The sequence below is a fragment of the Boleophthalmus pectinirostris genome, unplaced genomic scaffold (genome assembly GCF_026225935.1).
Source record: "Boleophthalmus pectinirostris isolate CB_2022bp ecotype Guang Dong unplaced genomic scaffold, ASM2622593v1 HiC_scaffold_15, whole genome shotgun sequence".
NCBI classification, from domain to species: domain Eukaryota; kingdom Metazoa; phylum Chordata; class Actinopteri; order Gobiiformes; family Gobiidae; genus Boleophthalmus; species Boleophthalmus pectinirostris.
The window spans coordinates 9,798,829-9,870,917 of record NW_026571070.1 but is presented as its reverse complement, the minus strand read 5'-3'; the positions used below and the strand labels follow the sequence as shown (position 1 = coordinate 9,870,917).

Sequence of the window (72,089 nt, the reverse complement as noted above, 5' to 3'; positions counted from 1 at the left end):
TAACACACTGAGATCACCATTTTAACTTTTGAAAACAACACATCAACACGTTTCATTTCTGTTTAATTTTTCACACTCTGAATTCCTTTGCTCTCTGCACTAAGTCACTCCCCCTTCAGAGCGCTATCACATTACACTGGGCGATCATTTTGTATCTTGGTCTTGTATTTGTATTTACGGAAAATTGCTGCACGGGAGCATAGTGACACAGGCTTGTGGGCTGAGCTATGGACAGATACTGTAAAGAGGATCTAAAAACGGCCAGAGTGAGATAGATTACTCAAACATGCATGCATGACAGCTAAAACCTCTTCAGAAGTGTTTTTGATGAAGGGATAGCAAATAAAACATGGTGAAAAGCTTGAAAAGGTTGATTTAGCAAAATACCCCCTGTCAACGTACACATAATTATAAGAAAACATTTAAAATAACGGTTAGAAACGGTCTGAAAAATTAGGTTTAGGATCCTTTCAAATGGCCCCATAAGGAGTTTATGGGCAGCGTGTGGTTTTAGAGGCCTGAAAATGTGGTTTCGCTCTAGATTCTTGAAGAATATGAGTGATTTATGGACAGTCGTAAGGTGTTAATTCTCTGCACAGTGGCCATCTTGGAAAGGGCTGTTGGTAGGTGCTAATTTATGAGCGATGGCAGGATTATGCACAAACAGACTGAACGTGTGTGGGTAGTAAATTGACCACATGTGATCTACAAGCTGAGAAGTGTTTAATGTGGTGGGACATGGAGGAAACTTAAAGATCTATCATTCGCAAAATTGACTCACATGAGCTTTAAAACGTAGTGTCCACACGACAACGTTTCTTGGTCGAAACTGTGAAGTTTTTATTCGTTTTGGTCTTTCGTCCACATGGAGCCGGCGTTTTGGGTGGACGAAAATGGTGCTTTTTGAAAACGACTTCCAGAGTGGAGAAATCTGAGAACACCGGCGTTGTGTTGTTGTGTAGACAAGCAAACCGCAGCTTTTGGAAAACGATGATGTTGCAACCTCGTCATTGCCAGGGTCCTCTGAAAGAAGCAAAGGCTGCAGCCCTCGAACTAACCTCCGCGAACCACAAGACCATTGCTGAAATGGGACAGGTGTAGTCTACGGAGCCGCTCCCGACACCCAGCAACCAAGACACACTGTTAGACCTAATGCTTAGAACATTCCCACGCAGATTACGCACATGGATCAATAACAAAGATTATACACAGGGGTGAATAAACTGTTGGATTTTGAGACCAAGTTATTCTAGTAATTTACATCCAAATCTTATGGCTAAAAATGAAAAGTTATGTTTAACTTTTGCAAAATAAAATGGCGATATTTCTGGGTTACATCTAAAATAGGCTAAATTGCTTTAAAGTAAAAAAAACAACAACACTGTGATGAGATATGCATTATTAAGTATTATTACGATTGTTAACAGCACCACATATACAGTAGGTGTGGCATATGTATTACATCATTTTCACTCAGTGCTCCGTGAATATTTATTCATCTGACAAACGTGTGGACGCAAATTTTTTTCAACCTGCAAAAAAAAAAAAAAAAGATGTAGCCTTTAAATGTTGTTACTTCCTCACACAAAACAAAACACACCTGGAGTTGTGTTTTGTTTCATTCACACGTTTGAGTTATTAGTCTGTCATCTTCAAAGCTCAAAATGCTCTGTTGGTGTGGGGGGTTTAGAGGAGTGTTTTCTGTTTGAGGGAAGAACTCAGCTTAAATAGGCAGGATTTGTGTGTTGGACACAATCAAAACACAACTCCAGGTCTGTTTGTGATGAGGAAACAACACAGATCACTGTGATATGAGCCCGTTAAAGCTTCAGGAGATGTTGAGTGTTTTGGTGGGTGACAAAAAACTACACTCAGTGAAGTCTGAGCTGTAACTCTCTATGTGGTTTAATAAAAAAAAAATCTTCTATATACATCCAGTGTTGTGCATGAACGAGTTCATTGAACGCGTTCATTTTTGAGTGAACTTTGAACTGAATGATGAGATGAGTGACGTACGTCACTGTTGGGGTTCAATTAAACGTCGAGATCTGTTTTCACCTGGTGAGTCGACTGACAAGGTCTGCTCACACTGGCTCCACTGCCCGCGTCAGCGTTTACGCACATGACCTCATGAAACCACAGCCGGGCATCAATGTGAAGGCGGCTCAACCGGCAGCTGCAGCAGGACGTACACATGCAGCACTGGCTCTGTTTTTCTCAATGGGAAAGACGATCAGACTTGACTGGGCGTGTTTAGTCACTTGTATCAGGTCTATGGTGAAATGAACCAGATGAATAGACTTGTCTTTACCTTCTGTACAGGCTAAAGTAAAGTTAATTTCAAAGCACTAATGAACAGTCTTTCTGAACCTGGGCTCTTTCACACGATACAGAACTGCCCAGGGTGCACGTAGATACATGATAACTGTGTATTTTGATGTGGACATGAGCCTATGCTCGTGTTGAGAGCCAAAAATAGGATGGATCCTATTTTTTACAGTTTTACAGTTTTACAGTTGCAAATTAGCCATGTGGTTTTAAGTTTCATTTCTGTACGACGTAAACAAAGCTGCATTAAACACATTATAATGTCAAACGGGCTGATGTGGCTCTAGGGTGGTTATGGTTTATATGTTGTAAAGTTGCTGTAAACTGGAAGTCAGTTTGAAAAATAAGTTCAGCATTTCATTCACATATCTCACCTAAAAATAAAATGAACTGAACTTTGAACTAGTTCAAAATTAAAATAGTGAACTATGAACATGAACTGTTCACTTTGAACATGAAGGAACTGAACTTTGAACTAGTTCATAAAAAGTGTACACATCTATATTCTTCCTCAGAGACGAGCTGGGGGGACGGGGGGGGCTGTGCGAGGGTCAGGGCAAAGACCAGAGCTGCAGAAAAGTGGCCCCTTAAAAGCAGTTGGTGTCCCAGGGGTGAAGATGAATGAGTCTTTCTGTTTCTTCAAACCAGATGACGACATTTACAGCTGAAGTCTCTGGAGAGCTGTCCAAATTATGCTCCAGGATAAAAGCTGTGACCTGTTTAAATGTTGTTTTTGGTTTTATTTGACTTGTAAATGTTTATTATTCCGCTAGTTTCTACAGATTGGGGTCCTATAGGGTTCTTATGAGCTTAATTATCCAAAGATTAATTAAGATTTGTGCAGGAAAAACTAACTACATGTTGTTCATTCACTCCACACATGGTCTTCCATTCTAGTAAATTTTAATATTGAGGAAAAAATACAAAGTGGATTTAATCACATTTTCAGGAGAATGTGACCAATACGAGTATTCATGGACCTGTTCAGGAGTTTCAGTTTCAACAAAAATGTGAAAGTGACTAATTGAAAAACTAATTTTATGTGAGAGGGACTTTTTTAACAGTAAAAATCATCTCCTGTTGTAACTCCAACTAAACCACCTCTGTCTGGTCAGATTTAGTTAAAATAAAGACAGAGCAGTGCCTACAGTTCATCATCAGCATTAAACCTTCAGGGAATGCTGAGCTGCAAAGTATCAAAAGGCCTCAGTTATGTAAAAGAGAGTGGGAAAACAAAACTTACAAATGATAAACTGCAGATTTGATTGAATATCCTGTTAACAGCCAACAATCTGAAAAATCTGAGTGTGAAATCCATCAGTTTCAAATAAACAGGTGTCTGTGGATTTCAGTTGAATATTTCCAGTGAAAATATCTTAAAATAGACGATTATCAACCTGTTTCTGCCAACAGCCTCACCCTTCTCCAATAAAAACTACAAGCTATTTTACTTGGAGAAATACAACTGTCTATGGACCCAATATAAAACATAACTAACCCAATTTAAAGGCCCTATCCATCCACCCATTTTCTTCCACTTGGACTGGGTCGCTGGGGCAGCAGTGTGAGCAGGGACTCCCAGACTTTCTTCACGTTCCTCTAGCTTCTCCAGGAGGACTGCGAGGTGTTCCCAACCCAGCTCAGAAACATACCGTATTTTCTGGGCTATTAGACGCGCTCTTAAGCCTCCAATCGCATCAAAAAAAAACGATTGCGCGCCCCACAATCCAGAGCACCCTATACACGAATCCACTCGGGTGTCCCAGCACAACTTCAGTAAACTACAAAGCCGCACCACCCACAGCGCACGCAAACACCCACGGAGCTGACAGCGACCGTGCGGCGAAATACACCCGCAGCCACACTCATCACTCCACGTGGATGAGGAACGGAACGGAGGAATGAACCGAAAAAAAGAGTGCAATGTGCCAATCTGAGCCACACCTGAACAACTGAGTCACTGCGAACACGGCAACAATCCAGCGGTCCCAGACAGCACCCTCCCTACACGCCCCAACTGAACAAAGCCCAGAGTCACCGTGAACGCGCCAAACAAAGTCCCACTCACCAATCCAACTGGTGTGTTTCGTTTAATGTCCAGTGCGGTTTATTTGTGAAAAAAGTTCGAAAACAGACCATTCAATGACAGTGCGTCTTAATAGCCCAGAAAATACGTTAATCCCTCCAGTGTGTCCTGGGTCTTCCTCGGGGCCTCCTCCTGGTGGGACATGCCCAGAACATCTCCCGAGGAAAGCGCTCAGGAGGCATCCGGAACAGATGCCAGAGCCACCTCTGCAGCTCCTCTCGACGTGGAGGAGCAGCGGCTCTACTCCGAGCTCCTCCCATGTCACCGAGCTCCTCACCCTGTCTCTAAGGGAGCGCCCAGACACCCTGCGGAGGAAACTCATTTCGAGCGCTTGTATCCACGATCTCGTCCTTTGGGTCATTACCCAGAGCTCATGACCAAAGGTGAGAGTAAGAACGAAGACTGACCAGTAAATCGAGAGCTTCGCCTTTCGACTCAGTTCCCTCTTCGCCACAACGGTTGTAGTGTCGTAGGGAGTATTATCTGTTACATAAAGGTGAGCTGTTGTACAGCTGTAGGGAGTATTATCTGTTACATAAGGGCGACTTGTTGTACAGTTGTAGGGAGTATTATCTGTTACATAAAGGTGAGTTGTTGTACAGTTGTAGGGAGTATTATCTGTTACATAAAGGTGAGTTGTTGTACAGCTGTAGGGAGTATTATCTGTTACATAAGGGCGACTTGTTGTACAGTTGTAGGGAGTATTATCTGTTACATAAAGGTGAGTTGTTGTACAGTTGTAGGGAGTATTATCTGGTACATAAAGGTGACTTGTACAGTTGTGGGGAGTATTATCTGTTACATAAGGGTGAGTTGTTGTGCAATTGTAGGGAGTATTATCAGTTACATAAGGGCGAGTTGTTGCACAGTTGTAGGGAGTATTATCTGTTACATAAAGGTGAGTTGTTGCACAGTTGTAGGGAGTATTATCTGTTACATAAAGGTGAGTTGTTGCACAGTTGTAGGGAGTATTATCTGTTACATAAAGGTGAGTTGTTGTACAGTTGTAGGGAGTATTATCTGGTACATAAAGGTGACTTGTACAGTTGTGGGGAGTATTATCTGGTACATAAAGGTGACTTGTTGTACAGCTGTAGGGAGTATTATCTGTTACATAAGGGTGACTTGTTGTACAGTTGTAGGGAGTATTATCTACAGTAGTACATAAAGGTGAGTTGTTGTACAATTGTAGGGAGTATTATCTACAGTAGTACATAAAGGTGAGTTGTTGTCATCCAAATGATTCTAGTGAAGGTGTCCAGAGTTTAGAAACGCTGGGGAACACTTCTTGTATTACCACATGACATCACAAGGTGGAACAGTGTTTTCCGTTTTGAGAGACGAGCTCAGTCTAAACATGCAGGGTTTGTGCGTTAATTAAACATGTGTGAATGAAACAAAACACAACTCCGGGTCTGTTTGTGACGAGGAAATAACGTTATATATTTAAAAACTAGTGTAATATGGGCTCTTTAACATGAAATCCTTTTATTATACGCTATTACTTAACTACATATTTTTTGCAAGGACAGGGCCTATACAAAGAGATATGGACACTGTCTGTTCACACACATATACACATTTGGAGTTGAGTAATATTTTAACCTTGCGTTGTCCTGGTTTGGCTCTTGTCCTCTTTCAACAAAAAATCAATCACAAAACCCAAACAGCTTCCTAATCTAAATATTAGCGTACTTAAATCTTCACTGTACACGCATGGATCACCCCTTTTCCAAACACAGAATTACTAACTAATCTCTCCATGTTTTTGTGCCGAGAGTGAGACCGAAACTTGTGGATGGGAGGGTAAAAGAATAATGATGCTTCTTGGTTTCAAATATTTGGTTCAGCTTTAGGTCATGGTAAAGAAGAAAAACAGCAGCAGGAGGTGACAGACGGAAAACACACCTGCTGAGAAAACATGGACCCTGTTAGTGGTATTAGTATTAGTGATATTAGTATTAGTAGTAGTAGTAGCAGTAAAGCATAATAATAGTAGTAGTAGTAGTAGTAGTAATATTAGTTATAGTATTAGTGGTGGTAGTGGTACTACTAGTAGTAGTAGTAGTAGCAGTAGTAGTTGTAGTAATAGTAGCAGTAGGAGTGGTAGTAGTAATAGTAGTGGTAGTAGTAGCAGTAAACTAAGTAAACTAACTAAACTAGTAGTTGTAGTAGTAATAATAGTATTAATAATTAATTAATAATAGTAGTATTAGTAGTAACAGTAATGGTAGTAGCAGTAACAGTAGTAGTAATAGAATTAGTAGCAATAGTAGTAGCAGCAGTAGCAGTAGTAGTAGTAGTAATAGTAGTAATAGTAGTAATAGTAGCAGTAGTAATAGTAGCAGCAGCAGCAGTAGTAGTAGTAGTAGTAGTAGTAGTAGTAGTAGTAGTAGTAGTAGTAGTAGTAGTAGTAGTAGTAGTAGTAGTAGTAGTTAGTATTAGTAGTAATAGCAGTAGTAGTAGTAGTAGTAGTAGTAGTAGTAGTAGTAGTAGTAGTAGTAGTAGTGGCAGTAGCAGAAGTAGTAGTAGTAATAGTATTAGTATTAGTAGTAATAGCATTAGTAGTAGTAGTAGTAGTAGTAGTAGTAGTAGTAGTAGTAGTAGTAGCAGTAGTAGTAGTAGTAGTAGTAATAGTATTAGTATTAGTAGTAATAGTATTAGTAGTAGTAGTAGTAGTAGTAGCAGTAGTAGCAGTAGCAGTAGTAGTAGTAGTAATAGTATTAGTATTAGTTAGTATTAGTAAGTTAGTAGTAGTAGTAGTAGTAGTAGCAGTAGCAGAAGTAGTAGTAGTAATAGTATTAGTATTAGTTGTATTAGAATTAGTAGTAGTAGTCAGTGTTGGGTGTAAAAAGTACAAAATAACACATTACAGTAATAACTTTTTTTCAGGTAAAAACAGTTTAACACTACTACTAAAAATTTGGTAATGAAATATAGTTCCTTTTTCAATTCGCCATAACTTTTCTTACAGAGGCGCAGCGGGCACTGATCCCACGGCCTCGGGAAGCGGCGAGGTCCGGGCGGAAGTAGTTGTAAAGCACGCAGCCGGAGCATTCACCTTGAGCCTTTCCTGGCCGCCCCAGAGCCTGTCGTACCGCACCGCCTCAGAGGAAGTGCGCTCGGCGGGGGCCAGCTACACCCGGGGAGAGGTCCCTCACAAGGATCCTCATGCACCGAGCGGCCGTCCCTTGCCCACTGAGTTTCGTTGCTCAAAAACAAATCGTTTGCGTTGCTGTGAACCCCATCAAAGAGCGTCCGACGTGCACCTCCAAAATTTTCTCTACATCTGCTCTACATACATTTACAGTACTCCGCTTTCCCGCTTCATTTTGTAAACACGAACGCCATTTTTAAAACCTAGTCTCCTAGCGTTGAGGCGGTGAATTACTTCGCAACTCAGATCTATAAATTAACAACAACGGCGACAAGGTGACGACGGCAGTGTGCATTGAGTCGACGCAGAATTATACTTCGCCCTTTAACGTTTTTTACATCCTCTTGAACTCTCTCTTCAAAGTTCTTTCAGCTTTCCCTTACGGTGCTTGTCGACTGTCGGTCTCATGCCGATATTTAGCCTTAGATTGAGTTTACCACCAAAAAGTTACCAAAATCACAAGTAATGTAAAAAGTTACTTTCCATACAGGGTAACTAAGTAAAGTAAGACTGCATAGACATGTTTGAAGTTGAACCCGGCTTAAGAGACTCTGTTCACACTTACATCACAAACCAGAAGACGTTTGGAAACAAGCGATGACGATTTACGGTGTAGTTCTCGACACTGGGCTCGCCGACCGACTGTGATAAATCCATGTATCATTTGTTCATTTGTTTTTCAAAATAAAACCAAAAATAAGAAAACGAAAAAACAACTATTTTTTTCATTATTTGTCTCCAAAACCAAAATTAAAAAACAGATAACAATTCCTTTTTCAATTATCAATTTTGTGTTTAAATGAATAATGGAAAAAATAGATATCGTCCGTTTCCAGTTTCTGTGACTTAAACTGCAATGACAGACCTTTGCGCCGCATACGGACTAAACCAGGACTAAACCAGGACTGGGACCAGACCGGAACCAGACCGGGACTGAAACCAGGACTGAGACCGGGACCAGGCCAGAACTGAGACCAGGAACAGGACTGGGACTGAAACCAGGATTGAAAACGATCTAGTCCTGGTTTAGTCTTGTTTTAGTCTTGTTTTAGTCCTGATTCAGTGATGGTTCAGTCCGTATGCGGCGCAAAAGTCCGGCATCGCAGTTTAAGTCACAGAAACAGGAAACAGCCTGTTTTTTCCCAAAACCGAAAAAAATAATCGTTATCTATTTTTAATTTTGGTTTTGGACACAACTAATGAAGAAAATAGTTGTTGTTTTTTTTGTTTGTCTTCTTATTTTTGGTTTTATTTTGAAAAACGAATGAACGAATGACACACGGATTGTGATAAAACCCACGGAAGTAAATGTGATTAGCAGTAAAATGAAGTCTGCAGACGTATGTGCTGTTTAGAATCATCTTGAATTTGGCGCCTCGTCTCTTCTAATCGCTTATACTCAGTGCGCTTGTGTTTGTGTGTCAGTGGGGAAATGAAAACTGAGGTCTGGTTTTAATTGTTGATTAGAACACTACAGTAACATGGAGATGAAGAAAACTGGGATACTCATTCTTATTTTTCCTAGATTTGGTCAGACTTACTACCGCGAACAGAGCCCGCTGGAAGTTGTCATCTTATGTTTCCAAATGTCTTCTTGGTTTGTGACGTAAGCGTGAAAAGAGCCCAGAAAGAGAAGGTACTGATCCACTGTAAAATACATGACTCAAGCAGCTGAAGATGAAGAAAGGGGGTTAGAGTGTCTCATTCTGAAGTCATAAAGTCAAGCCGTAAATCAGAGGAGTTGTGTGAAGTTTATAAAACCATCAGCAACAACAGGGAGTGGAGCTAAAACAACACAAGGAAGGAGGACACAGATTAGAACAGAACAAATTGGAGAGTTAAATTTACACTCTATTGAAGTTAAAAAGAGCAGTGATTTTTACTTTAAGACAGAAAATAACAACTCAAACCTAAAGATGACTGTATAACTTTTCTGGAGGAGGGTCCGTCAAATGCTTTTCTTCATGGAGATGTTATTGCTTTTATTGTTATTAAAACAATGAAATTAGTAAAAATACTTGTTAGTTGCAACATGAGAAACCACTGTCCACCTGTATGATTAATTTTAATATGGGAACAGGAAACTATATGATGCAAATTAAAAATACATTTTACTGAACACTGATAAAAACATGAACTTGGTTCCAGGACCAAGTCAAGACCAAGACCTCTGAGAGTTGAGACCGAGACCAGACCAAAACCTTGGCCCATCAAGACCAAATCAAGACCATCTTTGTCATTTCCTACATTTATTTGCGTTTTACAGCTGTTTTGGCATAAATATATCAATGTTTCTATAAATCTCCATTTGATCTGGTTAATGTTCATTTGGGCTTAAAATAGGCCAAGCAAACTGTGCTGCCCCTTTTTTGGAACCTCACCCACAGTTTGAGAATCCCCTCTTTAATCCCACTCCCACTGGCACTTTACAGAAAACTATTTCAAAGTGAATCAAGTCTTTTTGGGGTTTTTTTTTTTAAGTTCATAACACTTACAGCTACATTATCTTACTGGTTTTGCAGTGATATGTAACAGCCTCTGCACTTTTACAGACTGTAATGAAATTATGATCACACTCTTCGAGGGTCAGACCTTGAGTCCGAGACAAGACCGAGACAAGACTGAGTCCAAATGCGCTCGAGCCCAAGTCAAGATCGAGACCAAGAGCTATCAAGACCGAGAAAAGACCGAGACAAGACTGAGACCAAGCTTCAATGAGACCGAGACAAGACCGAGACCAAGCACCATCAAGACCGAGACAAGACTGAGACCAAGCGCCATCAAGACCGAGACAAGACTGAGACCAAGCGCCATCAAGACCGAGACAAGACTGAGACCAAGCGCCATCAAGACCGAGACAAGACCGAGACCAAGCGCATCAAGACCGAGACAAGACCGAGACCAAGCGCCATCAAGACCGAGACCAAGCGCCATCAAGACCGAGACAAGACCGAGACCAAGCGCCATCAAGACCGAGACAAGACCGAGATCAAGCGCCATCAAGACCGAGACAAGACCGAGACCAAGCACCATCAAGACCGAGACAAGACTGAGACCAAGCGCCATCAAGACCGAGACAAGACCGAGACAAGCGCCATCAAGACCGAGACAAGACCGAGACCAAGCGCCATCAAGACCGAGACAAGACCGAGACCAAGCGCCATCAAGACCGAGACAAGACCGAGACCAAGCTCCAACGAGACCGAGACAAGACCGAGACCAAGCGCCATCAAGACCGAGACAAGACTGAGAACAAGCTCCAACGAGACAAGACCGAGACAAGACCGAGACAAGACTGAGACCAAGCGCCATCAAAACCAAGACAAGACCGAGACCAAGCTCCAACGAGACCGAGACAAGACCGAGACCAAGCGCCATCAAGACCGAGACAAGACTGAGAACAAGCTCCAACGAGACCGAGACAAGACTGAGACAAGACCGAGACCAAGAGCCATCAAGACCGAGACCAAACGCCATCAAGACCAAGACAAGACCGAGTCCAAATGCGCTTAAGTTCAAGACAAAACCGAGACCAAGCGCCATCAAGATCGAGACAAGACTGAGTCCAAAAGCGCTCGAGTCCAAGACGAGATCAAGATCATAAAAAGCAATCTCGAGGCCAGTCTTGAGTACCACGACACTACCTTCAAGACACTCAAAGCACTTTACAACAAGGAACCACTCGCCCATTCACACAGACACTCACACACCAGTGTACACAGACACTGGAGGCGAGGTGGGTTAAGTGTCTTGCCCAAGGACACAACAACAGCATTCATATGTGGGTCACTGGATCTGAACACTCAACCAAAGATCAAACTATACTTCTGCCCCTTGCCCTTGTTCTAGTAGTTCTTCTCTCAAATGGAAAACACTCTGTTGCACCTTATGATGTCATGCTGTAATACAGGAAGTGCTCCACTGTGTTTTTAAACTCCAGACACCTTCACTAGAATCACTTGGATAATTTCAGCCCTGGACTTGCCAATCTCTACTGAACTAAAGCTTCAAAACTACCACTACATGACATCACATTCTAACACAAGTTAAAGCTCACAAATCCATTTTCTGTGTAATATCGGTCCTTTAATGAGCATTTTCCAGGAGTGGTGTATAAACAACAGCCCTTTTATAGCCGTGTTAATTATCCCTGAATAACAAACTCTTAAATTTACAGCGGGGCAGCGGCCTGTAACTGCCCACTTTGAAGCCCCGAGAGCCGAGCTGAGGGGCTGTAAAGAGCCTGAGACACCAGCGTTACCCGCTCACAAACCCAGACATCAAAGAAAAGCAGCCATTTATCAACTATATATCACCTATATCTCACACATATCTTACACATATCTCGCACAGATATCTCATACATATATCACATATATATCACACATTTATCACACATATGCTCCAACTGCAGGTCACATAACATTATTACAGACATCATATGATAACTGCACGCTAACTAGTTTTTTAGGATTAGTTTTTAAAAAAGGTCCCTTATTAGGCTTTTTTAATTAAAGACAATAGAACATCACATTTAACAAAATTTAAACATAAAAACAAAACACAAAAACATAAAACAATATCTACATCAAACATAAAACAACAAAACTCACCACGCCTTCCCCCCAAACACACACACCGATTTAAAACATAAATAAAACAAAAGTAATGTGGTAGAGCAGCATAATCACACTGCTAGGCCCCTTTATATTTAGGCCAATTTATAATTAAATTAAACACATAATTTAACACTTTTAGTCATTATACTTAACTAATATTATTTTCACCATCATCATTTTATTTCATCATCTTTCACGTTTTACTACAATCCTAAAGCATAATAATTTTAAGGGCATTTTCTTTTTCTTTCTCCCTTCTTTCTTTTCCTTTTAAAATATTATTATGATTTTATGTGTTTATGTATTTATGTATTAATTTATTTTTAAAAAATGATCTTCTTTTTTACTATAAATAATGAATTGTTAAGGATTGATTTTCTTGTGAGCTTTAAGTCATGTTGGGATGTTGTTACCTTGTCACAAACAGACCTGGAGTTATTATTATTAGTCTGTCTACATCTCCAAAGCTCAAAATGCTCTGTTCCACCTTGTGATGTCATGAAGTGGTAGTTTTGAAAGCTAACAGCTCCTTTTACCTTTTGTTCAGTGGAGATTGGCAATTACAGATCTGAAATCATCCAAATGATTCTAGTGAAGGTGCGTGGAGTTTAAAAACACAGTGGAGCACTTCCTGTATCACCACATGACATCAGAAAGTGGAACAGAGTGTTTTCCTTTTGAGAGAAGAATTCAGCCTAAATATTTGGGGTTTGTGTGTTAAACATGCGTGAATTAGGAGTGTGCAAAAATATCAAAATATCGTATAGCTTAATGTGATGATACAGTATCGATATCGTGGGCTGCTGTATCGATATATTGTATTTTTTGGTGTATTTTACTAAATTATTTTGTTACAGCACTTCAGTTTTGTTGCTTGTTCAGAGGAAGGAAACTTGTTTGACATTGTCACTGTTTTGATGATTAAAATGTTTGTGTTTCATATGAACTTTGCACAAGAAGTGGTTTAACGAAGACTTTTAGTATCACATCCACGATTTAGCCTTTATTTTTACTGAACCATATTGAATCGATTTGATATATACATCTTATCGAATCGAAAGCTCACTGTATCGAGATATGTATCGTACTGGCAACTTCTTAATGATACCCAGCCCTAGGAAAATGAGGAAGACGAGGAAACTCATCCATTAGTAAAGCACCAATATCAGTATCAAATATCGGTGCTGTTACTGACAAAAAAAGCCAGGTCAGGTATCGCTTTCAGCATATTGATTCAGCAGATGTCCTCGTCTGGCCTTTTAGTGGATGTAATAAGACTACTTAGAGGGTGATTTTGGCTTAGAACGTCTCATAATGATTGAACTTTTATTCATAGAAAGCTTAAATAACAGTTGCGTAACACGACTGGATCTCTCGAGTCTTTGTCTGGGTACCACTGTCTTATTATGTAACCTGCACCGTCCAAAAGAGCAGAGTTTAAAAAGGGAGGAGATAAATGTCAGACTCCATCAAAGCCACCTCACCACGGAGAAATAAAACCTGATCTGAAGCTGCAAATATGATCACATTAAGAAACGAACTACCATGTTTTTAAATCCATTTTAACTTAAAATACAGTAGAGGGGAGGATGGAGCGTGGGATTGACAGTCGGATCGGTGCGGCGTGGGCAGGGATGTGGTCGCTGTATCGGACCGTTGTGGTGACGAAGGAGCTGAGTCGAAAGGCAAAGCTCTCGATTTACCGCTCAGTCTATGTTCCTCGCCTTCACCTATGGTCATGAGCTTTGGGTAATGACTGAAAGGACAAGATCTGCTGGGCGACATCTGCGGGAGGTCCCCTGGTCCCAGTACAAACAGTGGGGTGATCGTTCTTTTGCAGTGGCCGGTCCAAAACTCTGGAATTCATTGCCCATTGAGTTATGGTCGATCCCTGACCTTCCTTTGTTCAAAGCCAAACTTAAAACCTAGTTATTTAGAATGGCTTTTAACACTTAGTGGCCCTGTAACATTTTCTTTATTTTAATGGTGTAATGTGCTTTGTTGACCTGTTTGTATGGTGTTTATTGTTTTTTATCTTGTTTTAATGTTGTACAGCACTTTGGCCGGCTTTGGTTGTTGGAAGGTGCTATAGAAATAAAGTTTGATTGATTGATTGAAGATCGCGGATACAAATAGCTGGAATGAGTTTCCTCCGCAGAGTAGCCGGGTGCTCCCTTAGAGATAGGGTGTAAAACTCGGTCACACAGGAGGAGCTCGGAGTAGAGTCGCTGCTCCTCCACATCAAAAGGAGCCAGTTGAGGTGGTTTGGGCATCTGTTTCGAATGCCTCCTGGGTATGTCCCACCAGGAGGCCTCAGGGAAGACCTAGGACAAACACTCAAGGGACTATGACTCTGGGCTGGCCTGGGAACGCCTCAGGATCCCCCTGGAGGAAGTGTCTGGAGTGAAAGAAGTCTGGGAGTCCCTGCTTAAACAGCTGCCTCTGCGACCCGGCCCCGGATAAGCAGAAGAAAACGAATGGATGGATAAATTTCATTTTTTTTCAGGAGCACTTCTCTCACCACTCAACGTAAGTGTATAACATCTGTTTGGGGAAAAAAATCTGAGATGCTGCAATTCAAGTTGATAGTTGCCTATAGTGAAGATAAGAATGTAGTAAAGTTGAATGGACTTTTATCTTCATTCACCAATCTTTTTCTGTCTGAGTTTGCACCTGCTCGTCTGCACAGAGATATTATTGTTTTGGGAATAATGTTCCACAATGTGACAAAAAACAAAACAAAACTAAATCTATCTCCATGAAGACAAAAAGGTGTGAACACTGAGCCAATTCAAGACCTTTTTCAAGATATTGGGAGTAATAAAGACATGATTTAACAAATGCAAGATGGATTAATAGATTGAATGTCATACTGTGGAACATTCCAGGTAAAGCAATAACATCTCCATGGAATAATCGCAATTGAAATGTAGTTGCAATCTGAACCAGGCCCAGGTCCCGTCCAGAACACCAAAAGGTTTCAAAGGGGGTGCATTTACAATCTTCTTCCATTAAGTGTCATTATTTTATGCATCTGAAATCCGTGTAGTTTTTACAGTACCATAATTTCCTTCACAAATAACCAAATATTCCATTTTATTCTGCATAAAACCTGCTGACCCTGTAGTTTAGATTTGTACAAACATGTTCTGAAATGTGATTTTTGTATTAGTTCAGGTTCAGTCTTTTTGTTAATTCTAAAATTTGAACTTTTGAACAGAATCTTATCATTAAAACACTGCAAATTTCTCTGATCAGACCAAGATTTTAAAACTTACTTCAGGTTATTCATCTTGTTTTCAGATTTATTTTCTACTTACTAGTTCTGAGATGCTTAATTCTAGTCTAGAGGTACTTTATTATAAGATAACTTGGATATTATAGAAGATAATTTCACTACTTTTAAATCAGATTTAAGTGTTTAAATATCTTTCATTTTGGCCAAGCTTTTTTTTGCAGTGAACTTACATTGCAAAAAACAAAATCTAGCCAAGTTAAGATGACTTGAATTAAGAAAGTTTTATCATGATTTGAGTACATTTCAAAATGATCTTGTTGATCTGGAAAAAGACATTTTGTACTTAAAATATGAAAATACATCTTGCTACACTTAAAATAAGAAAAACAACAACTTTTTGTACTTAAAATAAAAAACAAAATCGAATGTTGCTTGAATTAAGAAAAACAAATTTACTCCTTTGGTCAATAATTTTACTTGTCAAGTTGAATTGACTCAAATAAAGTAAAATGTTCTTAATTTAAGTCATTTTAATTTAACGAGATATTGTTTTTATTCCACTGTAAAATTGCATTGTGTAACTTTTCTGGTGGAGAATGTTTCACAGTGCGGTATTAAACCTTTCTATCTCCATGGAGACCAAACCAAATGAAGTTACAGGTCAGATCTGTGGAGAGGCGACCCTGCTCACAGTCAGAACGCCTGTTTTTCTAGGTATTTTTGAGCTATAAAAGCACTTGTAATTCAAAAAATGTAAAGTAGAGCTGTTTAATGTCACACTGTGGGACATTCTAAGCACAGCAATGACATATCCATTGAAACAAGCAGGAAAAATCACACAATAAACCTTTAAATCCCAAATCTAATCGCAATGCTTACCAGAAAAATTGTAATTAAGATATTTTCCCAAATCGTTTATAGCCCTACATCTTTTAAATCACTTCTTAAGACTCATTTTTATTTTATTTTTATTTATTTACTGGTTTTACTCCTTATTTATTGTTATTCTATTAATTTTTATTTAGTTTTTATAATTTATTAGATCATTGCTCATCATTGTTTGCATCATTGTCTGTTTTTGTGCTTTCTGTGTGCTGTTTTTATGCTTTTTGTATTGTTTTTTGCGGCTTGTACAGCACTTTGTAAACCGCTTTTACATGCATTAATTACATAAAGAGACAAGAAACATTTATAGTTACACTTTTAATTGTGTAGATGTCAAAGCAGTAAGTAAAGCCCTGTCTGTATCAATATTTGACCATTTAAACCACGTACTCGAGAAGCTTCTCTACATAGACACGTACAGTGCAACTGTAGGTGTAGAATATTATTCGTACTAATACAAAAACATAGAAACTTTACAGAAATGTGAATTAAAAGAGCTTTTCCATTCATTGAGCAGTGAGCGTGAATGCCGTATAAAGCTATATTTAAACATACAAGTGAAGGAGAAGGCACTTGGAGGATCTCTTCAAGTGAAAAACACAGTACGCAGAAATGCCACTAATCTAATACACACTTGCATTAACACAGGGCTCAAAATGGGAAAATATGAATGGAAGACAATATTATTATTTCAGATTTTCAGCAGTTTTTAGGTCCATTAACTTCTATTCATAAATTATTAATCTTATGTAGTGTTTTTTCAATACCAAAAATTATAATAATATATATTTCTTTACTAATTCGAGCAAGAAATAAAAAATAAATAAATAAAAATAATAAATGGTCACAATTTTTGGTAAAAAATTTTTTAAGTTAGATATTTTTATGCAAGGATTTGACAAAAATGTATGTAGGAAACTGAATGTATTAAATTTCTGTAATTTTAATATCAAATTGCCAGGGGAGAGACGGAGAGAAAGTTAAAGAGATGGAGGGAGGGTGGGAGAAAGAAGAGAGGGAGAGGCAGGGAGAGAGAGAGCGAGAGATAGAGAGGAAGAAAAGAGGGAGAGAGGGAGGGTGAAGGAGGAGGGAGAGAAAGAGAGAAAAGAAGGAGAGAGAGGGAGGAACTGTGGAAGAGAGAGAAGGTGGGAGGGAGAGAGAAAGAGGGAGAGAGAAAAAGAGAGGGAGAGAAAGCGGGAGGGGAGGTGGGAGAGAAACAGAAAGAGTGAGAGAGGGAGAGAATGAAAGAAAGAGAGGGAGGGAAGATACAGAAAGAGAGAGAGAGAGAGGCAGGGTGGGAGAGAGAAAAAGCAGGAGGGGAGGTAAGAGAGAGAAGGAGAGAGAGAGAGAGAGGGAAGGGGAGAGCGAGAGAGTGGAAAGAGAGAGGGAGAGAGGGTGTAGTAAAGTGGGTAAAGTTATTTTTTATAGGCAGATACATTAAACTACAAAAACGGAAAGTCTAGTTCATTATTTGGCCACATTGCGAGATAGGGCCAGCAGCCATCCCCATTGACTTCCATTCAAATTGTCCAGTATTTGCCCCTCATTAGTTCCAGTTAAACAGGACTGCAAAGGCACTTCCTGTTTCGGTCAAATCCAGAAAAAAGAAAAACATTTGCACAAACTAAAATAAAATACAAAATAAAAAGAAACAATCAAAATAAAAAGTTAATTTCAACCACTTGTCCTTAAAGTGCTTCGTGTGACCTCCAGGGTTCAAAGTTCAAAGTTCATCAACAGTCACACAGGAAACAAAAATCAGCAGCTGGTCTTTTGTGTATTTCCAAAGACCAGAAATGTCTCAAAAAATTATGGCTTTCTCAGTATATTATTACATTTTTAGTTAATTTTCTAAAGCCTTAGTAAAACATATTCACAACTGAAATTGATATGTATGAAAAACAAGGAAAAGCAGCCCTGAAAATATTCTTGGAAAAGCGCCGTCACCTGCAGAGGGCGCAAGGACTGACGCGGTTTAAAGTGGAACTAAACTCCTAAACTCCGTCCAGAATCAGATTTCAAAAAGAGACTGGGCAAAACCTGGAGGACTAAAGAACAGAGAGAGGAGGAGGATGAACAGTGGCCACATTTACATGATGTTTTTAAATTCCAAATTCATTGTTCTGAGTTAAACAGTTCGGAATTAAAATATTCTCCTTCGAGTTTACATGGAAAACACGTTAAATTGTCTTTAATTAATTCCGTTCGGTCGGGAAGGGTTCTGATTGGACAGAGACACGAACATATTTACGTTGACTGGAAGAAAACACACACTTCAGCTGCTTCGGCTTTTTCGCTTTTTAGTTACGCCACAGACGCAAATACGATCCAAACTTTTTTCGCGGTCGTTCCGATGATAATGAAGCAGCAGCTGGAGTATTCTGTCATCACGCTTTACGTCTGTCGGCTGAGGAGGAGAAGGGAAGAGAGTCGGAGAAGGGAGGAATAAGACAAACTGAGTCAACGGCTGCTCTACCTCAGCCCACTCCCACATTCCGCTCGCAAATCCAAAGAGACGTGGATGAAAGTCTGAAGTGAGGACTGGTGGAGCCGGATCGTTCGGATCGCGTCAGAAGGGCAACACAACGAGCATGTGCTGAACAACCGGAATTATTTTTAAGAAGAATTAACGCTTACATGATCGAGGAATAAATTAATTTGGCTTTAAAATTGGAATAAACCACCCACTGACTTCAGAATTAAGTGTTTACATGGTCTTTTTAAAGCGGAACTCATTTCTATTCAGAATTAAACTATTTTTATTCGGAATTAAAGCTCTCATGTAAACGTGGCAACTGTGATTGGTCTAACAGGTCTCCACATTTCAAGCTCTGCCCCTAGAGCCAGGTGTTTGTATCAGAAACACCTGGCTGTAATGAAACCAGTCATGTGTGATGTTATGTAGTACTTGGAATCGCAGTGGAGTCAGCCCACACTGTTTGAACACAAACGTGCTGCAAACGTAAATCACACTAAAACAGCAAAAAATAACAATATAAAGAGTTTAGAAGTGAAAAAAAATTGATAGAGCGTTTAGTTCCACTTTAAAGGCTGAGTTTTTGTTGTGCTAAAATAAAAACTTTACAAATTAGGCTTTTGTCGAGAGAAAATAACGCAAGAAAAAAGTCCATTCATCATAATTACACACAAATACAAACTGCGAACTGTCCTTATTGAATCACATTTTGATTTTCAGAGTTCAAAAGTCAAGGTGTACTGACTTAAAGCTGCACTACGCAACTTTTCTGGCAGTTCGGTTGAGGTTTGTGTGACACGTTTAATGCCATTTTAAACAGTTTAAAGTGTGTATTGCTAAAGTTACCGTGAAAAACCATGCCAGAGCTCTGACCTGTAACTTGGCGACAGCTCCACCTACTTGTCTCCATTTAGAGTTATAATGCCGTATTTTGGTACATTTCAGACAAAAAAAATAATGCCATGGAGACAAGCAGGTGGCGCGCCCTTCCTCAACCAGAAAAGTTACGCAGTGAGCCTTTAAGTTTTACATTTTGCAGATGTCAGAGATACAGTGAGTGAATGTATTTTTGTCAAAGCAGGGAATGGCTTTTAAACATGAACTTCACTGTGGTTTTCTTTGCTTTTGTTACAGACTAAACATCGATTGGTTGACCACAAATATTACACTCAAACTTAAAGGAATGTGAAATCTAGTGGATGTACAAAATAGTTGTGTTTTTATCGCTATGGCGATGGAAATTAAATTAGTGGTTTAGCGTTGACAAACTGGTTCTGCCGTAGGATTGTTAAATGTGACGTCACTTCCAAGTCCAAGATGATTGAAAATGAAGGACATGTTTACAATTTCTGTTTGTGTTTTTTTTAAGCAGGACATCTCATATTAACGGGATTGCAGTCGTTTAAAGAAAATAAGAATATAAGTGTGACTATAGGGGGACCAGATTTTCAAAACTCTAAACTGGGACACACCCGAATTGCGATGTTTGGTATAAATAAAACTGTGAAAAGAGCGTATAACATTGTGGATTCTTGTGTCAATCATAATCTGAGGGACTTCTGTTGCTGTATTTTTTTTGCTTTATGGTCACTGCGAACACGGTTTTCTGTTTTTTGGCTAAACAAATGACAATGTATGCTCCTCTTTAGTGTTGGTGGGGATCAGATTAGACCAGGGGTGGGCAAACTTTTCGGCACGTGGGTTCTAAAATTTGACAGAAGGGCCAGACCAGGAGCAGATGGATGGAATTTTTTTTGGTAATCCACCTCATGAGAGAAAAAAATAACATGTGATATGTAAAAAACATATCTCATCTCATTGAAACATCCCATAATTGAACATCATTACAAAGCATTACAACAAAATATCTGTCTTTCAAGTCCCATGGTATTTACTATTTATAGAAATGACATTTAAAACACTGAAAATTATTAAATTATTATTCAAGTTCAGCAGGTCAGATTAAAAAGATTAAAGGGCCGCGTATGGTCCCCGGTCCGTAGTTTGCCCACCGATGGATTAGACAAAAATTGGGATAGTCCAGTTTTAGTCCTGGTTTAATCTTACTTTATGCTGCATTCTATTGCGCTCGAGACTTGGGTAAAAACGACCTCCACCTCGAGAATGTAAAACGCAATGGTACTGGCAATCATATCGGGGTTCTGAAACACAAACTCCAGCTAATTTGGTTGGGATTTACGTCACAGCGCACAATGTCAGCGCACGCAGTAAACGAGAAGAACTGTCTTTTCGTCATTTTGATGTGTTAAGTTGTGTATATGTAGAGAAAGTGTCTTCTTAAAACTCTGTAGTGACATTTAGACTTTCTTTCACATCATCTGACAATAGACAGAAGGTTTTTTTCTGAATATGTAATCGTCAAATTGCCATAACTGAGTCGCTGACAGCTAACGTTACCTAACAGACAGACAGTATTTATTATTTATTAGCCAGAGATAGCGATACCTGACGTTACATTAAACCTTCTCTGGCATCCACATTTTCCCCAACTGTTGCAATGGAACGCATTTACAACGGATGTCGGGAGAACTGGCTCGGATTTATAGACTACTGACATCAATAGAAAGCAGCATTAGCCCTGGTTTAGATCAAATAGACGCATCAAGAATCTCGGAGTTCCCGTCACTGCGCAATGCATACTGGGAAGGATTTCCCGAAAAAGTGAGCATCAAACCACCATGTTTGATTTCACAGTGGGATGCGACTATTGACAAAGCCGATCTTTTCAAGTCTTTTGAACCATATCGCTTTTGCTTCTGGTTCTGATATTGTCATATTTTAGTTTTGGGATTCGGACATCCTAATTGTCTGGTTGTTGGATGTCTTAACAGCGGAAAACACCTCGAGAAATTTGTTTGTCAACTTCATAAATGCAAAAGGGAATCAGATCTGTGTGACTGCAAACCTCTGTTCAAACTGTTTCCCTTCCCAACGGAATTGAAAAATAGTGAAAGGCGAAGGCGATGGGCAGGACTGATCCACAGGAAGGACCAAAAAGGTAATCTTTGACTGCCTAAATCATTCCCAGTTTGCAGCGAACATTTTACATGTGGAGCACCATCAAAGTAAAATCCTGATCCCTCGCTCAACCTTGGTTACGAATTTAAAAAGTCAACACCAAAGTGAAAGGCACCAAATGTTCACTAAGAAACACCTTCCACTGCAAAGAGACCGAGACGTGATGTTGCTGTAAAACCACAAGAACAAGAAAGTGCAAACTCAGCCTGTTTGTCTTCTGTACCTCTCGCTTAACAAACGGGATTTTACTTTGATGGTGCTCCACATACAAAATGTTCGCTGCAAAATTTTTTCAATTCCGTTGGGAAGAGAAACAGTTTGAATGGAGGTTTGCAGTCATACAGACCTGATTCCCTTTTGCATCTATGAAGTTCGCAAACTAAATTTCTCGAGCCATTTGCCTCTGTTAGGACAACCAAATCCCAAAACTAAAATATGACAATATCAGAACCAGAAACAAAAGTGATATGGTTCAAAAGACTTGAAAAGATCGGCTTTGACAATAGACGCATCCCACTGTGAAATCAAACATGTTGGTTTAATGCTCACTTTTTCAGAAAATCCTTCCCAGTATTAATTGCGCAGTGACCGGAAGTCTGAAATTCTTGATGCGTCTATTGGTCAAAAATAGAGACACCTGGGACATTTCTTGTATAAAACTGGGACAAATCACTAGTTTTGAGTAAATCTGCTGAGACAGGGGACACAGGGCTCAAAACTGGGGCTGTCTCTGGTAAATAGGAACATCTGGTCACCCTCAATGTGACGGAAAGACAGAAAGAAAGAGGTTGAGGTTAGAAGCTAGGCTAGGCTAGGCTAAGCTAAGTTAGCGTTAGCAATGACCGGCAGTTAGTGAGATATACACACTTATAATCCTATGTTATGATATTATTACTACACTATTTACACATTTGATACAATTTGTGATTAAATATACGCTTTTGAATGGTAATGGCTTTTTGTTTGATGAATAAAAAATAAATACAAAACTTGAAATTAGCGGTGTTGTTTCTGGTTGGACCCGGAAGTGACAGAAGTGGTTTTCAGGTATCATTATTATAATTATTAAAGCGTTTGTGAAATAAACATTGAGTGGTCAACTAGGATTAGTGTTATAAAATGTATATTCAAAGATACATGATTGATTAACTGGCTAAAAACAGCATTTTGCCAACAACTTCTACTACGACTACTCTTTTGATAATATAAAAATTACCAAAACAGCGATGAAACAAAAAGCGTGGCTTAAAGACGCACTGTGTAACTTTTCTGGTGAAGGGCAAGTTAAAGGTCAGATCTGCAGAGAAGAGACCCAACTTACAGTAAGAATGTGTCTTTGTAAAGATATTTTTTTCTCAATAAAATCTCCTGTTGTTGTAAAAATGCAAGATAATCTTAACATTTCAGGCAGGTGACATACCCTCCACCAGAAATATTACATAGCGCACGTTTAACTGTATTACATTTATTGCATTGTATTTTAACACAAAATCTAAACACAGCCTATTATTGCAATATATCGGCTGATTTCATGAGTCAAATATAGCAGCAGTAGTCACATCGGGTGTCGTCTGGTTTTGAAAAGTGGTTCATTTTTGATTTTGATTGTCTCCATCTTGCAAGTTTTAGTCGAAAAGATCGAAATTTCATCATTTTTAATCACACCAGGACATCCCAATTGCAAAAAATCTACGTCAGAAGCACTGTAGTAGTCTCGTCTTGCAGTATTTTGTTTTCCTGATCAAATATCCTTTGGAGTTTTGTATAATTGGGAATAAGCCTTTAAGTCAAACAAGCAGTAGTGTGGAGGATCCTCGTTCCTGGCTTAGATCCTCCTCCAAAATGTGAAGGTGAAACTACGGTTACAATAAAGCGGTAAGAAGCAAAAACATGGACGCCGCAGAAGGACGATAGTTTCAGAGTCGGTCGAGCCAGAGTCAACAAAAGCTGTTCTGAAAAAGTGAGCTGGGATCACAGTGTCACAGGTGAAAAGAGGAGCAGCCAAAAATCTTAATAATAAAGTCCCTTAAGCAAGAACCTGTGATCCAATCTGTATTATCTGTATTTTTAATCAGAACCAGGGTTAAAGCCGTACTGCGGAACATTCTCTGATATGTAAACAAACACGCCGGCACTGCTCATCTATATACAAAAGTAACACTATTCTACTTCCCTTTTAGAGCGTGGAAACCTAACCGAAGTCTGTGCAGTGCTCTGAGTCATTATTATTTGTGAAATGTGGTGCAAAATTTCAGATACGTGATTTTTAAAGCATAAAAAGGGTGATAAAGTGCACGGGAAATAGGGTCACTATTGCTAAACTGCAGCTTCACCTCAATCCATGCGCTGTGTGGATGGAAACAAACACATGAGGAACTACTCTTGCCTTTTTACTTTTAAAGAACAACTCAAACTGGATGAACAGCGAGTTTTTGAGGACTGGGGTCATTATTTGCAGAGGACAATTTCTATGCACTTTACCACTTTACGAGAGGTGAGTAATAAAGTCTTCTCATTATTTTCGCTATATCCTGAGTTTGTATCTTGCGTCTCTGTGTCCGTTAGAGGCCACGCAAACAGTATCCTACGTGTGGCATAGCAGGCCTCTGAAAATAGTGTGATTTTTACTGCGTCGGGTTCGGACACAAATATCGTAATGCCGGGTCGAGCTCGGGTAGGGTGCAATCACTGCTCTGTCAGATGCGCGCCAGGCTCGGACAGAAAAATTCTACCCGATCCACCCTCTATTCCCTTTATAGGCGACATTTTGAGAACTTTTATCCATTCAAAATATATACAATATTTTCTTTTGAATTGTTAATTGCTATGGTAATGGTCCTTAACTTTTCACCACACCACACTGAAACGTCCGAGAGCGAAACATATTCACTCCGAAAGTGTTTTTTTTTACAAACGCAATGAAACTCACTGATTTTTTAAGTGGGTTATTGAAACAAGATTGACAAGTTTTATTATCTATTTATTGGGTGAAATGTTCCGCAGTATGGCTTTAAAGTTACCATTTCGAGGCTGATCCCAAACGCATAGAAGTTTGGTAACACTTCATAATAACTAGACTGTAATTAGCCTTAATAAAGCATGAATCATTCCTAATAAACTATTTGTTCACTATGAATTAAGTGTTTCTTCATGCTTTATTAAGGTTAATTAAGGTACAGTTAATATTCCTGTTCCTTGTCGCTCAGTTTTAAGTGGAAAATAAAATATGAGTTGGGATAAACTTTGAAAATATTTAGCATTTGAAGGTTTCAGGTCGAGTTGTTCTGCGGGTGATGGTCGAGCTGCGTCACTTCGATGACGGGAGGAGACGTGCTGAGAGCAGGAGCGCACCAACACGAAGAACGGATCACTGCAGCTGTGGATCTGGAGGGAGAGAAGAGAGGGAGAGAGAGGGAAAGAGTGAGAGAGAAAGTGAGAGAAAAAGGGAGAAAGGGAGAGAGAGAGGGGAGGGGAAGAGGGATAGAGCGAGAGGGAGAATGCGAAAGAGGAGGAGATAGAAAGAGAAGGAGAGATAGAGGGGAAGAAGGAGAGAGAGGGAATGAGGGAGCAGAGATGAACGCAGAGAGAGGGAAAGAGAGGGAGAGAGAGGGAGAAAAAGGGAGGGTTGGAGACAGAGGGAGAGAACAGGAGGGGGAGGGAGAGAGACAGGGAGAAAGATAGAGAAGGAGCGAGGGGAAGGAGGGAGAGAAAGAGAAGAGGGAAGAAATTGAGAGAGAAGGAGGGGGAGAAAGAGGCACAGAGGGGAGAAAGAGGGACAAAGAGGGAGGATGGGAGAGAGAGGGGGAGATAGAAAGAGAGAGAGAGATAGAAGAGATGGAGAGTAGAGAGGGAGGGAGAGAGTGAAAGAGAGGGGAAGGAATGGTTGGAAAGAGAAAAGGGAGTTGGAGAGGGAAAGAGAGAAGGAGAGTAGAGAGAGGGAGAGAGGGAAAGGGGGTGGATGGAGAGAGAGAGGGTAAGAGAGGGAGAGACAGAAAGAGAGGGGGTGTATAGGGGAGAGAAAGGGATAAATGAACAAGGGTAGAGTGAGGGAGAAGGAGAGAAGGAAAGGAGGGATGTGGGAGGAAGAGAAAAAGAGGAAGGAAGATTGAAGATAAGGGAAACATGAGAGAGGGGCAGAAAAAAGAGAGGAGGAGAAAGAGAGAGAGAGAGGGCACGGGGTAGATAAGACAGAAGGAGCCCCAAAAGGGAGAGAGAGAGAGAAAGAAATAGAGGAAGGAGTGGATAGGAAGGAAAGGAGGGAAAGAAGAATGGGGGTAGGGGGAGAAGGGAGAGAGAGAAGAGATTCAGACATTCACAAATAAAACAACTGGAAATATTCACTTAGTGACAATAACTACACTTGCAAAAGAACACACCTCTAAATATGTACCAGGTCACACTGTATTTTACACTTCACTGTGTTATTACATGTTAATTACATTGTAGTTAAGTGTTATTACATGGTATTAGAGGGTGTTATAGTGTATTTCATGAGGTACAGGTAGAATGAATGAATCAAGTGCAGCGTAAAATACAGAGTGACCAAAAGGAATATAAATGAGTCTTAAAGGTGCACTACGGAACTTTTCTGGGGGAGGGTCCAACCCTGCTTGTCTCCATGGAGATGTTATCGCTTTTCATGGATCGCAGGAATGGTTTTAGATTTTAAAGTAATAAGAAAATTAAGTAAGAACGTTTCATAATAATTGAACTACATTACATTAAACAGATACAGAAAACGTTGGAAACTACTAGTCTAAAATGTTCCACAGTATGGCATTAAACCTGTCTGCCTCCATGAAGACAACCAGGTGATGGTGTCAGGTCAGATCTGCGAAGAGGCATTTCCGTTCACAGTGAGAATGCATGTTTTTGAAGATCATTTTAGCAAATAAAACTGTAATTACAAGATTTTTACGTTTAATTCAATCCTGTGGAACATTCCGGACACAGCAATAACTATATCTCCATGGAGACAAGCAGGTGGCAGACCCTCCTTTTGGAAAGTTACGTAGTGCACCTTTAAGTTTGCATGGTTAGACAGGACAAACAGAGACAGAGCAGATCCAGCATACAAAGACATTCAGAAATTCACACAGACATTCTTATCAATAGATGCAGCACAAGATGTTAAATATAAAAGCCAGACACCAGAAAACCGATACACACAGATATGTAATAGTTTTGAGACATTTTTAGTCAACTAAGTGATCGGTGGGACAGGTCTTGCACACTGGAGCCCTAATAATCAGTAAAATATCAAAATAAATGTTAATAGTAGTTCTAAAGTGAAGTAATTTAAAGGAACAGTTTGGAATTTTGGACATATCAAAAACACTTTAGTCTTCTTGAGAATCTTGAAACATCAAAGATCTATAGGTGCTGCAATTGTGTTCATTTGTTTTGTTCCCAAATTTGGTCTTAAGCTGCTGTGGCCACTGCATTTATTGAATTTTTTTCATCTTATAAAATTGTCACACTACAAGACCTGAGGAGTTTAAATCGTACAACAGCTCACAGACACACACTCCGATGGTGCTCATGATCAGTTAAAGTTTGTTTCTGAGCGAATGTCAGACTCCTGCTCTGTGTGACATCATCTCCATATCTGTACAGGTTAGGCTGAGGGTATATCTAAATGCTATCGCTGTTTCTGGTTTTATAAAAGTCTGGAAATCAAAGGGAATCTGTGAGAGTGTGTCTAGGTCACGGTGGAGCTCTTCTGAGGAGAGCTTGTGTTTTCTATTCGTCACAAAGATTGATCACAGATGCAGATAGAGGATGGTTCACTCTGTGACCAAGACTCCAAAACATCAGAAACACAAGTGAAAAACCCTCTAAGTGAAAAGTTACAGATGTTTAGCGCATCTAGAGTGAGTTTTTTTTTTTTTTTTTTTTTTATACTTTATTTTTTAAGCTTCAAGAAAAAAAAAATCATTTAGATACAAAACCAATTCATTCATCGTCTAGACTAGAGTGAGTTTGTAGTGAACTGAAATGACAGAATATGGGGAAAAATAATCAAACTTGGCCCTGCATATTGGCTCAGAAAATATCGTCAGAGATGATCAGATATCGGTTTATCTGGATTCTAAACAATTGATATCAGCCATGAAAATAAAAAACATATCCGTTGATCTGTACCGATTACTGTATCTTTTACTGGTGATGTAACGATATCCAAATCTCTCAGTACGATATTTTCACGATATACATCTCACGGTACCATATTTATTACCAAATTTTGTGGATGCCTTTTCCTTTTAAAATGCCTTGACACGACTTTAGTTCTGTGACAATCCAAAGAATTAAGATTTAAAAGTGCTTATAACAGTTATTTCTTCATGTACTTGTAGTCGGAACAGAAACGGAGCAAAGGATCATGGTCTATGTAGTTCCTTTTGTGTTTTTTTTAGCTATATTGCTGCACTATAACTATTAATTTAAGCAAAGAGACTTGTAATTCGACATTGTGATTAGGGGTGAGCAAAAATATTGAAATATCGATATATATTGTATTGTTTAATGTGATGATACAGTATTGATATCGTGGGCTACTGTATCAATATATCGTATATTTTTTGGTATATTTTACAAAAGAATGAGAACTTTGCACATCAGTTACTTGAGACGGGTGTGTTGGAGGAAAGGGAGCAGCCCAAGAACATAAAGAATAATCCCGCACACCGTTTTACTTGAGATTTATTAGGACAAACCGTGTAGTAAATCTTACATTTTGCAAGTAAGACCGTGTGCAGGATTTTTCTTTATGTTCTTGATATATTTTACAATAATTTTGTGACAGAGCTGCGTTTTTTTTGCTTGTTTAGTGGAACACATTTGACATATTCACTGTTTTGATGATTAAAATGTTTAACTTTGCACTAGAAGTGGTTTAACAAAGATTTTTTGCATCACACCCATGATATAGCGTTAATTTTTTATTGAACCGTATCGAATCGATTTGAAATATATTGTATTGTATTGAACCGAAACTGCACTGCATCGAGATATGTATCATATTGTGGCCTATGTATCGAGATATGCATCATATTGTGGCCTATCTTCTTTTATCGCTGTCAAACTCTACTGAACTTCAGGAAGAAATACTTTTTCACAAGACATACATGCAACATTCAGAGGCAAATACACTGAAGAAAAGACTGCAGCTCCGATGGTAAAGTGCACACTGCGTAGAACACCATGAGTCAGACATATTGAATATCAAAACGACAGGAAGAGGAGAGAGGACAGAGACACAGATCTATGGTATGTTATTAAGTTTGCACAGCAGGTAAAAGTACCTCACACGTTTTAGGCTCTTTGACAAACTGGGGAAGTGCTGCTGAAGAAATAAACAGTGACAACAAAACAGAAAATCATAAAAGGTTAAAGTTTGGGGTCATAGGAGATTATTGCGTGAAGAGGATGTCAAAATAATTCAACAAATTTTGCAATATCCTGAACCTTAAATGTGCTGTACCTGATTTTTTACGGTCTTAAGATAGTGAAAAACAGACCTGGTTCATTTTCAACAGTTTGCAGTTGTCCAAAGTTATTCCTCTCTTACTTTATGCATTCAGAGCATCCTAATTATTCACCACAATGAGTTTATAAGCACTTTTCACAGCCTTTAGAGACTACAGTAGAGCGGAGTTTAAACATGCTAACTGTGCGTTTATCTTATCCACAGATGATGAAAACACTATGTCCGTGCTGAGGCAAGAAAATTTTTGCTGTATTACATAAAAAAAATCGGGGTAAGCCACTTTGATTCACTTTTATCCAGTGTCTTAACTCTTTTCAACCTATCCATGGGTTTCAGAATGATCAAAATTAGGACTCTTGCCATAGCAATTAACAAATTATAATATCTTCTGAATGCGAAATAGCTGAAACCCATGATTTAGTTGAGTTTAGTTCATGAAAAGCTAGAAATTTAGGTTTTATTGTGTAAAATGAAGTGCACTTTTAGGTTTATAACATTTTAGTTAACCGCCTGGAATCTAAAAAATGTCCTATAAAAATAAGTCAAGACCCAAAGATGTCTGAGATAGAAAACTTGAGCAAAAGTAAAACAGATTTATGTTACAGTATGTGTTTAGTGTCACCTCTTAACCTCGACATTAACTTCAGAGAGACGTCGTTAAGTTTTAGAAAAGTCAGTTTATTTTGACCATTTTCGGTCAAAATAACACAACAGGCACCACTTTTTAAGTAACTTTTCTGGTGAGGGAACCACCATCGGCTTTCTACCGTCAAGCTGTTACTGCTTAGCCTGGAATGTTCCACAGCATGGCATTAATCATATCTAGCTTGTATTTATTAAATTTACATTGTGTTTTTGATTGATTGCATCTTGGAAAAATATGCACTTTAACTATGTGCCCACAGCCATAGGTTTGTTTAATGCCATACTGTGGGAGATTTCAAGGAAAGAAATAACATCTCCATGGAGACCCTCCAGCACAAAAGTTACATAATTACCCTTTAAATCTTGTAATAAGTTTGACTAATTTCACACATCTTGTTTAATAAATGACTGAACACTAGAGATGTCAGGTGATCTACAATTAAAATAAACAACTTAAATTTAAAAAACACCAATTTGATTAACTCACTTTAACTGAAATTAAATTATTTAGTCACTTGTGAAAGTTGAGTGTGTCTTTTTCAAATGTCTGAGGGGTACTTTAAATTTAGAGTAGCAACAGATTTGTAATAGTAATAATAGTATAGTCATTTATTACGCATTATTCAAGGAACATGTAATTTGTGTGTGTATATTTCAACTTAGAAAATTTGGGGTTTAGGTAGAGCTAGTTCCATTAGGTTTAAACCAACTGGATTACATCTTTGAAACTGGCAACCCAAGTGAGAGATTGTATTTTTGAGTATATTTTGTGTATATTGTGTGTATTTTTACCTGTTGTGATCTGTGATATCTTGGTCGGCCTCGGCAGCAGAAGACTCCACGTCTGCGCTGCTCTCACTGCCCTGAACAGAGACACAGGGCGAATCCTGCGTCACTGTGTCTCCACTGGGACAGAAAGAAAAGAGACAGAAGGTTCAGTTTACAATATTTACTTCAACATTTAATATAGTGAAACTCAATTTTGTTTTGTTGGTGTTGTGTGGACAGGCTTTGGGGATCCTCTGTAGTGCCTTTGAGGGAGCACTGGGCGATATGGCAAAACAAATCAAACAGCAGTGACAATATTCATAATAATATTTTGAGAATATGGTCACAACATGATTTAACTTTATATCTGTTTAAAGACAGACTTTTCCCAGTCACTCCTCTTATTGGTCAACCTCTGGAAGGCTAGAATGAAGAGAGGGACGTAGAAATTGTCTTAAGTTACCTCCTAAAGGCAAAATAAAGGCATTTGTAGATGGCTCCAAGAAAAACATGATATACATTTTACCCAACCAACTTTGAGGCCCCAATGAACCACTTTGAGAATCACTGGTCTAAAATAAAAGTTTGTTTTCCAGAAAGGATCCTAAGAATGAATTATAATGTGATAATATGACCAAAACAGAAAATCGTCACAGGAATGAGAAAAATTTTTATCATACGATTTTAACACCATTTTAACATTATTGTATCCTCATCTTAAAATCAGATAAACACCATATTTTCCGCACTATTGGGGGCACTCTTAAGTAGGGATGGGCATGATTAGTCGATTAATCAATAATTCATCATTAAGAATTTCATCGATTACGTTCATTTTAATCGACAAACTGAATGTAGGTTGCTGTACGTAGCGTGACCAAACAGGGGTCCGTACATGTCGGTCAGCCTGCAATGTGCTGAAGTGCAAATGCGAACGATGTGCAATGATGACTTGTACAAGAAATTCCATGCTTTCCGGTCGGGACAAGTGTGAGTCCATGTGCACAGTGTACAAAGCAGCACATATGTTTCGGTGTCCAGTGGGCAAAGTTTTGCCAGGTGAGAGTAGCTCAATGTCGATGACGAGTCCCCACCTCCCACCCCCCATACGGTGTCCTGGTTTTGACAAACGCAAATCTGGTCACACTAACCTGTATTCCACTCAGTCATGTCTTTTAATCTGAGAGAAGTTGAACCGCATCAGCGGCACAAGAGCTGTAGTTTTATCTTCGCTTAGTTTATGCAAATTAGCGATGCGATTTTAAGTTTCGTTTCTGTGAGAGTTGCACAAAACTGAATTAAACACATTATAATCCAAAACGATGTGGCTCTAGAGTGGTTACGGTTTATATGTCGTAAAGTTGAATTTATTTATGCAGATTAGTAGTGCAGATAGTAATAATAATGATGATCATTTTTGTATAAAAACGTTAATGATTAATCGATAATCGATCGTTAATTCTGCCGATGATCGATTAAGAAAATTTCATTGAATGCCCATCCCTACTCTTAAGCCTCCAACCCCATCAAAAAATGACTGCACGCCCCACAATCCAGAGCGCTCCATACATGAATCCACTCAGGTGTCCCAGGACGACTTCAGTAAACTACAAACCCGCACCACCCGCAGCCACACTCATCACTCCACGCTGACGAGGAACGGAACAGAGGAATGAACCGAAAAAGCGAGCGCAATGTGCCAATCTGAGCCACAACTGAACAACTGAGTCACTGAGAACACGCCGACAATCCAGCGGTCCCAGACAGCACCCTCCCTACACGCCACAACTGAACAAAGCCCAGAGTCACCGTGAACGCCACAAACAAAGTCCCACTAACACATCCAACTGTTGCGTTTTGTTTAATGCGCCTTATAGTCCGGTGCAGTTTATATGTGAAAAAAGTTTGAAAATAGACCATTCTATGACAGTGCATCTTATAATCCAGAGCGCCCTAGAGTGCGGAAAATATGGTACTTTAATTATCCCGGTGGAAATTCATTTAAATCCTAGCCCGTGTAGCAACGCAGCACTGACCTGATGTGTCTCTCCAGCAGAAGGATGGCCTGCTCCTTCTCCTCCAGCTGCTTCTTTAATAATGAGATTTCCCTTTGTTTCTCCAGCAGCTCCTTCTGAAGACGATAGTTGCTCTCCTCCAAAGTCTCACAGAAAGCCTGCACACACATTTGGACAAAGCAACAAGTTTAATTTACTGCTCAAAAATACCTTGGTAACATGCATTCATTACCTTTTAAGAATAAAACCAATAAAATACATGATTAACTAACTAAAATGTGCCATGTAGTAGTGCAGTGAATCCAGTGTTATGACATTAACGGGTCTAAACCAGGACTTAAACATCAAAATCTAACTGGCTGAATAAAAGATTTTGATCTATATTGACACTATTTTAAAACATTAACCAGAAATATACAGAAATGCTAAAATAATACATGAAATATTGGTTGTTTTTAGATTCTGGAATACTCTCAGATGGGGGTTTTCGTTATTGATTACATTATACTTTGCTATGAAATATCCATAAAGATAAATCCACAAATGTTGAACCTGATAATTTCTATTAGCGTCTAAACCCAAGAACTCACTGTTTTATAACGAGATTCAATATTCATTTTCGTTGGCCCCATCTGTAGTAAATATTATTGGCCAGTAGAATGTTGTGATGTTATCTGAAGCCCGGCCATACCACGGGAAACTCTGAACAGATAAAGATGATGTAACAGAAACAGGGGCTGACGTTTATTGGGTTTGGCGGAAGTTCAGAGGTTTACTGGGGTGAAGCAGCATGTTGGAGCAGAGAGGGTATGCAGCCCGAGCCCTCAGTGGTTTAAAAATGGTATCGGAATCATAACCGGACCTGAGTTACAAGGGTCCTATATTACGCAAAATTGACTCTTGTGAAATTTAAGCCATGTTAGAATGTTGTTACCTCCTCGTAAACAGACCTGGAGTTGTGTTTTGTGTCAGTCACATGTCTGAGTAACCCTTTATTTTCAAGTTAACAGATAAATTTTACCTTTTGTTTAGTAAAGATTGACAATTCCATCTAAATGTTTCTAGTGAAGGTGTGTGGAGTTTAAAAACACAGTGGAGCACTCCCTGTATCACCACATGACATCAGAAGGTGGAACAGTTTTCAGTTTGAGAGAAGAACTCAGCCTAAATATGCAGAATATGTGTGTTAAACATGTGTGAATGAAACAAAACACAACTCCAGGCATGTTTTTGACGAGGAAACAACGTCAAGTACTACGAAACCTTTAACCTGTAGATAGACAAATTTTTTCTCATTCTCAGTATTTGGACAGGCGCATACAAAAGCTCTGAATAGCACTGATACATGATTAGCTGCAGATAGATTTAATGGATTAAAAGATAAGCTCGCATTATATGGTAGCCGTTTTGTTTTACCCTGCTCTCCTCGAGACTGTCGAAGGGTCCTGGTGGATCGTCCAAACACAGAAACTCCCTCACTGCCTGACTGTAAAACACAGAAATCATTTTATTTAAATAATATTTCATTTCGGCAGTGCTAAAATAAAACATGTAGACACCCTCACCAGTGTGCAATGTCTTTGTGAGCGACCAGGTTTTGTAGAAAGGCCTGAAGACCCAACTGTCTTTCCTCCAGAAACTCGCTGTCGTAGTTGTCTTTGAACCAGCGCTTTGGAGGCAGAGCCAGCCGGAAACCAGGGAACAGCTCCTTTAACTGCAAACAAAATACAGAATTAAAATGAAAATTACATAATTATTTTACAAGGACAATGACATTTTAGAGCCTATCCATGGGTTTCAGAATGACTGGGACCATTGTCAAAGCAATTAAAAATGTAAAATACAACATAACAGGTTTAAAAATATCTATTAAAGGGTGGACCTCGGAACAACTGTACATAAGACCTAAAATTGTGCACCACTTTCTTCCATTTTATCAAGAAGTTTAAATGTTGATGTTAATTAATTATGATACTTAGTTTGGGCTATAATACTTTGATGTACTGTTACTGATTTGTTTGTTTCTTCTTGCTGTATTTATGAATATGAACTGGTTTGATGATGCTCTGACAAAGGAATAAAGAGTAGAGGCAAAATAAGCTCAAGCTTCAGCCGACACCTTTTCAGTCAGTGTATGTTAAATATGACTGTCTGTGAAATAATGTCAGAATATACCTGTGCCTGAAATAAATTAAGCAATCAGATTAATCAATCAAAAGCCAACACATGTCACAACTGCATACTACTTTAAAAGAGAAGAATGAAGGATTACAGCATCTCTTTTCCCATCAACTCTAAAGCCATATTATGTACCTTCTGGGCCAAAAAAAAAACAGATTAGAAAGGAATGTTTTTTACATTTTGGTTGTGTTTTTGTGCACTCAAAAACTTGAGCCGGCTTGCATCTCCACAAACCTGACTCTTATTTGGCCTGAAGAAGCCTCCTCCTGCTTGTTTCCATAGAAATGTTGTTCCTTTGTTTATGTCTTCCACAGCATGTAAACTACCTCTCCATGGAGAAAGTTACAAATAGGGGTGTGCAAAAATATTGAAATATCGTATTGTTTAATGTGACAATACAGTATCAATATTGTGGGCTGCTGTATCGATAAATCATATTTTAGGTATATTTTACTAAATTATTTTGTCACATCACTACAGTTTTGTTGCTTGTTTAGTGGATGGAAACTTGTTTAAGTTGACATTTTCACTGTTTTGATGATTAAAATGTTTGTGTTTCATATGAACTTTGCACAAGAAGTGGTTTAACAAAGACTTTAAGCATCACAGCCATGATTAGACATTATTTTTACTGAACCATTTTGAATCGATTTGAAATATATCGTACTGAATCGAAAGTGCACTGTATTAAGATATTTATCATATCGTGGCCTATGTATCGAAGTATGTATCGTTTCGGCAATTTCTTAATGAAACCCAGCCCTAGTTATGAAGCATGATTTTAACTTTCTACTTTTATTGAATTGTGCAGGTGACCTCCAGAAAATGACATACTGTATCTCAAAACTGCTGGGAACATGAGCTACAAATGGATACAGAAAAATAGGAAAGTACAAGAGAATGAACAGAACATTATTAAATCAGTAAGAAAAATACATGTAATTAATTTCCATCCACCAAACTTATTTTCCGACGCATACATATCCGATTACATGTGGTTAATGATCACTGTATTCTCAGATGACTGGGCGTGTTCTTCTGTTTTGAGATTTTCACATCAACAAACACAGAACGAAACAAATGACGAGGAACAACAGCAACCTCCCATTGGGACCATCATAAAACCTGGTCATAAAACCTCCCTCCCATAAACCTGAATGGGGTGAAACCATAACCTGCCCCTTTGATCTGCGCTGTCTGTCTTCTGTAGGAGCTCTGTGGGGGTATATTAAATTTCACCAGGAGGGGGTGCTTTAGAGACACTTAATCCATACACTGACAGAGCCCAGGTTGTGGAAGTGTTTGTGATTAAAAATGTTCAAATACCAACAGGTCAGTTTGTCATTCCTGGACTTAACTTTGACCCAAACACAAATAGAAACAAAATAAAAGGGTAGAGCAGCCAAGATTGTAAAGTTATAGTAATATGATTTTAAAAAACAAAAACAAAACAACATTGCTTTGCTTTAATTATTTAACTGTACGGAAATAAAGTTGGTTATTACAATGGAGACGAGTTAATGGTCAGATCTACGGAGAAGCAAGCTGGCACATAGTAAGAATTTGTGTTTTTAAGATATTTTTGAGTTTTAAAACATCTGTAACTGAACAAATGCAAGGCAGATGTGTTTAATGCCCTACTGTAAAACATTCCAGGCAAAGAAATAACATCTTCATGGAGAAAAACAAGTAGCGGACCCTCCCTTCACCTTAGAACACATTTGGCAAGGCCAAGGCCCCCAAGCCATTTTATGTGGCCCACAAGGGGTTAAAAGGTATAATTTATTATTATGTTGTGACTCTGTGCCGCTACTACATCTCCCACAATGCACCGCAGTCATTTCCCGTGAAGTGACTGCATCTCGCCACTAGAGAGGCCGAGAAAACTCATCATGTTTCCCCAAAAATGTCCAAGAAAAGGAAAATTGACACAGAAGGACGGCTATTTCATGAATGTTATTGAAGGAGTAATGTGAATGTTTTAACTTAAACCTTTAAATCTAATCCAATCCACTTTATTTCTATATCACATTTCAAAAACAAAACTGTTTCCAAACAATACAAATAAAACATATCCAATAGAAATATAAAGTAAAGGTATAGTTAACTCTACTAGTCCTCATTAAGACAATAAAACTAGTGAAATAAGAGCAAGAATACCAATAAATTATACAAAGGTAAAAAACATAAAAATAAACAAAATGAATAAATATGAAATGAAAAATCAAATACAGACTTTTACAGTTTTGTAACATACCGATATTACAGTTACAGTTGCAGTCTCAACTTTATAAAAGGCCCTTTGATGACAAACATGATCCAAATGTGGCTCTTGGTGAAAATGAGTTTGACACCCCTGCCTTAGAAGTTACATAGTGCACCTTTAAAACAACAGTATGTAACTCGTGTTTATTGCACTGAAACTCTTAGAAAAACATGTGTCTTTACTGTGAGCAGGCTTGCATCTCCACAGATCTGGCCAGGCTTTTTGGAAATCTTTTCCATAACTTTTTCATGACCTAAAGTGAATTTTCCATGACTTCACGGCACCTACATGTGTAGAATTCAGCATACTTTTAGGGCTAAATATGAAATGAAATTATAGTTTTTTAACATTCAAATACAGCCAGTGCATTTATTGTCGTCTCTTTAAAACAAAAGGTGCATATGTTCAGAAATAATCATAATAGTCCAATGAGAACAAAACGCTGTAGTTGCGTGAAAGAGATGCTAAAATTCCAGGACTTTTCCAGGATTTCCATGACCGTGGGAACCCTGTATTTTGTTTTTAAGGTATTTTTGAGCTATAAAACATATGTAACTGAACAAGTGGAAGGCAGATGTGTTTAATGCCCTACCGTGGAACATTCCATGCAAAGAAATAACATCCCCATGAAGAAAAAGCAAGTAACGGATGCTCCACCTTAGAAGTTACACAGTGCACCTTTAAAGTAACAGTATGTAACTTCTGAGCCATGTTGGTTGTGTTTATTGCACTGAAAATCTTAGGGAAACGTGTCTTTATTCTGAGAAGGTTTACATCTCCACAAACCTGACTGTTATATGGCCGAGAAGAGGCCTCTGGTTATAATCTTCAACAGTGTGGCATAAAACTTATTTATCTGTTATCTATCTCTTATTTATCTATGATCAGAATTATGGTTTTAATTTTCTGTTTTCATGGAATCAGGCAAGTGACCACCTCCAGCAAATTTAAGGGACCAAAACTCCAAAAATTTCCAGTTTTTCAATCATTCCATGCCTGAGTTTGTTTGTTTTTGCGGAAGATATTATCTCAACATTTCTAAAGTTTTCCAAGTCTCGTCTTCACAAATAACCAAAAACAGAGTGAATTTTGGCAAAAAGTGCGTCACTTTGTCAGGGAATATTACTTTCCTAGTTACTGAACAAAAGCGTGAGCAAAAACGAAACTTTCTGAGTGTTAAAGGGCATGTGAAAATTTTTCAAATTTTTTTCTAATTGTGACATGGTTTGGTGGGAGTAGTAACATTTGTGGTCAATATTTATTATGGTTTTACATCAGATAAATGGCAGTTTGTGGTAAAAAGCTGTGAAGAAAAGTACGAAAACACAGGAAGCTGAGTTCTTACACAAACACACTTCTGTCGTCAACATGGAAATTCCATCCAAAATGTGCAGGCAATCTGACATTTTTCTGACATTAAACATTAATTTAACAAAAAATACAGGTGTTGTTGTCATTTTTATTGGTCTAAATCAGGAGTGGGCAATTATTTTTTCCTCAGAGCTACACGAGAAACAGAAATTATTGTGGAGGGCCAACATGCTTAGCTCAATTCTGCATAATATTAATTGTATTTCTTTATAAAAATCAGTAAATATCATTGTTTTGATGTGCTGGTAAGACTTAATGTTAAGTCTAATCAATGAAAAAGTGAGGCTCTCTTAAAAAAAATGTAGTTAGTAAAAAAAACCCTCTAAAATAAAAGCAATCCAGCTTTAGTCCATGCATGAGGTAAAATGATAAAATATGTTTATTTTGTAAGTAAGTCTTTATTTATATAGCGCTTTCACAGACATTTTTTGTCCCCAAAGACACTTTACAGAGCATTATTCAGCATTATTCATTCAGCATTATTCATTCACTCTATACCCTGGTGATGGTAAACTTCTACTGTAGCCACAGCTGCCCTGGGGCAGACTGACAGAAGCGCGGCTGCCATGCCACTCGGCGCCATCGGTTCTTCTGACCACCACCATCACTCACACACACCACTTTCATACTAGGCAATGTGGGCGAAGTGTCTTGCCTAAGGACACAATGATTGAATTGATTGGATTCAACTGACCTTGACTATCAACTGTTTATGGAGACCTGTAGCATGTTTTGGGTTGATGGGGGAAACCGGAGCACCCAGAGGAAACCCATCCAGACACGGGGAGAAACATGCAAACTCCACACAGAAAGGCCCGGGCGAACCCAGGGATTCGAACCCAGAACCTTCTTGCTGTGAGGCATGAGTGCTAGCCACTCAGCCACAATTTCCAAATTGTCATAAATGGGCCGTATGTGACCCAGGAGCTGTTTAGTTTAGTTTAGTTTAATTTCATTTAGTTTTGTTTTGTTTCGTTTAGTTTCATTTAGCTTCGTTTAGTTATTTGTTTAATGAGACAGGGACAGTGCACATATACATTAACCTTAAAAAAAGAGATGCTCTGTACCAGGTTGTAGGGCCAGTGCTAATTTCCACCTGTAGTCCCTGATATTATAGTTGATGTTATCATTCATAAAATCAAACATACAAAGAGAATAATTTATAATAACATTTCTGTATCCTCATTCACACCCATTTCTCTTAGTATCTTAAAAACATCATCCTTCAATTAATTCACTCCAGAAGCCCAGATCTGTTCTAAATTATAACAAATGTGCAATTAAACCAAGTCTTGGCCCTTATTAACATTATGGTTGCTAGGTAACAGTTAAGGCATTACCTCTACATACAGTATGTAACATCTGTTGCTCATGTCCAACAAAGAAGTAAAATTATGAACTTTGCCAACATTTAAAAAAAAGACAAATCTAGGCAAGAATAGTAGTGAAATCTTAAATATAGATTCTTTAGGGCAGATATGTCAGACTCAGGCCCGGGGTGCAAATTTGGCCTGCAATATAATTTGGCCTGCGAGATCATATCAAATATGTATTAGAGCTGGCCCGCCGGCTACAGAGAGGCTACAGAGAAATTATTTATTTAAAATTTTGTTATTATTTTATATTATACTTGTTCTGGATTCAATGTTTAAGCAAAACTGTTATTATTATTAAAAAAAAGGTTTAACATTACATATCTCGAAAGAAGAGAAAACATGCAGATGTTGTTGAAATTTTTCAATAAATATCTAGTTTGGCCCATGAATTTGTCTCAGTTTTTAATTATAGCCCTAATTTTCCCCTTAATTTTGATGCTAGGGGGTCTTCTACATGTGTGTGTATGGCAGAGTATTCAGCAGTTACCACAGTGACACAATTCAAACACAGCCAAAAAAGTTTTAACCTGGCTGAAAACTCAAGAAAAAATTCTAATGGATTTAAACAAAACAAGGCTGTGATAAGTCCGAGCGATCATGGTCCTGTTTAGGTGTTTGATTTTCAACAAAAAAGCTGAAAGTGACAAACTGAAAAACTTTTGGCTAATTTATATTATTAGGTGATATTTTCAGCGCAAGAGTTTGTTTTCATACTGGACAGTTTCGACAGCTCACGAGCGGTTTTCCTCAGAGTGGAGCTTTTGACAAGCTTGTGACTGTAATGTTATGTGCGAGGGACTTGTTTAACAGGAAAAATCAGCTCACCTTTTGTACCTCCAACTAGGTCAGGTGTTTCTGTTCAGATTGTGTTTAAACAAAGCTCAGCTCAAAGTCTAACAGAGCCTCAGACAGAGCAGAGCCTACAGTTAGCACGCCCAAACGAAAACAAACGCACCTTGTCGTTCAGTCTGGAGAAGTCTGTGTATCGCCGAAACACCACCCAGCTCTCCTCTGATGACTTTTTCACCAGGATCTTATACACCTGTAGAGAAGAAAGTAGAAATCAAATTAAAAAATGTAAAAAAAATACAAATTATTTAGTCTAGCCTACAATTTTGTTATAAAAAAGCAAGCACAGGTAACACAGGGCAATAGGACCAAACCAAACTGAAATTCACGATTAACTTTTATTCTGTATCTAAACAGAAGACCATTCCTACCACTTTTAGTATGTGCTCAGCTGAATAAGTAAGTTAGTTTTACACAGATAGATAAAAATGTCCAAAACTTTTAACTCAATAAATCATGGGCTCATTTGAAGTCTATTGGCCCAAGGTTGCTGAGCACATGTGCTTCTGATCTTTAATAATTTCTTTATACTGTACAAACAGCTCTGGGTCTTACCACTGTTAACTGTTTAAAATGCGTTAGTTCTGTTTTTCACATTTTTAAGACGGGTAATTTTCAGATACAGTGTATAAAATAAAAAAAACTGTAAATACCAAATGCTAATCTCTAGTATTTTTAATAATCAATCTTCTAGTGAGGCGGTAGCCAGGCTGGCGCGACTTAGTGCCTCCACTCAATTTCATCTCTTTCCAGTAACCAGGTCAGGAATCAGAATACACTAGATGGTTTATAAGAACCTCAGAAGTTGTAGACCGCGCACTGACCAATCAGTGAAGAGCTGTGAAGCCATGACGACAAACAAGCGCCTGTCTGGGTCCGTTTTGTGGAACAGCACAACAGTAAACAAAGCGGTCGAGATGGATGAAGACGAAGACGGACATTCTGTGTTGGCAATGATTCCCGAGATCAAGGATTTAAAGTTGGAATAAAGAGAATGTTTGGTGAATTTTATCAAGGGGAAAGACGTTATCGCCCTTCTTCCTACGAGCTTTGCTGCATTACATACGTCACAACCAAATAGCAGCGATTGCCTAAATAAAAAAAGTACCCGCCCACCGTCAAGCAAACGAATCCTAATGCTGTGAGGTCAGACGGTTTCCAAGAAGTGAAACCGGTTGCTGATTCAGGCTAGTAAAGGCAGTGCTTCTCAATTACTTTCTGTTACGCCTCCCCTTAGGAAAAAGAAAACATTTTGCAACTCTCCACTCTCTGTCGCGACTACAGTGTTTATAATCACAAAGCAGAATGATTGTTGGCAATACTCGGCACATTTCCACTGAAAAAACTCAAGCAGCTTATCAGCGTGATTAGGGCGTAATTGTCTTTAAGCAACACCGTAATTTATTTGGCTTCAGGCTGTCCACTGCCAAAGTTTATAGACACAGTAAACACACCCGTCTTTTCTCGTTTTCCCAAGCCAAGCGCTACATAAGCTTCATCATGTTTACTCGTCTTAGCTTTCGGAGGAGACTGTCGTTTGTTTTATTATCTCCGCCTTTCTCCGCCTTTGTTTTCATCCCAGTTAAATATTTTTCCATGGTGTCTCTTGAGGGTTTGTTCTCTGCACACATCTACTGCTCTATGCTCGATGCAAAAAACCCGACACTATACTGCCAACTACTGTAGTGGATATGCAATTACATTACACCCCCTGGCATCGCCAAACTATTTGAGAAGGACCGTAGTAAGGCAAAATTGAAGAGAAATGTACCGTGAATTTGGCCCTCTCCTCCATGACTTCATAGCCCAGGACGGTGGGGGTGATGGGGCGCTCCTCTGGCTGCCTTTGGGGGCTCCTCTCCGGGTTGGAGATGGAGCGTGGACAGGTGGAGAACTCTACAGACGGCTCCAGGGCGCCGTTCACTCTGGCGCGCAGTACTGGGCTCTGGGCAGGAGGGGGTGTCCTGCTGCGAGACGAGCGGGAGGACCTCCGAGAACCAAATCCACCTAGAGAAGTAAAGACGTTTTTTATCAAAAGAAACATTGAGATTACAAATTTTTTTCACAATTACAGCCATCATAAAAGAATACAACTCTTTTTTTTTTTAATCGATTTCTATATTTTCATTGTCTCACATCAGATAAAATGACTGAATTAAAGTTATTTTTTTCCAAGTAATAAATTTAAATCTCCTGCTTGTAAAAAGTGGCTATGAAAAGGCGATTTACCAGCAATCAATTCTAAACAGGAATTCAATGGATTTGTTTCTGTTATGGTTATTTCAGCTCATATACAATGAATAAAATGAATAAAATGTACAAAAAATGAAATTAAATCAGGCATATATTCAATTTTTCTAAATTGAAAGGAGCTTTTAATGATTTATTTATTGTGTTTACATTTTTGTGACTGTATATTCATACCTCCACCACACTCTCGACCGTCTCCGTTCAACCTGGGGCCAGAAGAGTCCGAGCTGCTGGATACGCTGCCTAAAAATAAAAAAAATAAAAAAATTATACATCAAAAGATAGGCCTTAACGAAAACCTTTCCTTTTGTTTGTAATTTTGAGACTTAACAATTAAAAAAGTTGCAGCATGAGAAATCACTATCCACCTGTATGATTCATTTTAATATGAGAACAGGAAACTATACGATGCAAATTAGAAATACATTTTACTGAACGCTGAGAAAAAAATTTACTTGGGCTGCAATTCATCGTATTTAAATCAAAAGTAAATCGTTTATTACAGAGCTCAGACTTAAATTTGATCAAATGTATATATATTCATTTGCTGTTTAAGTTGGGGGTCATCTAAAAACATTTTTTTATAATATCCACCAGAAATGACCACAAAAATAAATAAATATATAACTCTCAAGTATATTTTAAAGGTGTATAATTTTAAGGTGTGTCACTTTTTTGGTGGAGCGTCCATCAAATGCTTTTCTCCATGGAGATGTTATTCCTTTTGTCTGGAATGTTTCATAGTATTAAACCATTAAACCTTTCTATCTTCATGGAGACTGAACCATGCCAAGTTACAGGTCAGATCTGTGGAGAGGCGACCCCGCTCACAGTCAGAACGCCTGTTTTTCTATGTATTTTTGAGCTATAAAACCACCAGTAACTGAATAAATGTAAAGTAGAGCTGTTTAATGTCACACTGTGGAACATTCCAAGCACATATTTCCATAGAAACATGAATGTGATGGACCCTAAGCCAAAAAAGGTGCAGGGTTTATAAGATTTATCTTCTTCCTGTTCCTTTTGTTCATGCAGCAAATTGTCAGATTTTTTGTTGTTGTTATCTTTAAATCGATGCCAACAAAATAATAGCACGAGCAATAATTAAAATAAATTTAAAAATTAATAAAAAGTTACATAGTGTACCCTTAATCATTGAGATAGCAGTAATCTTGTATTTATTGTATTCACCCAGACCTAAAGACGAAGCTCTCTGAGGCCTCCTGAGTTTGCTCCCCGTCCTGGAGCGGTCCAGGGGCAGAGGGACGGGCACAAACGGAGACGCCATGATCCTCAGACCCGAAACAAACTTCAAACGAGTCAACGATTCTCCACCAGGTAAAACTCTTCAGCCCGGAGCCCTCAGCAGCACAGACAAAGCATCAGAGCCTGCAAACAGAACAAGGTAAATGTAATACAAGTTTCTCTAATCTGGACAAGAGTTTAAAACTTATCTCAGGTTATTCATCTTGTTTTCAGATTTATTATCTACTTACTAGTTCGGAGACTGATTCATTCTAGTCTAGAGGTTGTTTTTTTTAAGATCACAAGTAAAATGATCTTGCTGCATGAACAGATAATTTCACCACACTTTTAAGTCATTTTCAGATAGATTTAAGTGTTTATAAGTAAAATTTTGGCCATATTTTTTTTGCAGTGTGCAGTTTTTAGAATAGTATCTCAACGGGAACCATCTGGAAAGTCCCCCTGGCTGGACGGTCCCCCTGAATTGTACCCTTTATGAAACTAAGTTAGTTAATCTATATATATTGATTTTTTTTTTTTAAATCAGCTGCATCGACCGACGTGCACCTCAGGAATTTTCAAACTGCACATCGAAACGACACAGACAACAAGGGGAAGCGACGCAGACAAGAAGGGCTATGATTGGTCTGCTCTACATCCGCTCTACATAAATTTCTGGTACTCCGCGTTCCTGCTTCATTTTGAATACATGAACGCCAGTTTTAAATCCTAGCCCCCTAGCGTTGTGGTGGTGATTTACTTCATGGCACATAGACCTTGACACAGATCCATAAATCAAAAACGACGGCGACAAGGCGACGGCGGTAGTGTACACTGAGTCGATGCAAATCTATGGCTACATTTACACTGAAACAAATCACTGTATCACCATATCACCATATCGGTAACGATTTGCGTCCAGACATGTTTCTGTGTCCGCAAGCCTTCCCTATCCACACAGCTTTGAGCGTATTTGTTTAGGTTTTACAGAAACTACACTTAAAACCACATGGCTAATTTACATAAATGAGTGCTCAAAAAAACAGCTCAATCCTTGTGCGCTGATGTGGTTCAGCTTCTGTTGGACTAAAGGACATGAATCGGTGGAATATGAGTGTTCTTTCTGTGACAGAGGGGTGTTCTGCTGATGGTGAGTCTGTTCTGTGTTTCTATCGCATTGGAGATGGTTCATGTTAAACTTTTCAGAGATTATCTCTCTGCAGGTCATACGCACAGACTGTATATATGAATGGACATATATTCTAGGTGAACTACTTCGCGGTGTATAGACCAATATCAACGTATCAACATTTTCAGGCATCCACATGGTGCTGGATCAGATCTATACTCAAATGAATTCGTGGGAGATGGTGGCACCAGATCATTCCGTTTATGGAGCCGTTTTCCATCGGATTAGTGTGGACGAACACTTTATCCACAACGAAAACGACTTAAATACATAATAATGTGGATGGGGCCTATAATTTGGGCTTGGCGATTTCACTGACAAGGGTTGCCATAGCAATTAGATTGTTGATTTATATACACAAATCAAATATAAACATCTGTTGCATTTTATGCATAAACAGATAGAATGCGATTACGTAACACAAAGTCATCGTTGTCATGGAGTTTTCAGTCCAGTTCTACACACACTGTATGTAAAGGTCATTTCAACCCAGACTCAGCCAGTGAACACAGACACTCAGCAGAGCTCGTGAACTTTTACTTTCGCAACATGTCGTCGGCAATGAATTTCACAGATTTCGCGCAAACCAACCCCGAAACCAAATACGAAGTTTTGGGAGTCATCGGAGAGGGCTATTACGGTACTGTTACCAAGTGCCGTGATCGAGTGACAGGGGAACTTGTCGCTTTAAAACGCCTCAAAGATGATGGCACCTTCTCCAACAATTTCCACTGGGAGATGGAGATGCTGAATTACATCAAGGAGGAGCTAGACCCAGACAGCTTCAATCTAGTCAAACTGGTTGACTGTTTTGACTGTGATGGCTGTGGGTCTCTTGCTTTTGAGATGCTAGACGTAAGTGTCTACAATCTCTGGCTAAAGATCAAGAGTTTCACGCTGAGCCAAATAAGACCAATGGCGAAGCAGCTCTTGACAGCTCTTCATGGTCTACGTTGTGTTGGTGTAATGCACACGGACATCAAACCAGACAACATTATGCTGGTGAACCACAAGGAGAGGCCATTCAAAGTCAAGTTAATAGACTTTGGATTGGCAGTGTACTCAGGACAAGATCTAACTGGACAGGTGATGCAGCCAACTTCGTACCGTGCCCCAGAAGTAACTTTGGGTCTTCCACTTTGGGAGGCTGTTGACATGTGGGGTGTGGCTTGCTGTCTCCTTCACTGGTTTGTCCGAAGCACAGACTTCATTGCCTTTTCTGAGTTTGACTTCCTGAACAAGATTGTGCATTTCTTTGGGGTTCCACCAGAGAAGCTCCTGAACGAGGCGTTGTACACGCCCATGTATTTTGTTCAGGAAAACGCCACGTGGAGACTTAAAACTCTGCAGGAGATTAGGAAGACAACTGGGATGAATCCTAAAATGACACTTCACAAGCCTTCAGCGACAAACCTGGAGCAGCTTATTAAAGATTCAAGAATGTTTGTCTCCCATCAAGAGGAAAGAGATATGGAGCAGTTTCACGACCTGCTCAGTAAAATGTTTAAACTGGACGCGGAGGAGCGGATCCTGCCATCGCAAGCCCTCGATCACCCATTCATCACCATGGAGCACTTACCTGATGGTGATGACTACACAAAAAAGGCTCACGAGTTAATGTGCGTCACTGAGGCTGAGTTTGGACCAACACAACAACAGACCAACCAAGCAATTACTGAGATGGATTTATTATTTCCTAAACCAGATGACAACACCTGGGATTTGGGGGACAACATTGTTTTCATAGCAAGTCCGTCCATGTCAATTGGATCTATTAGTGGTAGCGACACCAGCAAATGTATCACTAGAGCTCCAGGTGAGGTTTCATTTTTCGGATCTGAGAAGTCCACAAAAGATCTGCCCACCACTGGAGATACAGGGTTTCGAGAATCTCCAGGAGAAATAGAAGTTGGAACAATATGGATATCCTCTGACCTCCCAAGAGAAGGCAAAGTTGATGCTTGCAAAATCCAACAAGATGCACTGGAGACAGACAAAGAAATTTTAGAAAGACTGAAAAAGGACCTGCCTGACTATGGTGAAATACTGGAGGACATAGAGAAGCTCTTCCAGGATGGAGAAGCTACAGAAGCTGAGCTTAGCCAACTGACCCAGAAAGCCTCCAGGTCTTTCTTTGGCAGGCTGATTCCGCTTCGTCTCCGGGTGCTGTTTTCAAGACTATTTAAGCTTCGGAAAACAAGCACGAGCAGGCCAATCTTCAGAAAACCAAAATGGCTCCAACGTATTACTGTGTTTAGAAGGTCTACCACATCTGGACCTTCAAAACACTAAACTGACCCAACATCTGTGGTGAAGAGAAGGACATCATCTCTCCTGCGACTGAAGTGACTCAAATTCACAAATTCATTTTGTGTTGAATAAATAAAAATATTACTGCAAACTGTAGTGTAGTGTTTTTTCTAGTATCTCTGAAAGAACACATATTATGCAAAGTTCCATGGAGATAGACAAATTTAATATCATATTCATATGAATTAAACATACTCCACTTGAAAGGAGTGTTCAGAAAATTATTATAATGTAATTTTAGCCATATCACACACACAATCTCCGTATTGAGTCATTGGGAACCAGTTGGAAAGTTGTACTGGCTGGAAAGTCCCCCTGAATTGTACCCTTTATGAAACCAAGTTAATCTATATACATTTAAAACATTTTTTTTGTTTATTGTATACATATCGTACACACGCAAGTTACAATATATCTCAACACATCTGTTCATACAAACAAAACAAAAAAAGATGTGAGCTCAAACACACAAATAGAGTAAATACAGTGTGTCAAATTACTCATCAGGAATAGTCCACAAGTGAAGCACACACTTTATGTATAGTCTGTCAATTTCATTAATCACTCAATCGCCTCTGGTGAGTAGGAGTGAGTGCTGCAATCATTTCACGATTTTATCTTAACTATGTATTTCACTGAAATATGTAAGACCTTCCCAAAAGTGATTCTGAATGATTTTTGAACAAACTCTGTAGCTTTCTTAGTTTCTTGTGTGCTGCTTACAAATTATGTTCATGGCAAGCAGATAAGGAAATAATATTACAGGACACGGAACAAGAAAAAATGAATTAAAATACGATTGGATAGTAAACGTCTGCAAGAAAATGAGGCTTATATTGATATTACATACTGAAAAAATGTATGCCGCTTCGGGAAGATCGGTATAATGACATAAAAATGGCCCGACATTTGGTCAGTTGAAGTTGTGCAAATCAAAAAAATAACAAGATGGTAAAGCTTGAAAACATGGAGTGTCCAGCACAGTCTCCAGACTTAAACCCCATTGAGCTGGTTTGGGATGAACTGGACAGAAGAGTGAAAGCCAAGAAACCTACAAGTGTCACACATTTATGGGAACTTCTGCAACAGACTTGGGAAGAACTTTCTGAAAAATATTTGATTTTTATTGTAAAAACAACGAGCCACGAGTGCGTTCAGCTGTTATATCTGCCAATGGTGGACACTTTCATGAATCAAAAGTTTAGAGTACATTATGGTCAACAGTAAACAGTAAAAATTTTTTAAAAGTGTGGTGTTCTAAAACCTTTGACACAGAATCTGTACTGTAACCTGCACCAGCATCTTTCTTATGAGTCTGTCTTGGTTAATGTATTGTTGTGCACTGCCTCTGTGCAAATAAATATCCAAACCAAAACAAACCATACCAAGTAATATGCAGTAAATGACACTGGTGATAAAGGGGGGGTCGTTTCAATTCAATTAAACTTTCCTGTTAGGATAACCAACTTCGTCTGATTCGGTCCAGGCTCCGAATTAAACTGTTTACAATATTTTACATTCATTATTGTGAATACGTAATAATAATGGGTTACCTTTGCTGTAATTCAATATTGCTAAAGGGATTAAGAACAGCTGGAGCCCATTTTACATACGTCTTACTGTGAAATACATGGAAATAATTGATATATTATTATTATTTAGTTATAGTTTTATATTTCGCTCAAGGTCTTTTGGGGGAAATAAAATGGACAGGGCCCCAAAATTAAACTAATGTCATAAAATATTTTATGGCAGGTCTAATGCAATCCAGATTTTTAATAAAGCTATGTACTACATGTCCATTCAAATCAAAGCATATCAGGAGATTATAAAAATGAAAAGACTTCAGGTAAAAAAAGTAGGGTATATTAAATATGTCAGCTGTTTTATGTTTTTTTTTTTTTATCTGTCCATTTTAACAGTTAAAGGTGCAGTACATAACAGTCATTAGTCAGGTTTGTAGAGAGGAGATGCTTATTTGTCAAAGTAAGGTGAATAATTTAGTATATTTTAACTAATTTTAAACATTAACTAAGGGCTAACTAAGGGAAAATCTCCGTCAACTAGATGTCAGTGAACAAGAGATGTCAAATAAAATGTGCGTGGCAAAAAATCTATATATATCATACGAGAAAATGTTTTTGTTTACATCCGGCTTTTCCGCACATGCGCAGCGGCTGGTACGCATAAAGTCAGTGGGGTCGCTCGTTTGTGTTTGCAATTGCTTTGGGTATGTCTGTCATGAGATAACTCGCATTATTTTGAAGTGGGTTTTGCATTTAATTGTTTTGACATGACTTCATCATCTTACTCTATGTTGAGGATCAAAAACGCTACTTTGAAAAGTTAAAACTCGCAGATAACTGTTGACAATGTTGATGCTGACTTGTTGATATGGAGGCTTTTTCCTACCAAAACGGCTGAGGTTAAAAAACAATAAAATACTCAACAAGAAATGTACATGTCACTTTTTAAAAGCCAGTGAAAAAAGGAGTGATTTAAAAACAAGTACAAACTCCACCTGTCTAATCTGGGGCAGCAACAGAAAACGCATGGCCCCCACTAAGCTCAAGTTTAGTCTTTGGGACAGCGAGCTGGAGCTGGTCTGCTGACCTGAGAGCGGGAGAGGAGAGGGGGCATAAGGGTGGATCAGGTCAGCGAGGTAGGAGAGCGTTAGGCCGTGCAAAAACTTAAAGGTAAATAAAAGAATTGTGAACTTGACTCTAAAACACACTGGCTAAAATAGGTGAGATGCTCTTCTGTTTCTGGGTCGAGTCACTGAGTTTTGAACCCAGTGCAAAGAGGAAAGTACATTTTGGCTGACACCAACATAAAGTGCATTACAATAATCCAATCTGGTCATCACAAATGCATGTATGACCGTTTCGAAATGTTCTGCAGACAAAATGGTGTTAATTTTGGTCAGTTGTCTTAGCTGGAAAAAAATAGACTTCATAACATCACTAATTTGCTGAACAAATTTTAGATCAGGGTCCAAATAATCAAAACTATTGTGATATGACCGCGTGTCTGACCCAAACTGCACTCACAAGACTAAACCTGCACAGGACTTCATGCAAAAACAACCACACATGCAGAAAAAGTACCATGAAACTGTGTACTTACATGTAAAAAGGTAAAATAACTCCCAAAACATCAGCTAACTCAAACCATAAATCCTTATAATCCAAAGAATACCACAAGGCTGCTTAGTCAGAACACACATCTCTTTCTGCTGCACTTTTATTACGCTCTGGTTTGTTTACTGACAGAGAACTACGGCTTGTTTAACTTAGTCCTTGCATCCTGGTCTCTACCCCGCATGATTGGCACTTACATTATACAACATAATTCACCATATCAATTACATTTCCCAGCACAAATCAATTGGGAACACCGGCATACGCTTTTCTACTGTTGACACATTGAATTCATAACAGAAGTGTACTGATTAAAGTGGCTCTTGTGAATAAACTGTTAAGGGCACTGACAAAACGGCAACTCGTGTATAGGGTGACCAGATTTTCAAAAGCAAAAACTGGGACACTCGCAGTCTGGAGTTGTTGGTAATAATAAAATTGTGAAACAGGCGCATGATTAAGGAAAATTGTTATGCTGTCGACACATTCATGATTTATTCACGACTAACATGTGAGTCAGTATAGTCACGTTTTCTTTGTGTTTTGGTAGGGTGACCAGACGTTTTTGTTTGTGTTTGTGGGACAGTTTTGAGCAGATTTATCCAAAACTATAGATTTGTTCTAGTTTTATACAAGAAATGCTCCAGGTGTCCCTATTTTTGACCAATCTGATCCCTGTTGACAGTAAAGACAGGCATAAATTGTCATTTGTTTAGCTAAAATACTGAAAATTTTGCTTTAAAATGACCATAAGAAATAAAAAATGCACCGTCAGCAGTCCCTCAGATTATAAAAGTAAGTTATGAATGGGCATTTAGTTCCAGTTACGCTCTCCTTTCACAATTTTATTTATACCAACCATCCCAACTCGGGTGTGTTTTGAATTTTGAAAATCCGGTCACCCTATGTTCTGGCCATTTTTAAGCAGCTTTTCTGTATTTTACCTAAACAAATGACTGAGTTTATGCCTCTCTTTAGAGTTGGCAGGGATCAAATTTGTCAAAACTCGGGACATGTGGGACATTTCTTGTGTAAAACTGGGACAAACCACTGGTTTTGGATAAATCTGCTGTGACAGGGGACACAGGGCTCAAAACTGGGACTGTCCCGGGTAAACAGGGACATCTGGTCACCCTGCGAGTCCAGCTGAGCCACTTTACACCTTGAAATAAGAAGTAAAGCAGTGAAAAGTCTAGAATAGCTGTGTTACAAATATAGGAACAAATAAAGCTATGGCAATGACATAATTAGTAACAACAAGTAGATATGCGTGACCAGAATTTCTAAATCAAAAACTGGGACACTCTCCATTTGTGGTGGTTGGTAATAATAAAATTGTGAAATGAAACGAGTGCATAATTAAAGAAAATTGTTCTGTACTGTTCTGCATCGGCCCATTCACGACTAACATGTGTCAGTATAGTCACATTTCCTTTGTATTTTGGTGATTTTTAAGCAGCTTTTCTGTATTAAGCAGCTTTTCTGTACTAAACAAATGACAAGTTATGCTTCTTTTTAGTTGGTAAATATCAAATTTGTCTAAAATAGAGACACCTAGGACCAGATTTTCAAAATTCTAAAATGAGACACACTCGGGTTGGAGTGGTTGGTATAAATAAAATTGTGAAAAAAGCATGTAAGATTGTGCATTCTCGTGTAGGGCTGGGTATCATTAAGAAGTTGCCGATACGATATATACCTTGATACATAGGCCACGATACGATACATATCTCAATACAGAGCACTTTTGGTTCGATACGACATATTTCAAATCAATTCAATACGGTTCAATATAAAATAAAGGTTAAATCATGGCTGTGATACTAAAAGTCTTTGTTAAACCACTTCTTGTGCAAAGTGAACATGAAGCGCGTCCATTTTAATCATCAAAACAGTGAAAATATCAAATGTGTCACATAAATGAGTTTCCTTTCACTAAACAAGCAAAAAAACTGTAGCGCTGTAACAAAATAATTAAATAAAATACATGAAAAAATTATCTTGGTGTTATATCATTACAACAGCCCACAATATCAATACTGTATCATCACATCAAATGATACGATATTTCGATATCTTTGCACACAGCCCTGTTCTCGTGTCATAATCTGAGGAACTTGTGACGCTGCTTTTTTTTTTCCTTGCTGAATGGCCATTTGCAAACATGGTTTTCTGTATTTTGGTTAAACAAATGACAATTTCGGCTCCCTTTTACTGTTGGCAAGGATCAGATTAGTCAAAAATTGTGATAGTCCTGATTTACTCTTAGTTTAGTCCTGGTTCAGATCAAATTGGTCAAAAATAGGGACACCTGGGTCATTTCTTGTATAAAACTGGGACAAATTACTGTTTTTGGACAAATCTACTGGGACACGGGACACCGGGCTCAAAACTGGGACTGTCCTGGGTAAACAAGGCCGTCAGGTCACCCTCTGAGTCCAGTTGTCTCTGTTAAAAAAAGCGCTTACGTGGTCAAACCTGGCAACAAAAAAAGATTAGTTAGAGCTATTTTTACACCTTGAAATAAGTGGTAAAGCAGTGAAAAGTCTAGAATAGCCGTGTTATAAATATAGGAGCAAATAAACCTATGGCAATGACACAAATACGTGACTAGTAACAACAACTAGATAGGAGGAAGTTGCACGAGATGTTTGCGTAGTAGTAACCCACACTTTTTTCCATTCTACGACATGTGTTTATTTTTAGCTCATTTACAAACCACAAAACCCGAAACAGACCCAGAATAGCATCGAAAACAGCATACGAGTGGGCAGATTTACGCTTGTGCTTTGCATATTTAACACCGCGAACATAATCAGAAATTCATGCTTGTTGTTGTTAAAAGTGCAACTTAGCCGCCGAGCTAACATCAACACTCCTACTCATCCTCTTTAATTGTCACTATTTTAGGCGTATCTTTGCAATAAAAAGTTAGACAACCGTTTAATCGTACAGTGCACATGCTGTTAATTATCCCAAATTTGTCACAACGATTAATAATAAGTAATAATTTAAGTATTTGAGTGAAAATCCATGTAGCATCTGTTGTGGCTAACTAGCGTGCTACATGTGTTAGGCTAATCAGTATTGAAGGATGCGCGGTGACAGTGGTTCCGACTTACCGCGGTGTTTGGGTCAAGTTTGTTCACATAAAGTCCAGTTTTTAGGGAGATTGATGGTCCAGTGAATCCATTGTGTTTACCGGGATAACGTTGCTTCATCGGTTCCTCTGAGGCTGCTTAGTACCGCATGGTTTTCTGCGCACTGACCAGAGGGGGGCGCTGTTACACTAGAAAGCAGGTTTTCTCCATAGACTATTAACTATTAACTATCAGTGTTGGGGAGTAACGGATTACATGTACCGGAGTTATGTAATCAGAGTACAAATTATGAGCAAATGTATTCGATTACAGTTACTGTTTTAATGAGTGGTAATTGAATTATAGTTACTTTGTTGAAATAAATGGATTACACGGTGGTATTTTCCTGTTTTCACATTTTGGGCTAAACCAGGACTAAAACCAGGACTAAATCAGGACTAAACCAGGTCTAAAGCAGGACTAAACCAGGACTAAACTAGGACTAAAAGCAGGACTAAAACCAGGTCTAAACTAGGACTAAACTAGGACTAAACCAGGACTAAATTAGGACTAAACCAGGACTAAACCAGGACTAAACTAGGACCAAAACCAGGACTAAACCAGGACTAAACTAGGATTAAAACCAGGACTACACTAAGACTAAAACCAGGACTAAACCAGAACTAAAACCAGGACTAAACTAGGACTAAAACCAGGTCTAAACCAGACCTAATTCAGGACTAAACTAGGTCTAAAAGCAGGACTAAACCAGGACTAAACTAGGACTAAAACCAGGATTAAACCAGGTCTAAATAGGACTAAACTAGCACTAAAACTAGGACTAAACCAGGTCTAAACCAGGACTAACTAGGACTAAAACCAGGACCAATACCAGGACTAAGCCAGGACTAAACCAGGACTAAACCAGGTCTAAAGCAGGACTAAACTAGGACTAAAACCAGGACTAAACTAGGACTAAAACTAGGACTACACTAAGACTAAAACCAGGACTAAACCAGAACTAAAACCAGGACTAAACTAGGACTAAAACCAGGTCTAAACCAGACCTAATTCAGGACTAAACTAGGTCTAAAAGCAGGACTAAAACCAGGTCTAAACCAGGAATAAACTAGGACTAAACCAGGACTAAATTAGGACTAAACCAGGACTAAACCAGGACTAAACTAGGACCAAAACCAGGACTAAACTAGGACTAAAATCAGGACTACACTAAGACTAAAACCAGGACTAAACCAGAACTAAAACCAGGACTAAACTAGGACTAAAACCAGGTCTAAACCAGACCTAATTCAGGACTAAACTAGGACTAAAACCAGGACTAAACCAGGTCTAAATAGGACTAAACTAGGACTAAAACTAGGACTAAACCAGGTCTAAACCAGGACTAAAGCAGGACTAAACTAGGACTAAAACCAGGACTAAACTAGGACTAAACCAGGTGTAAACCAGGACTAAACTAGGACTAAAACCAGGACCAAAACCAGGACTAAACTAGGACTAAAACCAGGACCAAAACCAGGACTAAACCAGGACTAAACTAGGACTAAAACCAGGACCAAAACCAGGACTAAACCAGGACTAAACTAGGACTAAAACCAGGACTAAACCAGGACTAAACTAGGACTAAAACCAGGTCTAAACAATATGACAGTAGGGTGGACATAATTTACGGCAGCAGTGATCTCATATAGAAATCATTTCTCTATCAATAATATTTTGATTATGTAAATATTTCAAGTTCTCTGATCAATGTTCATAAGAAACCACATCATTTTTGAAAGTTTTTGAAAACTATTTGAAAACTTGAACAGGGGGTTAATCTAACGAATAATAATGATAAAGAAGGCACAAAAGTTTATCGCTTATAATCGTATCAAAATAAGCAAAATGAGAATGAAGGTTTTTTTTTTTTCTTTTCTGTTTTCTTATTTGTAAAGGGACAGCACATATTAATGAACATTTAAAATTTAAATATGTAAAGATTATATCCAACATGACTAATTTCCATCTTCAGTCCCTCAGCAGGCTGATGTCAAATCATCTGTTTCCTTTTTTTCTGGGGACCCATATTTTAAAAGTAACAAAACTTCGCCGCCCGAGTCAATAGAAATTATTTATAAAATCGCAAAATAAAGATAAACATTAATGAGAATATAATATTGTTGACTGAGTGATCGTGTCTTTCTGAACAATTAGTATTACTCAAGTTTTAAACCAGGGGTTTCAAACTCAAATTCACAGGGGGCCAAAATTTAAAACTAAATATTTATTGATAAATTTCAACAACATCCTCATGTTTTCTCTTCTTTCAAGATATGTAATATAAAACCTTTTCTTATTAAAATAAATGTTTAATAATAGTTTTGCTTAAACATTGAATCCAGAACAAGTATAATATAAAATAATAACAAATAACAACATTTTTAATAAATAACGTCTCTATAGCCTATCTGTATCCGGCGAGCAGCTCTAATACAGATTTGATAAGATCTCGCGGGCCAAATATAGTTATATTACAGGCCTGAGTTTGACATGTCTGTTTTAAAGAATGAAAAACAATCATTGAAGCAGCAATAAAAGGATCCATAAGTCTCCTATTTGGCCATTAAATGTAGCCCCCATCGCAGACCTGCATGCAGATTGTGGCAAGGTGACCCAAAAAAATTTTTTGCAACCCACTTGAGGTTGATCTACAGGACAGGGAAAAGTACAGCCAAAATCACACAAAAGTACACAACACCTGCACACTCACTATACATACAGTTCATTTCAAACAGTTCATTTGAAGATTGAAGTCAAGAGTTAAAGAATTAAATCAACAACCCCTCAATATAAACAAAATGTTATTTGGTTAAACATGGTGACAGTCAAAAATGTGATTGTCCCTGTTTTAGTCCTGGTTTAGAGTTGATGTGGTCCTGGTTTAGTCTTAGTTTAATAATTATACACATACTACACATACATTGTAAACAACAGAAAAGCACATTTCTCAAAAAGGAAAAGGAAGAAGAAAAAACTTATGTTAACCCACACCTGTTTCAAAAATCATGTGGTTTCTTATGTAACTACAAATATTTACATAATAGCAAAATACATTTCATACTATGGTCATACAAACTAATAATAATGATAAAGAAGACACAAAAGTTTATCGTTTATGATAGTACAAAATAAACCACAGTGAGAATGAAAAAGTGTAAGGATTTTTCATTTTCATTTATGGGTTATGGTTTTAAAATTCTAAACTGGGGCACACCTGGGTTGGGGTGGTTGGTATAAATAAAACTATGAAAAGAGCATGTAAGATTATACATTTTTGTGCCAGTCATAATCTGAGGGGCTTCTGTCGCTGCGTTGTTTTTTTGTTTTGTTTTTTCTTTATGGTCATTTGTAAACATGGATTTCTGTATTTTGGCTAAATAAATGACAATTTATGCTCCTCTTTACTGTTGGTGAGGATCTGATTAATCAAAAATTGTGATTGTCCTGTCTTAATCCTGGTTTAGAGTTGATGTAGTCCTGGTTTAGTCTTAGTTTAGTCCTGGTTTAGATCAAATTGTTCAAAAATAGGGACACCTGGGACATTTCTTGTAAAAAATTGAGACAAATCACTGGTTTTGTATAAATCTGCTGGGACAGAGAACACAGGGCTCAAACTGGGACTGTCCCGGGTGAATATGGACATCTGGTCACCCTGGTGGTGGCAGAAATTATTTCAATTTTAATCATTTCATGAAAGTCAATTTGTGGAGTATAAATGTCACTTACTGCCTAAAGTTTAATTTTCTTATGCCAGTATACACACTGAAAAAAAAAGGTTGCTGGATTTGCATAAAAAAAGTTATGGAAAGCGGTTGCATGCAATAAAATTATGTTTAGGCTTTGAAACTTTTTTCGAACCCCTCTACACATATTTTTCTCAGAACATGAACATCACTTTTTCATGTTGATGAAATTTGAACAAATCATGCTGAATATGCATATCTATCTTATGGTACCTTATCATGAAATGCATAAGTATGTATAATTTAATTTAACTGATCTAATTCTGTAAAAGAATACAAAAACAGTCTTTAGTTTTCTACAGATCTGTATTGTCTTTAATAGAATCAAACACACAAAGAGCACAAGTACAGAGACACACAGTTTGGAGCTGGACAGTGTGAAGATTTATTCCAGTGAAGACGCTCTGGTCTCTGCCTGTGGACACACGAATAACACATGATGATCACATTCTGATGATCTACTCTGTTGTACATGTTTAAATACATTTAAAGTACCTATAATGGACCGGAACAGAATCACAAGAACATTAGAAGTGTATCTGCAGAAACAAAACTCACCATGTGCTGCTTTTCTTCCTCTAAACACAGTAACAGGGAGGGCATCTGATATAAAATCCTCCTAATGCCACATCACCCTGTAGAAGCACGATAACTGTTTCAATAGGAAGTTCATTTTGAAAAATTTTAAAATAATTTTAGTTGGTTTACTCACTTTGTTCCTCTGTGCTCTGTGTTTTGTTGGTTCTCAAACATCTTCCTTTTTTCTGAAACATCAACTATAACATTCATGATCTTCCCCACAGCTCCAGCAGAGCTCTGGACGTCACTCTTTGTTTGTAGACGACTCTGGAAGCAACACATTCAAATCTGAATACAACTGTCACACTCTTGTAGATGGACAGTCAAAGACAATTTGTTTCAAGGAGTCCTTACATTAACTCTAATTTCAAATAAAACACCACAAACATGTTTTAACAATGACGACATTCTAGGCCGGAGAAGCACATAATAAAATCTCCAGATCAGCTCTCATAATCCTCCTGCTCCACACTGTGTGTCCTCTGCTCCTGTAACTGTCCTGTGTCCTGCTGCATTTGAATTTTGCCTCCAAAAGTTTTGGGGAGGAGAATTCCAGAGGGAGGAGCCTCACCAGAAATTATAATAAAGTCATGTTTCCTCAACCTAATTAAAACATGCAGGTCTAACATCGGCCACAATCAAGCGACCTTTGTAAGATTTAAACATGCTTTACAGAGAATCATAAAAAAGTCATGTTATTGTTGTCAAATTTGTTTTTGCAATTTCAGCAACCCCTCTCGGACTGTTTTTTCAGTGCAGTCCAGTACATTTTAGACTATACTGTGTCACTATAGTGTATTGTATTAATAGTAAACACTGCAATTTGTATTCAAGTATTATGAGAAGAATTAATAAGAATTATACGCTTAATTGGATATAACTTTTACTCTTTTAAAACATATAATTAGAGGGAAAAAATTACAAGGCAACCAAAAATAAAGTTGGAAAATCTTATAGAGGCATTGTACAAAGTCTAGGTGTAATTGTCCATGGTCTAAACTTTTCTTTTCCTTTATCAGCATATTAAAACTTCAAATGTACTGATTGTGATGATGAATTTTGTTGATTTTCTTTATTTTAATTTTTTTTTGTTGAAAAAGGCAGTTGAATTTTTGTTTGCTTAAACCAGAGGTGGAGACTTGCAAGTTGTGCGAGTCAGACTTGAGTCACCATTTTTGGGACCTGAGACGAAACTTGATAAAATGGACTAAGACTTGGGGCTCGACTTGTACTTGAAGGTCAGTGACTTGGAACTTGACTCGGACTTGAGGCCTGTGACTTGAGAAGCACTTTTAAATCTGAATTCTTTCCATTCTGACCGTAATGATTCACACTAAGATCTTGTCAAGACATTTAAAAAGGAAAAATTAGCTTTTCTACAACTCTTACATACTCTATAAATACTCAAATATAAATATACTATGGCTTTTTAAGTACAATTTAACTTAAAAGTCATATGAATTGCAAAAATCTAAGCTATATTTGGCACTTTTTTGGTTTAAAGACTTGAAATGACTTGAAGCTCAAAGCAGACAACTTGGACTTAATTTGGATTTATGGGCCAGTGACTCGAGACTCAACTTGGACTTTTCTGTATTTGACTTGGGACTTGACTCGGACTTGAGGTCAAAGACTTGAGACTTACTTGAGACTTGCAAAACAACGACTTGGTCCCACCTCTGGCTCAGACTATGATCATGCTTAAAACACCTCAGCCATTGCAGTAGGTTTCAGATTATAAGAAGAAAAAGACCAGGTGAAAGTAAAATGTAGAGTACGTTTGCTTTTGGGGTTTTTTTTTTTTTTCAACCACATAGTATATAAGCCTATTTGGTATGTCTGGGTGTGACTTTTCCAAATTTAAACACCATTTGAGACGATAGAATTATACGAAAACCACAAAGACAATAAGACTAATGCATCGTTAACACAGTCATATAGATGATGTCTCAACTTTTCTTTTCCTGTATCAAAATACCTCATGCATTTATTCTTGAGTTTATAAGTATTCACTTTTTAACTTACTGCTATCTGCACTATAATAATCCTAAAAGAAAAGAAATGTAGTAATGTAACGTGTAGCCTAAAGTTGTTAATGCAGTGTTATAGAGATGTAACAATAAACAAAATGTCGTGATATTGTATAAATAACCTATAGTATAATTTGTCTTGGTAAACCTGTTACCATCCACCTAATTTTGGCGTGTGCACAGTAGCACTACATACCCAAATGCTTATTAAAAGAAAACCTTAGAACCCACATGCTTGTGTGTGGCACCATTTTAAAGCTTAGGCCTTCTAGTTTCTGTAGATATGTACATGAAGACTGTGAGTGCTGCCTAACCTACAGTACAGTCAATTAAAAATTGTATGTTTTTTGCTTCAAAAAAAAAAATAGAAAAAAATAAAGGCCTTAGCTTGGGCATACTTCATGCTAGGCATTTGTGACTCACTACACTCATTGTTCAAGTTGTTGGCAACAACTGTGTAGAATTTCTCTCTAGGACAAAGGGTTTTGATGCTGTGAGCCTTTGTGTATACAAAATGACAATTCGGCACAAGATTGCCAAATTTGTGCCAAAATAATAATAATAATATAATAACATTTTTTATTGGAAAATCGCCCGCCGGCGGGCGGGTGGATAGTAATTTTAAAACCTCTTGTGACATTTTTTATTATATTTTTTTTACATCGCACTATTTTCTGTTGTTAACCATTAACTTACGCATTTATGTTTAGCGCTTTTATTTTGAAGGGTTTATTTTTATTTAATTAACTTGACAATGAGAACGGAAAAACGTTATAGGGAGCAAATGTGTACATATATATTTTTAGATATTTTCTATGTCTTTGTTTAGCGTCCCCTCTGAAGAAGCACAAAGGTATGTTATTGATTTAAATATTTCCTTTGGATAACTTTGTGTCTCTCTATCTGTTATTGTTGTTGATTGATGTTGTCAAGATGAACGTAAATAATAATCAAATTTGCGTTGAGTTTTGTGTATGCGTATTTACACCCTGTATTTTGTATTCCTTTTAGCTCTTAAGGCAAATTGAAGGATTTATTGCCATTAAATCAAAAAATCGCCAGTTCAAGTGTCAGTTTTCATTCAGAGGGGTACGCTACATATTGTGTTGTCATAGTTCTCACAATAGTTTGAACATGCCCCCTCATTCAATGTTTTTTTTTTTTCTTTGTGTTTACTATTTTTTACTAGAGATGTAACAATAACCGAAATATTGTGATATAGTATCATCAAAGTTCTCATAATAATATTGTGGATCATCACAATATATTGAATTACAAGTCTTTTTTGCTTAAATTATAAGATAAGATAAGATAATCCTTTATTGTCTCCCATGGGAGGAATTTGTCTTGGGACGGGGTAACATGCTTTATTAAAAAACAGGACAACACAACACAAAGCAGCACATAAACAAACACCACAGAACAAAGTAAATATGAGACCAAGTTAAATTAAGAGTTATGTTGCAGCAGTAGCTAAAAAAGACAGAGGGAACTACATCGACCATGATCCTTTGCTCCATTTCAGTGCAGACTACAAGAAGAAATAACAGTTCTAAGCACTTTTAAGTTCTTTGGATTAAGTCTTGTCAAGGAAAAAGTTGCATATTCACAGTTTTGGTTGCAGCTTCCTCAAAATATCGCAATAAATATCGTACCGTGAGATGTATATTGTGAAAATATTTGGATGTATTTGGAGAGATTTTGATATTGTTACATCCCTAATCATGAGCCTTCCTACCGTATCGTGAGCTTTCCCACAATATCGCAATAAATATCGTACCGTGAGGATTTGGATATCGTTACACCCCTACAGTGTTATAATTGTAAAATAGAAAAAAGAAGATGGCAGAGGCACTCTGATTTGCGGTGAATTTATTCAAAGTCAGGCCAACGCGTTTCGACTACTTGGTCTTCATCAGGGCTAATTGGAAGACCAAGTAGTCGAAACGCGTTGGAGTGACTTTGAATAAATTCACCGCAAATCAGAGTGCCTCTGCCATCTTCTTTTTTCTATTTTACGTGAATCTAGCCCTCCGGTATGATGAGCACCTGTTATGCGTAATTTTCTTTGATCCAGTGCAGCACTCCAATTTTGTTATTTTTAGTGTTATAATTGTGTTTACAAAATGAGCAAATGAAACTGTAAAACTGTAAACCAACTCACTTTCAATGTGTCTTCTGTCAAAATGTACAATAAACACACGGAAGATTTCAAGATATACAAAAACAGTTATCGTGGTGTTTTGTTTCATTTTTACTGAAGCTAGAACATTGTACTGTAGACACATGACTACACTGTTCTGTTTTGTAAGAGTAGATGCAGTTGCATGTGGACAGATAAGACCCAATGGTGTGAATGTGGTTAACTCTGAGCAGCAGTCGCTTTCAGACGCTCAAAGCTCGTGCCCTGAAAAAATATGTACAAAAATATTACCACATGACTGGTAATACCAAGAAAAAACATGCATCAAATTTGTTGCTCACCACAGCACCACATGCTACTTACTTATTTTTCCCATCGACTCTGAAATAGTTAAAAACAAATGAGATCTTTAAGCTTTTGTTGACTTCACTTTTGACACCTCAGGTTTTTCTCACAAATGTGTTAAAACCAAGTGAGGGTCTTTTGAATTCATTTTCTGTTTTGATTATGCTGTTAAAGTTATAGTAACACAATGAGTTTTCTGGTAAGAGGGGTTTTTTTTCTCCACATTTGTTTTTATGTTTTTGATTATTCTTTTTATTTATTTTATTTTACAGGGACCATGTACAAAGAGAAACATCAGAGGGATGCTTTGTACCAGATTATAACTCTCAGAGCTAACTTCCACCCGCAGTTCTTGAGACATAAAACACAAAATACACAATAAAACAATGCAATCTATATACAAGTACTTATACAAATTACATTAAGTTTAAATAACTCTATTCCCTTCCCACTTTACTCATTAATCACATTTAATTTAGCTCTTAAAATACTTTGGAAATGTATTATTTACAGAATACGAAATAAAATTAAAATGTATTTTGTAACGTACTCCCATACATGGTCCAATCAGAGTACTGTATTCTGAAAATACTTGAAGTACTTTCATGGAGGGTTTCATTTAGGTGCACTATGTCACCTGCTCGTTTCTATGGTTACTGCTCTGCCTGGAATGTTTCGCAGTGTGACTTTAAACAGCTCTACTTTACATTTATTCAATTACAGGTGGTTTTAAAGCTCAAAAACCCCTAGAAAAACAGCTATTCTGACTGTGAGCGGGGTCGCCTCTCCACAGATCTGACCTGCAACTTGGTCCAGTTTGGTCTCCATGAAGATAGAAAGGTTTAATGCCACACTGTGAAACATTCAACACAAACTAATAAATAAAATAACATCTGCATGAAGACAAGCGTTTGGACCGTCCATTAGAATGCATTGTGTAACTGTTCTGGTGGAGAGTCTGTCAAATGCTTTTCTCCATGGAGTTGGATGTTATTGCTTTGTCTTGAATGTTTCACAGTATGGCATTAAACATTTCTATCTTCAAGGAAACCAAACCAGACCAAGTTACAGGTCAGATCTGTGGAGAGGCGACTCCGCTCAGAGTCAGATTTTCTGTTTTTCTAGGTATTTTTGAGCTGTAAAACCTCCTGTAATCTAATAAATGTAATGTAGAGCTGTTTAATGCCACAGTGTGGAACATTCTAGACAACAGCAATGAGGTCGCCACGGAGAAAAAAGCATTTGATGGACAACTCTGCCAGAAAACCTACGCAATGCACCTTTAATGTTGTCACTTCTGTATAGTTAAAACATGTTTTCTTAATTCAGCACTAAACATTTTCTTTTTCACAGTCTTTTAAAATCAGTGTTGTTGCTTTGCCTGGAATGTTCCACAGTATGGCATTAAACACATCTTGCATTATTCAATTACAGGTGTTTTAATTGAAAAAAAACAAACAAACAAACAAAAAACATGCCTCTCTGACCTGTAAATGGTGGGGTCACGTTACACCACATAAAGAGTAACACGTAATGCCATACTGTGGAACATTCCAGAAAAAGCAACTAACATCTCCGTGGAGACAAGCAGGTGGTGGACACGTCGCCAGAAAAAAGTGACGCAATACACCTTTAACTAGAACCACTTTGAAAAAGTAGACAACGAGGCAGTATTTACAAAGTTAATGTGAATTCTTCCATTTGCTTTCACGCTGCAGACTTGGTTTAGATCTCGGGTTTGTCCTCACTTAGTCACATTTTATAGCTCGTATTATTTGAAAATGGAGCTATAACAAATGTTTTTTCTTTGTCCAGTGAGAAAACTCTATGAAAAACTGTAGAACTATCCATAATCTTCAGTTCGTCCTTCATGGAAACAAGTCTCCAAAGATACGGCCCAAAGTCCAAAGGCTGTTCACGACGGCTCCACCTCCACATAGTCAGGAACATCTGGACAAAAAATGAAAAATAAATACATAAATAATAGATAATAATTGATCTTTTGCAGCTTATAACATCAACATTCCCTGAGGATATGAAGCTAACTAAAGGCACTGCTCTGTCCGAGGCTTTGTTAGACTTTAATCTGAACTTTACTCTCACACTTAAAACTTTAAAGACCTAAGGGCAATTTTAGTACATTTGTCTTTGCCTGGATTTTTTTCTTAATTTTGCTGTTAAAACTCCCCCTTTTATCCCCTAATGATAATCATTTTTTTCAGTATAACCTGTTATTTCACAATCTGCTGCTGTAGTTGTGTCATACGGCTGTAATGAAAGCTATAGGACCAGAAATACGGAAAATAAAATTCACACTCTTTCATACAAAACACACAGCAAACATGTCTAAACAACTTTTTGGACATAAAAAACGCTTAATTTAGGGCCTTAGCTGCAAAAGTGCAAAATATCAAGTCTGTAAGCAGCCTGATACAGCTGGTTTCAATTTGTGGAAACCGTCTGACCTCACAGCATTAGGATTTGGTCGCTCAACGGTAGGCGGGAAATTTTTTTATTTAACCAATCGCTGCTATTTGGTCGTGACGTATGTAATGCGCCGCTAACAGAGCTAACTGGTATCTTAAGCTTTTCCCAAAGTTGCAAAAGCAACTAGGTCAGGAATCGGAATACACAAGATGGATTGCAAGAATCATGGAAGTGCACCAGCCAATCAGCGAAGAGCCATATATTCTGTGTTGGCAACGATTCCCGAGATCAAGAATTTAAAGCCAGAACAAAGAGAATGTTTGGTGAATTTTATCAAGGGGAAAGACGTTATTGCCCTTCTTCCTACGTGATTTGGCGCATCACATACATCACAACCAAATAGCAGTGATTGGTTATATATTAAAAAAAAAAGTACCCGCCTACAAATGAAAAAAAGCAAATGAAAAAAAAAAGAGACCTGGAGTTGTGTTTTGTTTCATTCACATGTTTGAGTAACTCTTAATTATTCTCAAACATAAGTCTCAAAATCGTCTGTTCCGAGTTAACAGGTACCTTTTATTTTTTTATTTAGTAGAGTCTGGAAATTTCAGGGGTGAAATCATCCAAATGATTCTCATGAAGGTGCATGGAGTTTAAAGATCAGTTAAATAGATCAGAAAGTAGTGAAATATGGGCCCTTTTTTGGGTATTTTCTTATTAAGGACTTACTCTCGTAGTCCACTTCTTCATGTTGGACTTGTTGGACCGGTCCAGGGTAGCTGTAGTTTGTCTGTGTCTGACCCTTCCTCTTCTCCTGGTTTAGTTCTGATCTGAGGTCCCCGATCTCCTGGGCTGGTCTCGGGTCTGGTCCTGGGACTGGTCTCTGGTCTAGCCTCGGGTCTGGCCTCGGGACTGGTCTCTGGTCTGGCCTCGGGTCTGGCCTCGGGGCTGGTCTCTGGGATGGACTCTGGGCTGATCTCTGTTCTGATCTCGGGGCTGGTCTCTCGTCTGGCCTCGGGGCTGGTCTCTGGGATGGACTCTGGGATGGACTCTGGGCTGATCTCTGTTCTGATCTCGGGGCTGGTCTCTCGTCTGGTCTTGGGGCTGGTCTCTGGGGTGGACTCTGGGATGGACTCTGGGCTGATCTCTGTTCTGATCTCGGGGCTGGTCTCTCGTCTGGTCTTGGGGCTGGTCTCTGGGGTGGACTCTGGGGTGGACTCTGGACTGTTCTATGATCTAGTCTGTGGTCCGGACTTCGAGATGGCATTTGGACTGGTCTCTGGGCTTGGTTCTGGATGTGGCACTGGGTTGTGGCCCGTATAAGCAGCGCAGTCTTCCTCTTTATCGAATGACGAAGGTGCATGACCAGTCCTTGGTTTTTCCTCTTGTAATGTTGGATAAGATCGTCTAAGGATTTGAAATACATTTCCTGAGCTCCTCCACTCGTCTGCAGGAAAACAACAACAACAACAAAAAAAACAGAGTCAGTGTTTACTTATAGTACATAAATATAAGAGATGGGGATTTGCAAGACGCGACCAGGACTTGAGTCAGACTTGAGTCAATATTTTTAGGACTTGAAACTTGACTTGATAACATGCATTAAGACTTGGGACTCGACTTGGACTTGAGGCCTGTGACTTGAGAAGACTTGAGAAGCACTTTTAAATCTGAATTCTTTCTATTCTGACCAAAATGATTCACACTAAGATCCTGTCAACACATTTAAAAAGAAAAAATTAACATTTCTACAACTTTCATACTTTATAAATACTCATATATAAATGTACTATGATATTTCATGTATAATTTATCTTTAAAAATTCATATAAATTGCAAAAATCTAAGCTCAAAGCAGACGACTTGGACTTGACTTGGACTTATGGGCCAGTGACTCGAGACTCAACTTGACCTTTATTTTTAATTGAACTGAATCGATTTGAAATATATCGTATCATATTGAAAGTGCACTGTATGTATCGAGATATGTATCGTATCGTGGCCTATGTATTGAGGTATGTATCGTATCGGCAACTTCTTAATGACACCCAGCCGTAATTGTGTAACTTGTCTCCATGGAAATGTTATTGCTTTGTCTGGAATGTCTCGCAGTGTGGCATTAAACCTTTCTATCTTTATGGAGACCAAACCAGACCAAGTTACAGGTCAGATCTGTGGAGAGTAGAGCTGGGTATCATTAAGAAGTTGCTGATACGATACATATCTCGATACAGCGCACTTTCAGTTCAATACGATATACAGTATTTCAAATCGATTCATTATGGTACAATAAAAAAATAAAGACTGAATCATGGCTGTGACACTAAAAGTCTTTGTTACACCACTTCTTGTGCAGAAGTTAATATGAAACACAAACATTTTAATCATCAAAACGTGAAGTGAAAATGTCAAATGTGTCTCATAAACGAGTTTCCTTCCTCTAAACAAGCAACAAAACTGTAGCGCTGTAACAAAATAATTCAGTAAAATACACCAAAAAATACTCTTGGCAGCCCATGATATCAATACTGTATCATCACATTAAACAATACGATATATTGATATTTCGATAAGTATTCGATAAGTATTTCTGAGCTAAAAAAAACACCTGTAATTGAATAAATGTAAGGTAGAGCTGTGTAATGTCACACTGTGGAATATTACAAACAGAACAATGACATATCTATAGAAACAAACGGGAGGTGATGGTTACAAAGCGTACCTTTAACATTTTCTCAACTACATAATTCCATATATCTTAATTCATGTACTTGATCTTATGCGTCTAAAATGTAGAAAGTAGGGGTGTAACGATATCCAAGTCTCACGATACGATATCATCACGGTATGAACCTCACGGTACGATATTTATTGCGATATCGTGGGAAAGCTCACGATATGGTGGTGAGGCTCATAATTAGGGATGTAACAATATCCAAATCTCTCAATATTTTCACGATTTACATCTCACGGTACGATATTTATTATAATATTTTGCTACTTTTTCCTCTTAAAATGCCTTGACAAGACTTAATCCAAAGAACTAAGACTTAAAAGGGCTTAGAACTGTTATTTCTTCTTGTAGTTTACACTGAAATGGAGCAAAGGATCATGGTCTATGTAGTTCCCTCTGTCTTTTTTAGCTACTGCTGCACCATAACTCTTAATTTAATGGTCCATGATATTATTGTGAGAACTTTGACAATACGATATCACGTAATTTTGGTTATTGTTACATCTCTAGTAGAAAATAGTAAAGACAAAGAAAAAAAGACACTGAATGAGGGGGCATGTCCAAACTAATGCGCCGTTTTCTGTTATTAAAATTGAGTTCTCAAACTTTGAAACAGACAGCTGTTTTCCCGTGTAAAAAACCCGCCCTATTTCCTCTTCAAGCACTTGTTTTTGAAAATCTTGATGAAAATCTTTAATATGTCTATGGACCCACGCATCACTCCTTATCTCTTTTTCCTTCTTCAAGCAGAATTACATAATGAACAACTCTGCACATCAGCCACACTGTTCCTCTTCTGCTTCCTCTTCCTTCATTTGCCCACAGTGGAAAACACAAATATTCAAAACAGTTTCCTCATCATTAATATTAAAAAATGACGAGAAAGGACGTATTAGTGGAACAAAACAGAGTCTGACACTGATCTGACGTGTCACACCTCCCGTACAGCTCAGGGGCCAGTTTCCACTTTTAGTTCAGAGTTGTGAAAAGACAAAACAGGAGGTAGAGATGGGGAAGTCTGAGTTTAGTTTGTGGTTTAACTTTGAGCCGTGCGATGGTGCGAAGACATGAAGACAAAACAACAAGAAATGACCATGACATGTGAACGGATACTAACAGTGAACGGAGAAAATCAAAACATTAACTATATATTTATGACTGTGCGATAAAAATGATGAGGCAGAAACTGGTCAAATGAGCTTAAAAAGTGCACTGCGTAACTTTTCTAGCACTTGTCTCCATGGAAATGTTATTGCTTTGTCTAAAATGTTCCACGGTACACATTAAACCGACACTACGCTACATTACAGTTCAGATCTGCGGAGAGTCACTGAAGGAATAGTTGTATTTTTTTTTGAGCAACAGAAACACACAAAATGAATAAATGCAACATAAATGGTTTAATGAAGTCATGTCCTTTTTGAAAGTAGAGAAGATTAGGTATTCCAAGAAAGTTAACAAACTATTTTTTTTAGAAAGCGGCAACCATTTATTGAACAGTCTAAACCAATCACCCATTTCATTTCATTTCATTTTAATTAATTTTATTATTATTATTTTTATTTTATTCATTTATTTTATTTTATTCATTTATTTATTTATTTAATACTAGTAGTATACTAATAATCATTCTATTATTATTATATTGTATGACATTACTCGTATTTCTTGAGTGATTTGTTTTTGTTGGTTAACATTATAAGTTATGTTTTATCTGTATATAATTTTTTTTTTAAGTCTGTGTACTTGTGTTGTTTGAATGACATATCTATAGCTGTTTGCACATGAATAAACAACATAAAATAAAATAGTAAATAAAATAGTGATAAAAAAATACAAAAAAACACCTTTATTTTGCTGAAATAATGTTTGAAGTATCAGAAAAAAAAAGTGTTTCTAAATGAATAAGAGTTAGTTTGACTTGGGGAAAATGTGGCTAAAGTGGTTTAAAGTCCCAGTTCACACATACTGTTTCTGTGACCTTAAAGATGCATTGCTCAACTTTTCTGGCGGAGAGTCTGTCAAATACTTTTGTTTGTGAATGTTTCACAGTATGGCATTAAACCTTTCAAACAGGTGAAAAAAAAATTACACAATGCACCTTTAAAGTGCCTATGACTCCAAATTAATTAATTAAATTGTTACATTTAAGATTTTTTTTTTTTTTTTTTGTTAAGGTTTAAAATTGTACTTGGTGTATGGAAATCCTGAAATCATCACAACAAACAGACACAACAGAACAAACAGCTCGGTCAAATAAAATGATATATAAAATAAAATAGTAATAAAAAAAATACAAGAAAACACCTTTATTTTGCTGAAATAATGTTTGAAGTACCAGAAAAAAAAGTGTTTCTAAATAAATAAGAGTTAAAGATTAAAGTGCAGTTCACACATATTGTTTCTGTGACCTTAAAGATGCATTGCGTAACTTTTCTGGTGGAAGGTCTGTCAGATAAATACTTTTCTTTTTGAATGTTTCATAGTATGGCATTAAAACTTTCAAGCAAAAGCCAAAAAGTTACATAGTGCACCTTGTATGACTACAAATTACGGTTGTTATGTTTAAGATTTTTTTTTAAAATGTTTAAAATTATACATCCTGTTTACCAAGAAACCACACTGTTCATTGGACCAAAAATATAAACTATAAACTCCTCCAATAATACTCCAGAAAGTATTATTTACAAATATATATATATAAATATTACGATTCCATTGTTCCCAACTTTTGGATTTCTCCCTCGTATGATGACATTAATACGTTTCAGATCTGTCTACATCCTATAATTTTTTACTTTTTTTTTTTTACATTTCTGTTTCTTGATTGATGTAAAACTATAATTTAAGGTGTGAATATTAAACAACATGAAATAACCATAACATGTGAAAATATTCTGTCAGAGAGAACAAAGAAAACAGAAGCATCAGTGACTTTTTTTTCTGTGAGATTATATTCATCTCTTAGTTAGACTTGAGGTAAATGTGGCTAAAGCGGTTTAAAGATGAGCTTAAAATAAACTCCAGTTCACGTTTACTGTTCTTGTGACCTTGAAGTGCATTCCGTAAGTTCTCTGGTGGAGGGTCTGTCAAATACTGTTCTTTTTTTATTACGTTGTCTCGAATGTTTCACGGTATGACATTAAACCTTTCAAGCAAGTGACATTCCCTGAGCCGAAAAGTTACATAGTGCATCTTTGAAATGACTACATGACTACAACTTTTGCAAAAACACAGTTACATAAGATTTTGGTAACACTTATTAATGTCTAATTCCCCATAAGCTTATTCTGCTTTTAGTTTATAAACACCTCTTATTACTAGCCTGATTCAACCGTCTGACCTCGCAGCATTAGGATTTGTTCGCTCGACAGTAGGTGGGTGCTTTTTTATTTAATCGCTGCTATTCGGTCGTGACGTATGTAATGCGCCACAAACGGGGCTAACTGGTATATTATGCTTTTCCCAAATCACGTAGGAAGAAGGACAATAACGTCTTTCCCCTTGATAAAATTCCACAAACATTCTCTTTGTTCCAGCTTTAAATCCTCGATCTCAGGGAATCATTGCCAACACAGAATGTATGGCTGTTGCCCAGATTCACACTTCCAGGGCTTTTGCAAACTGTCTATTGTATTCCGATTCCTCGTCGCTGGAGAGAACTGAAACTGAGCAGAGGCAGAAGGTGGTGCCAGTCTGGCTGCCTTATTACTGCTTATTAGTATAATATTAAGTAATTTTTGTCCATGAATTATGCTTTTGGTAATAAGCGTGTTGTTAAGGACCAGTAGCACAAGAAATGCACTTTTTACTTATTTGCACTTAATACATTTTGCTTACTCTTATGTAATAAAACACTCTCTATTAGGTGTTAATACAGTCCACCTAGTCAAGAATTAAGTCATTAAGATCCCCATTCTAAAGTGATGTTTTGACCGCAGCTAATAGTTACTTGGTTTATTTTCTTCGGTCAATTAAAATAATCATACATCATATTACAATGATTTAACACGAAAAAAAAAA

General features: G+C 38.0%; 2 protein-coding genes and 1 long non-coding RNA gene across 4 annotated transcripts in view; all 3 read right to left on the bottom strand.

Moving 5' to 3' along the window:
- Window positions 1–24,791: 24,791 nt before the first annotated feature.
- snx16 (sorting nexin 16) lies at window positions 24,792–54,184 on the bottom strand. Its single transcript, XM_020923176.2, has 10 exons — window positions 54,045–54,184; window positions 44,236–44,427; window positions 43,213–43,281; window positions 42,560–42,795; window positions 40,895–40,981; window positions 34,311–34,459; window positions 34,162–34,231; window positions 32,767–32,903; window positions 30,755–30,868; window positions 24,792–25,212 (listed from the first exon to the last, which is right to left on the bottom strand). Exons 2-10 carry the CDS (start codon window positions 44,324–44,326, stop codon window positions 25,098–25,100), a joined length of 1,068 nt encoding a protein of 355 aa, XP_020778835.1. The 5' UTR covers window positions 44,327–44,427; window positions 54,045–54,184; the 3' UTR covers window positions 24,792–25,097.
- Window positions 54,185–58,172: 3,988 nt separating this feature from the next.
- On the bottom strand, window positions 58,173–59,903 carry LOC129408145 (uncharacterized). The gene is made up of 3 exons (XR_008631838.1): window positions 58,521–59,903; window positions 58,367–58,443; window positions 58,173–58,223 (listed from the first exon to the last, which is right to left on the bottom strand). It is a non-coding gene; the product is annotated as an uncharacterized LOC129408145 (long non-coding RNA).
- A 2,502-nt stretch (window positions 59,904–62,405) lies between these two features.
- si:ch73-264p11.1 (uncharacterized protein LOC100000923 homolog) overlaps window positions 62,406–72,089 on the bottom strand; it is a 38,164-nt gene continuing 28,480 nt past the window's right edge. For both annotated transcript variants that reach the window (XM_055150933.1, XM_055150932.1), the window contains 2 exons: window positions 66,062–66,779; window positions 62,406–64,855 (listed from right to left, as the gene is read on the bottom strand). In XM_055150933.1, the coding sequence (XP_055006908.1) occupies window positions 64,821–64,855; window positions 66,062–66,779 (753 nt within the window). In that variant the 3' untranslated portion in view covers window positions 62,406–64,820. The remainder of the gene's footprint in view (window positions 64,856–66,061; window positions 66,780–72,089) is intronic.

Excerpts from the sequence above, each read along its gene's own strand:
- snx16 (XM_020923176.2), bottom strand. The coding sequence starts at position 44,326 with ATGGCGTCTCCGTTTGTGCCCGTCCCTCTGCCCCTGGACCGCTCCAGG. Across the intron at positions 32,904-34,161 it reads ACAGTCTCGAGGAGAGCAGG|GCTTTCTGTGAGACTTTGGA; the intron begins GTAAAACAAAAC and ends ATGTGTGTGCAG. Across the intron at positions 25,213-30,754 it reads GATATCACAGATCACAACAG|ATCCACAGCTGCAGTGATCC; the intron begins GTAAAAATACAC and ends CTCTCCCTCCAG.